This window comes from Nipponia nippon, unplaced genomic scaffold (assembly GCF_047370975.1).
Source record: "Nipponia nippon isolate SJK-2023a ecotype South Korea unplaced genomic scaffold, ASM4737097v1 scaffold_3, whole genome shotgun sequence".
Lineage (NCBI taxonomy): Eukaryota > Metazoa > Chordata > Aves > Pelecaniformes > Threskiornithidae > Nipponia > Nipponia nippon.
In genome coordinates this window covers 32041974-32114062 of record NW_028262347.1, presented here as the reverse complement: position 1 = coordinate 32114062, position 72089 = coordinate 32041974, and the positions used below count along the sequence as shown (strand labels likewise).

Below are 72089 nucleotides of genomic sequence, written 5' to 3'. Positions count from 1 at the left end.
TAGATAGCGTTATAACCCCTCTTTAACCATATGTCTATGTCAGTTTTGTGTCTCCTTTACGGTATTACAGCCAACTGAGCTTCTGAAGTATATTTCTGCTAGGTATAGTGTTCTTCTGAACAGCTATTAAAACCTGCATTATGTGAAAAAGAATTACGGGCTAAAACTTCTTGGACTCAGATGCAAATGAACAGGAAGGTAATAACCAGGCAACATGATTGTTGAATCATAAATGTCTCATGGAATAATAATATAAAAAAACTCCCGTGTATAAATAATGCCTTTATGTTTTGATATTTGTCATACCAAGTGGCACAGCAGCAATATGAACTGAGGGTTGCAGCAATTTTTAGCACTCGGGTACTTCACAGTATAATAAAGAAAATGACCTGATATTCTTCCCCCAGGAAATGCATCCTCCAGGAGACAGCATAGTTCATTGAAAAGGCACCTCACTGAGAGGTAAGTCCTACATTGCAACATGCAATCATTTCCTCCAGAAATTTGTTCACATATTGCATTTGATGCTGTTCCTTAATGAAGAACATGCCCATCAAAAACTGAGAATTTGTACTAAATTATAGTGGGATTAACTTTTAAAGAAAAAGGTCTAGATATTGTATCATGGAATCATACAATTATTTAGGTTAGAAAGGACCTCCAACCCCCTGCTCAAAACAGGTCTAATTACTTCAGGTTGATCAGGGGCTTGTCCAGCAGAGAATGCTGCATACATTATAAACGTCATCAACTCTATTTTTGGCTCAAACCCCTGTTTTTCTAACTAGGCAAGACTTCCGGATGGGGATTTTAAGGAAGCTCATTTATTCTATTTTTCACAGTCAATTTTCTGAGACCATAATACTTGTATATTTTATTTCCCAAGCATACTTGAGTTATGCCAATATACAAACAGCCAAGAAGTTGGCTCCGATTCTGAATTTCATCACGGCGTAATCTTTACCTTTGCATCTGAACTAGAGTTACGTGACGTATTTTTGGAATACTGCTAAGTTCTGACCATGTAGTAGAAAATCTTTTATGGATCCTTGTGATGGATGCACTTGACTCCTTGACCAGACTGGCAGTGGTTTGGTGCAGGCTCCAGAAGAGGTAAAGGCCTGAGCTGTAGCCGGGCCGTGAACTCCTCTAGTTTCAATCTGTTCTCTGAAAACCCACAAAGGAGCAGAGTGACACAGTGAGGATTGGTGCATATGAGCTTGGAACACCGATCATGTGATTGACAGATGAATAGCAAGTGGCTTTTCCAAGACTCATTGGTCAAGGAACAAAGAAAGTTGAGGGTACAAGAAGTCTCGTGCATAACTTTTCTATTGCATTTGACTACAAGCCAACCACTTTATCCTATAAATATGACGGCCTAAGTGAGTCTTCTTTGAGCTCTCCCTTCTAGGCAGTGTGGCTGCATGGCAGTGATCTTCCTTTGAGCTGGGACACCTTTCAAGATTGCTCCTCGAGGCAGAGAGATCTTTTACCAACGACAGATCTTTGGTAAGCAACTGATATCATGCATAACCTTGTAGTATGGTAACTTTGATTTCGTCTTGGTAACTTTGATTGCATGCTGAATTGATGCTAATGAAACATTACATAAATTTTGCACATACAATCCTTTAGACATAAACCGTTGACCAAGTCTGAGACTAAGATTGGAACTAGCCACACTTAAGCTCCATCAGGAGTTTAGAAAGCAAGGGGGTCTACTCTGAACCTTGTGACTTAATGGGAGAGTCTTCCTTACCCTTTTGCTCTCGGGTCTCTGTGTGAATCATTCTAACTCAATTCTAACTCAGTTTTCCTTTGTATGATTCTTCCATGCAGGAATTAATAGAGTGAACCTTGCCATCGTACTTTCTTAAGTCGCACTTTTACAACATCATATTAATACTACTTTTGCTGATACCTCTGTTGGTGATTCCTTAAGAGTTCTAAATCACCCATTCACGACAATTCTTCAGACGTTGATTTTTTTTTTTTTTATTCTCAGATTGCAATTTATGCTCTTTCTATTTATCTCTAATTTTTTTGCAGGAAGGATTTTAACAGGATGGGAGGATTGGTCTGTGTGCATTCTCAGAGCTAGTTCATCATTAGTGCTGACCTGCCACTAGCACACTGCTAGAATGGAGGGTTAGTGAATAAAGTGAAAATGACCACTCAACTCTCTGGAGTCACCCTTTGTGATGCTTGTCTGAACCTGGCCCAAACAAGTTTATGCTGCCTTGCTCTTGGTATGTGTTTTGGAAGCTAGCATCTAATTTAGGCGACAGCTCTGCTCTTGAACATGGGAGTGCTTGATTTTGGTTTCACTCTTTGGTTTGGTTACGAGCCCAACCACATCTGAATGTGGCAGTGGGAGGAGGACACCATACTCTCCTCATCCTTCCTGCCTCCACACTAGTGTCCTTGTATCCACAAATAAGAGAAGTGACCATGCTGCCCTCCAGCGCTTTCCCAGCCTGGATGGCTGGAGAATCAGGCTAGTAAGGGTGCACCAGCCTTGTGGCAGGGATGGCATAGGAGCCCCAGCTGGGAGGTTTCATATGTAGTCAGGGGAGGATGGAGGGCAGGTCAGAGCAGGACCCTATCTTGAATGTTTGGAGATCATCTCCAGAGAACTCACTCTTATATTAACTATTTAGGCAGCCTACACAGGTTAGCTGACTAAGTTATCTAAAGCTACCCTGTATTACTTCTCTGCTCCACACACACAGAGGTATATAATTCTTTGAAAAGGGGTCTCAAAAATGTCCAAAATGACAGCAAGATGGGTAAGGTATAAGCAGGCATGACACCTTGAGGGGTCCACATAAGCCCCAAATGGGAAAAGTTAATACTGCAGGTGATAAAACTGATCTTTGGATAGCAGGACCTTGTTTGGAAAAGATTAAATGTTCAGTGAGAAAGGTCGTGATAGAGGAGACAGACAGAACATTTTTTGTCTTTAACGGGGGCAGACAGGATCAGAAATGGATTCATTTATCACTAATTTTCTGACGAGTAGGCTAGATTTTTACAAATGGAGGAGTGATAGTAAGATGGCTAACATCATTGTGACAACCAAGTGACAAGTTATTTCTTGTCCCTGTCCTTGTTTCTTTGAGACAGATTTGTGAACAAAGGAAGTGTGATAAATATTTTAAATCTTTATTTCATTTAAACATTAAATATTAATGGGTTGGTGATTTATATGTTAAGACCTTGCCATTTTAAACCTTTTCCTTTTTCTAGTACTTTGAGGAAATGAAAAGATTATAACTTTATGGACTCTTTAGCTTAAAAAAATACTTAGTGAACTTTTAGAACTTATTATTTTGACAGTAATGCACCAACAATCATTTTGAACCACCTCTCCATTTATGTTTTTTTTCTACTGTACCTGCTACATAAAGCACAAAGGACTGATTGCAGTGAAGTCTGGTAATAAAATAGCTTTCTGATGTATTTGAAATAAACAGCTCAATGAACGTGACAACGGACCTTGGCACATATCTTAACAATGGACAAGCAGAAAACTGTGAGTTTCTTTTGCATTTATTGCTTGAGGAAGCTGCTGGAAGTGGCTCTGCAGCTGTAGCTGGTAGCTCTGTCTTCTTTGCTCAGAGCCGTGTCTCTGGGAATCCATGTGATGAAGGGTTCAGCCAAGCACCCTGGGGACGATCCCAGTACCCCGATATTTGGAGTAAGGTTGTGGAGCACTGCTTTGCCTGTGTCCAGGGCTCAGCTTCCACAAGGAACATGAGGTATCTTCCCACAGATTTTACTGGCATCTTCACAGACGTTTCCCTGAGGCTGATGATGATACTGTCATATGCTCATCGAGTATGATCTGGCAGCTCAGGCGCTGTGTCAGCAGCACTTGCAGGGGTGCCTGCACAGCCCACCCTTGGCAGGATGGCCTGAATAACAACTGCTGTTGGATGGGAGTGTGAACGTACACGGGGTGTGCGAATAAGATACCCCAAACTGGGTGAGAGGGTGTCTGCCCAACTGACAATGCTAAAGACAAGGATAACTGTTGGCCAGATTAAACAGGTACCAGAGAATTATGAAGAGACTTCTGAGACCAAGGAGTCAGCTTGAGAAGCAGTATGAGCATGAAAATTTGTAACAGTGGGGAGAGACCTTGGAGTGGGAATGGAGCCGTAATGTAAATCTGGTTTGACACTGTCAGAAGCTACCTCACCAGCATCACGAGCTCTGCCTCTGCCTGATGGCATGTCCTCCCCTTTGGATGTGATAAGCAGCCTGCATCCATGAGCTGGAGTGACAGTGTGGGGTGCACCAAGGACCCACTCCTGGGGCATGCTTAGATGACCTTGTGAGATGATCTCTCACCAGCTTTGAATTAGGGGGCTGTAGGGAGCAGCATGGGATGTGGAGCACCCACATCTGCAACAGGAGGGATGTACAAGTGGGGGAACCCTCACTCTCAGGAGAGTATGGTGCATATAACCCATGGTGGTGAGGGCATGTGGGATGTGTGTGCACCCAAGCGTGTTTGGGTGCTGGTGTGTGTCAGGGGGAGTAGAACTTTTTAGTATTAGTCATAGAGGGGTGTTTAGAAATTTGTAGATGTATGTTAACATTTTTTAAGTGTCTGGTATTGTGGTATATCTGTTGTATTGCTAGTACTGATTTTGAGTGGTATTGATCCTGAGCTCACTGACTGGAAATTAATTATGTGTACCTTTGATCTTGATTTTATTTAAACTATGTGAATTGAACATCTTTTCCCCATGACAAGTGTCTGTCAAGACATAGCACAGTCACTGTATAATAGTTGAGCAGAGTTTAGAGGTGATGTGATTTCAGAAGGGATCCTCCAGAAAGCTGAGGGTGTCTGCTTTCAGCTAATGCTGTATTAATCGTGCCTCCTTGGTGAGGCTGAGAAGGGACGGCTACCTGCAGGGCTGCAGTATCCAGCTCGGAGGCCTCCCGCTCAGTCAACTAATGTTTCTTTAGGAGAACGAGGCTGCTCTGCTGTTTTCCTTTGTTCCTTCCACCCACAGTTTCTTCAATTTATTAGCTTAAAGTCAACCTAGTAACAATCAATCAATCAGCTTTGTTTTTGACTGCCTTTTACTATATTCTTGTCTGCCTTCTAATTCCCACGCTGAATCATACCTGCTAAGCCCAAAACATCTCCAGAAAGCTCTTCTGTCTTTCAGATCTCTTTTCTTAGTCTGTCCCCTTCCTCTCTTCTCTCAGTTAATCTACAGCATACATCAGGAAGATATACTTACTTCATTTCACTGCCAGGGCTACATGAAATCTTCACTGGGATTTGTGTGGACACAGGTGTGGGTCATATTCCAAGCAGAAATGTCTTTTATGGATTGCAGGCTTGACTGAGAGGAAAGGGTGAAACTGGGTGATTGGACAACCAAAATAGGTGGCAAACTTTCTAGCGATTTCAAGTCTATTACATGTGTGTCTACTTTAAGTCTCCTATACATGCATACATGTGTGAGGGACAGTCTGACTGGCTGGGGGCAGCTTTGGCATCCAGTATTTCTGGGATGGCCAGAGAAGAGGATGGAGCAGCCAAGCGTGTGGCTAGCAGGCGACCGCGTAGCCTGGAGCCTGCCTGTGCCTGCAATTTGGACAATGGCAATACCCTGCAAAGAGAGAACTTCTTAGGGACCATTGGCACTGTAAGCAGTGTGGAAAATTTGCCTGTGGTGTCCTACAAATCTCAAAAAGCTGACCATGATATTTAGAAAATTCAGTCAGTGAGCAAGCCAAGCAGTTTACAGGGCCCATGTCTGGGTAAGCGTATAAGGATAAACTCTTCAGCCTGTATATTACCCAAAACACTTACACACTGTCCTGTAAATGGATTATGTGATATTCCACAGAGCAGTACAAATAAATCCAACTCAGGCAAAGATATGCTGAGTTGGCTGCTTGTTGAAAGCCGGAGTGTGCACAAACATATACAGACATAGGCATATACACATATCTTACTTTAAATGCTTATAAAAAAAGAAGCTACGTCAAATTCCAGGGAGGCTTTTGGGAATCCATTCAGTGTAGGATTTACAAAGCTTTTTCATGTCTTTGAATACTCAGCTCCTATTAAAATGGATGGCAACTGAGCATCCACACCCCTCAGGAAGTTAAAAAAAAATCATTAATCGCTTGGTGTCTCAGTTTCCCTTTTGTGAATGGGGAATAATAATTTTCCTTTCTTTCACCTCTCATCTCTCATAGCTATTTTGAAGCTGGAGTTGTCTCTTTAAATAGGTACAACATCTAGCACAGTGTGGTCCTGATCTCAGACAGAGCTTAAGCAGGGCAGTAAGGTAAATAATGTACAATAACAGTAAATCTTCGAAGTCAAAAACATTTTAAATGGGCAATTCTGTGCATAAATATACTCCTCCTGAAGCAGAGTTATTCCATATGGCCAGGATTTTCTGCGAGTACTGTTGTCAAGTTAATCTAACAGGTTGCTGATGTTGAGAAGAGCAGTTGCTTTCCGTAGGTGCTCATGATCTTACATCCCCAGCCTCTCCCTTGTGCTGATGCAGACTCTGATGAGAGCTGGGTCAGGAAAATTAATTGAGAAAACTGGTCCATGACCTTTCACTCATTCCTAGCTGTCTGTATCCTTCCCTCCGTTGTGTTGGTTCTAGCTTTCATGTTCACAAACTGATCTCATTTAAACTCAGGAGTAATGGACACATTTTGAGGGTGTGTGTTATCTTTCTGTCAGATTAGCTCATTGATCTGATTAATCTCGCTGTTGTAGGAAAGCAGAAGTAGCTTTAGTAGGATTCTAGGAAAGTAGTAGTAGTGGTGGGAGGCTGGAGAAAGGACAGTCTAAACATTAATTCAATCAACAAGATGAAACTTGTGGGAGGAAAAAAAAAAGGAAAAAGAAAGAATTTCCATGTCCTCTTGACAACTCGGTAATATGCAAACATCATAGCAATACAGCTAATACCTCAATACAGGAGAAAAGGGAAGTAGGCTACTGATCATTCAGCATAGCATTCAGACTAAATTAAATTTATTTAATTAATATTAATTTAATTATTAAATAATAGATTAGGTTTTCAGTCTCTAGTTTTTAGTCTGAATGCTATGCTGAATCTATTAAATAATCTATTAAATAATACAGCCAAGCTGTTGTATTATCTGCTCAAAACTCATTTTGCATCTAATAGCCGTCTAGAGCTGCCCATTAAGAAGTCTGCACTAAAATTCCTTGAAAGTATGGTTTGTGCATTACTTAATAAAGCACTTCAGTGTTGTGTAGAATGACTTCCATGCAGATTTGCTCTAGAATTGTCCTGAGGCTACGGCTAGACTGACCAGCCTGTAGTTCCCTAAATCCTCTTTCTTACCATTTTTTGAAGATGGGTGTAGTGTTTGCCTTTTTCTAGTTATCAGTCCGGTCATTGTCTAGCTCAGTTAGGAATTTAGGAATTTCTTGTTTAGCCAAGCTAGCCTTCTGCTCTGCCTGTGCATTTTCTTGCAAACTGGGATGAATTGTTCTTACACATTGTGGAGGTTGTCCTTGGAGATCAGCCAGCTCCCCTGGGCACTTTTGCCTGTGAGAACAGCCTCCCAGGAGGATCGGTTTAACAATTCCCTGAACAAACCTAACTCCACTGTCCTAAAGTCCAGGGTCTTTTGTCATAGTTTTTAGAACAATTTAGGTTGGAAGGGACCTCTGGAGATCATCTGGTCCAGTCCTACACCCAAAGTAGGTCCGATCTAAGTCGGGTTGCTCAGGACCAAGGACAGAGGTTACACACATTTCCTGGGCCATCTCTTCTGGTGTTAGATTACTTGCAGGGTTAAAAAAAAACCAACCACCTGTCTACCCAGAATTTGCCTTGTTTTAACTTGTGGCCCTCATCTCTCATCCTATCACTGAGCACCTTCAAGAAGACTCTGGTTTCATCTTCCCTATACCCTCACACTAGATACTCAGCTACTTACCTTTCTCACTTCCCTCAGGGTCCGCATCGTGGTCACTGCAGCCAAAGGTGCCTTTGACTGTCACATCCCCAACCACTTCCTTATTTTTGAGTAGCAGATCAAGCAGAGTACCTTCCATGGACAGCACATGTGAAAAAATCCTCCTCAAAGCATTCCATTAATGTCTCCGTTGCACAGGTGATGAACAGCTGAAAAAGTTCGTTTATGTTTAACTAGAAACTGAATGACTAAAGCTTGACTAAGTTTCTAGCTTGGCCAAAGCAATAACCACTCCAAAAGTACACTATTTATTAGCCTGTGGCACTGACATGAACAACATAGATATATGTGCTGGTTTTGACTGGGATAAAGTTAATTTTTTCCATAGTGGCTTGTATAAGACTATGTTTTGGATCTGTGCTGAAAACAGTTTGATAATACAGGGAGGTTTTCATTATTGTTGAGCAGGGTTTACGCAGAGTCAAAGCCTTTTCTGCTTCTCACACCACCCCACCAGTGAGGAGGCTGGTGGTGCACATGAAGTTGGGAGGGGACACAGCCGGGACAGCTGACCCCAACTCACCAAAGGGACATTCCATACTGTATGACGTCATGCTCAGCATATAAAGCTGGGGGAAGACTAAGGAAGGGGGGGTGTTTGGAGCAATGGCATTTGTCTTCCCAGCTAACTGTTATGCATGATGGAGCCCTGCTTTCCTGGAGATGGCTGAACACCTGCCTGCCGATGGCAAGTAGTGAATGAATTATTTGTTTTGCTTTGCTTGCATGCGCGGCTTTTGCTTTACCTATTAAACTGTCTTTATCTCAACCCATGAGTTTTCTCACTTTTACTCTTCCAATTCTCTCCCCCATCCCACCGGGGGGGAGTGAGCAAGCGGCTGTGTGGTGCTGAGTTGCCGACTGGGGTTAAACCACAACAATATGGTATGTAATTTGTCAGAATTTAACAGCAATGTGCAGCTATGGTCATAACCTGAAAATATTTCCTGTCTGATAGGTATTGACATGGAGAATACTAAAGTCTATTTGTATAAAGGATTGAGCATGCTTATTAGAAGGATCTCATTAGAAGCCATGGACAGTATGAGTAAGATATCATATGAGTAGATCTTTTTTACATCATGACAGTTATCTCAAAAAGGGCAGAAAGGCCTGCCTCTATAATCACAGTTCTGCAGTCAATAATTTAAAGTGATAACAATAATTTTATTACTGAGTATCATTATTATTAGATTGTCCTGCAGAATTTAAAATAATTATGAAAACCACCTATTGATGGTTTTAAAAGTGTCCAAAAATATACCATTTTGTTTTAAATGATTTGCTGTTCAGCTGGTTAATTAAGATATAGAAAATCAGATTAAATGCAAGGCTTCAGCTCTTCATGTAACACATGAATATGCATCATTGTAGACTTATCTCACTTTCTCACCAGTCCTTAGTGAGGCCATGTATAAGGCTTATCTCTCATTAGAAGTTCTGCAGGAAAGCAGTGCAGTCAAATACAGATCTCTGGCAATCTTTCAATACTTACGTCTATTTTTAATCATTTCCCAACTAGAGCACAGTGGGAAACACAGGACAAAAGTATATTCGGATATATTTAGGCAAGAGATTTACAACCATTAGGAAACTCCAAGTAGTACACAATGTGACCATGTGTTCCTCAGCAACACAGGCTACTATGGGCACTTCTGATCTGCATTCAGCTCTTTACACTAGCTTGCCACAGCTGAGCTCAGGATTTCAGATCTTATACCGTTACATTTGAAAGTCTAAATCCAGATAATCTGAAATATCATCAAAAGCTTGAGGGTAAAAACATCTTTCCCTCTTTGTATGCTATGGCATAAAAAGGAGTGTGTTGGAGTTTTATAGGGACAAATTCCTGTATAAGGATAAATACTCTGAAAAATCAAGTGATGTGCAACTCAGACCAGGCTCTGAAAATTAGTGTTTATTTATAGCCTTGTTCTTCTTGTGCTTCAGCTCCACATCTGTAAAGCAGGGCTCGTAACACCCATGATCTCAACCGGATGCTGTGAAAATGCATTTCTATGTATGCAATGCTCAAATATTGGAAGGACAAATAGTATAGGGGAAGTCCATGAGGAATTCGCATGTTCAATGCAAAGTTTGATTGGCATGCAACACCTAAAGCATTAAGATGACCATCAAACAATAACAGAAAGTTTTTGAACTCTGTCTGTCTATATGTACTGAATGACACAGATCTCAGAAAAAATAGCAGCAATCAGGCATTAAATTTAATCCCTATTATAGACACAGGGAAGATATGGGCTTCTACATTGTCTACCAATATATGTGATGTGGTGTGCATTATGATTATCCAGATTAACATATGGTTGATGTAGTCGATTTAACCATTTCATTTTGAAGCCCTAACATTCTTGTAGTCTAGTGTTCATGTCTCTGTATATATGTGTATAGTGGAATAAAATTTAGGTCATTGTACGTAAGTGACTATATGCAGATGGGATGTTATTTGCATTTCTGCAAGTTGACTCAAGATTATCCTCATCATTACCAGAATCCCTGGCCAAATGTGGCTTAGTCTTCAAAGGGCAATATTCACAGCCTGATGATTTTCTGCCTCTGGTAATGTTTGTATTTTATCTATTTTTTTATCTTTTCTGTTTTCAGCTGTGAATCTTTCATTTACATTTAGTTCAATTATTATTGCTGTAGCAAAGATTTTCATCGGATATTTCCATCTGACTAGATTAAAAAACCACCAAATCATGAGTATTGAGATATTACTTATTGTAGCCTCTTTTGGAGATATTCTTTCTGGTCAAATATGGTCAATTCCAAGCCACTGAGACTGGAGCGACCATTCTCACATGACACAGGAAGATTTATCAGTAAAGCACGCACCGATACTGATGGAACACACATACCTGAATTTACATGCTCTTATTTGAAAATATCCTCTATAGGTGAGGGAAATGAAATGAATGAAGCTGGAACTTAAGATCTGTTTTAAACTAAAGGAGGGTAGATTCAGACTAGATATAAGGAAGAAATTTTTTACAATGAGGGTAGTGAAGCACTGGAACGGGTTGCCCAGAGAGGTGGTAGATGCCCCATCCTTGGAAACAGTCAAGGCCAGGCTGGATGGGGCCCTGAGCAACCTGATCTAGTTGTAGATGTCCCTGCCAATTGCAGGGTGTTGGACTAGATGACCTTTAAAGGTCCCTTCTATCCCAAAGCATCTATGATTCGATGGTTCTATGATCTGTAACAAAGGGGTCAAATGCCTCTCTGTTTGGGTGTATTTTATCCTGAAAAGATGTATAAATCTTTTCACATTCAGGCCTGTCAAGAATGGAGCAGCATTTTCTTGGTTTTCTAACACTGCATCTGCTAAAACCTAAGATGTTACTTTGCTTCTGTCACTGTGCCATTGATGCAATCATTCGTCCATCTGGGTGTCAATGCATTGGGTGCTATTTACTGGTGACCTTGAAAACCTAGAGTGGTATTATATTTTCTTTTTCAAGCATTTCAGGTGTACCATTTACAGGGAAACAAATCAATCCCATCTGTCTAAAACTACTGCAATTACAACCCATATCTCCTACCATTTGTTTGTAGAGATAAAAGCTTAATTATATTCATATCTCTTAGTTGCACATTTGTTCTGGATCTGCTTCTGTTTATTTTTATGTTATTTAGGTCATTGTTCATGGTCTCCCAGAAACAAAATAAACCCTGTGCTGCCCAGAACAGTCATTCTAGCCAGACATGAAAATTATTTTTGCTTGAAATCTCTCTGAAGAAAAGATCATGTCACAGCAGCTCATTATTGAAGTAGTTCTTGTAACATTAATCCGTTTAATTTGCTTTCTGCTTGACCCTAGCTCTGAATGCAATGTGATTTAAGAAGAGCCCTGTATTATTCCTCTCAGACATGAGTTTTGATAGCGTTCATCACTGCTTGAAGGGGAATGAGAAATTCGCTCTGACCTCCTTGGCAGTATTGTCCCTTACCGGACCCAGTCGTATGCAGTTGGGGAAGCCTGAGGTCTGTGTCTGGAGAGGGGATATGCTGGGGGCAAAACACGGCTACAGAGCAAAGTGAGAACTATGGTCCTTTGACAGAAACATGGTTGCCTGAAGCAGACAGTATGAACATGGTGTATGGAGATCTGTAAGGCAGGAAAAATGTCAGGCTATATAAAAGGACATTTTTCTGTCAATGGTCTCAGCTTGTTTCCAAGGTGAAAAGCCTATGCATGACTTGTGGCTTATTATTATTATGACATGTTTAATGGAAATGAAAGTTTTGTATAGGACAAGTGATAGCCTTTTACACGGAGCTGAATTTCTTATGAATAAAAAGGCCCCTGAGACTCAAGCGTAGTAACACATCAGCATGGACACACTCTGCTGCTAGCAGCGAGAGGAAGTGACCCCTTCTTCAGCTTTGGTGTTAGCTGCTTTCTTTTGTTGCTCTTTTACAGACTTCTACACCAGAACACTTTTTTTCCACTGCATTTCACACAGCAAAAGCTTTTAGGCACTTTCAGTTTATAAAACTTCTACAAATAAAATTTACTGCATGGAGCAATTGATAGAGGGGAATATTCCCTCTGCTGCTTATCTTGTGAGAGTCTCATCTGTGCACTCAGCAACTGTGTCTGTAACAAGGAGCAGTTCTGTAGGAAAGATGGAACATTTTTTTTTACTGCCAGAGTAATTTTTCTTTTGAAAGCTTTGTCTGTGGACTCATTTTGACTGTATTTTAGTTGAACTTCTTGATGTATTTTGCAGGACTTGAATAAAGATTCCCAGTACTAATTTCAAGAGTCACCAAAAACTGTCAGATCTCAGTGCAATGGTTTATTTAAAAAATGTCTTCTCTTTCTCAGTGTAGGAATACTGGAACCCTGGAGGAACATATAGTACAAGACTTTCAGTAAGTTGATATATTTTGCTTTCATATGCAAACTTGTCATTCTTATAACTCTAAGTTGTTTTATTGCTAGTCTGAAATTTTCCAAAGATTCCCTCCATCACTTGGCAGCTGCTGCTGAGATTCTTTATAAATATTAATGATTGCTTCTCATAGACACTATTTAACCTGCATCGTTCCACAGATGTATGCCAGTGAGTTAATTTATTATTTTTGCTTGGGTTTTTTTGCCATCAGAGAAGAAAAGACTTGGTTCAGGTCTGTTTGCTGACTTTATATGTGTATTCCAGGGTTGTGTTCATGTTATTAGGTGAGACTTTCTCACAGAAGAAGTTGAAAAGCAATCGTTTCTGTGCTAATCCTGTCCTCCTTTGAAGACGGTCAGTATCACTGTCGTATAGTGCCCTAGGTGCCTTTGTATCTCAGCCTTACTGATGCAATCTCACCCTGAGGTGCCATGACACTGTTTCTCCAGTCACTGTGGCAGTATTTTCCCCATGTGTTATTCTGGTGCCTTCGGTCTCATGACCTTGTGCTTGCAAACCTCTATATTGTTGTTAGAGGGGTTCTCATGGGAGGTGACTACCACCGGCGTGAGAATTGTGCCTTTTTCCCCCTCTTTCCTTCACCTCTTGTTTTGCAGATTTTAGTTTATAGCAGAGAAAAAGCAAATACAGAGCACAGCAAAGTAAATAGCAGTCATTTCAATACAGGATAAATATTATCCAATAATACTTGTGTGCTGGAACTTAACAGCCAATGGATGTGCAGCACTTACACTTAATTAGCGTATTCCAGTCAGTGAATGGGACACAGCTTCCCTCCCTCTCCCTCTCCCTTTCCCTCTCTCTACCCTTTCCCTTTATCCCTCCCCTTCCCTTTCTCTCTCTCTCTTAGTTTTTATTGTGTCTGAGAAGTAACTTGCACTCTTATAATTGATGTATGCCACCAGCTATGGACCACCCTAATGAATCTTTGTGCATATGAAACTGTCTTGACATCATTTGTGCAATAGTGCCATTCAATGATAAGGTGCTCCTTAAATGTGGATCTCCACAGTTTTAAAGCCCAATTTGATGTGCTTTACAACAGTAAAGGCATGATGGCTTTGGAAGCAGCTGTGGGATTTGAAAAAATTACAACTTTTCCTAAACTCTAGCCGTTTATTACTGACAGGTGCTGGGGAGAATGGGTATCTGGGAGTGCTGCCTATCACATGCCCTTCTGAGTGCAATTCACACCCTCCAAGCAATGTGACAGGGCTGTGTGGCTGTCAAGCTTCACCTGCACCCTTTGTAGCAGCTTCTGGCTCCAGGAATAGTCCCTTTCAGCTGGAAAGTATTTCCCAACTAACACAAGATTTTATTAGAGACAACATCGACATACCTGATCTATTCCAGTGATGTTAAGTCACTGCTGAAGGTGATTCAAGCTAAATGTGCACCTTTCAGTGAGTGTACACTAAAGTGGATCCACCCTCCATCCCAGTGCCCTCCTGTAGGCGCTGTAATCTCTAGTCCAAGGACAGAAATTACTATCAGGGGACATCCACTTCCTAGACTACTGTAATTTAATTGAAAGAGCTCCTGTGATCCCACCTATAATCTCTTACAAGTTAGTTGTGGCAGTTCCTACATGTGAGATGTTTGTTCCTCCAAATTTTAGTGCAAAGTCTCCTAATACCAGGGCTTTTACACAGTCCTGAAAGACTAGCTGATTTAGTGAAGCAATCCAGAAAATCCAAGCATTGATCCAGGAACTGATTCCATCATGCTAATAAAAGTCAGTTAGACACAAGGTTACATGTGAAATGCTGCAACTCCTGAGAACATTCTTTCCCCTCCTTCCAAAACTTGTTTACACTGTCCAGTGAGAGACCCAGTGTTATTGGAAGTACTATGTTTAAATAGGACTATTTTGTTTTCTAAAAGATTGGTCCCTTCAGAGGACTTATTTTTGGAAACTAATAGGATTTTGGTGGAGGTTATGTGCTTAGCTCCACAACCAAAGCAGTTCTGGACATTCGCACAGGGCTGAACCTCAGCCACCGGCAACAAGGCAACATTTAGACAAAGAAGATGCCAATCATCAAGGGGTCCATTTTAAGTATGGTTAGAGGGACACATTCCTCTTTCATGGGCTTAAGACTGTGACATGTAGACTCCAATTTGGGCATCTGAAAGTCAGAAGATATTGAACAAGATTCTCTTTAGTCTCTCTTCCAGTCAGTGGGCATCTCCAAAAGGCAGTTCATCTCATCATTAAGTAAATGTCTATGATGGGTTATGCAAAACCCTCTTTGGAAGTCTCTGTTATTCTAAAGTGATTGTAATGTGAGCCTGGGATGACTAGTGCAGGCTTATGCATCTAAAGACGGGTTAAAATGAATCCCAGAGACTACTGTTTTTTATCCTTTCTTTATTTTGCATGCAGCCTTCCCTTCTATTGCATCTGAAATCTGTCTTTGAACGTACCTCTGAGAAAATATGATAAGGTATGACAACATTGACCATAATTTGTGGAAAGCAGCAATCAAAGAAAATTAAATGCTAATGAGTTGTTGTTCTCCAGAGATTTGCACCTCACATAGTCTTCAGCTAAATTATTGCCACAGTGCTCTGCACAGGTATAAGTGATTTTTGGAGGCACAACCAATGGTGAACAATGTTGCTGTTAATTTACAGATTCAAAAGGAAAAAGAACTGATTTTATTTGCACCAGCTGTTCCTGATGCCCAAGCTCTGGGGCATTTTAGTTTTAACTCCCCAAAATTAGGTGTAGAAAAGTAAACATTAGGATTTTAGCTACCCAAAGTTTAAGTGGTTTATTCAAGATTTTGGTTCTGGGCTACTGCTAATTTACATTCTCATAAGCCTTTGATAAATTCTTTCTATCACATTCCAAGTCCATGCCATTATTTGAATGCCTCTCATCTTAATCTGTTTTCTGTAAAGCAAAGAAACATTCAGGAAATATAAAAAAATTATTTATTTTGCAAATTCATATGTGATGATGGTAGTTGTTGAAAAGATTAGATTGCTGGTTTATTTACAGCTTTGACAAGCTTGGTCTATTACCACTGATTGCCATGTTCTAAAATTTGTTACATTATTATGATAACTTAGATAAGGAATTAAATTAGGAGGAAATTTGTTGATTCAAAAGAAAAATAATTTAGTCACTCTGAGTGCAAGGGACCAATGACAGATATTTAGCCATCAAAGTTATTTTGAATGTACCTTTGTAGGCATATAGTGCTGCTCAGTGCATGAAGAATATCTTTCACATATATGATTTCTTCTTCTTGGAGAGAATTGTATTGGGCACCAACACCTTTTGAAGCAGTATTTTGCCCTATCACATCATCTGGGTCATGACTACATTATAAAATTGGAAGCATTGGTTTGGCTGCTTGTTGTTACAGTTTTGATTTGTGCAAAGGGACACTTTTACAATCAATAAGCCACAAATGCAGTCAGATGTGACAGATTAAATATTCTTGTTACAAGTCAAGCAGTATCTTTCTGTAACTATAGCAGCATTAATGGGTCATGGAACAAAAGGTTTCCTGAGTATGACAAATGCATGTATAGATGGCATTCTGCTCTCTTCTCGCTTTGGTCACTCTGCTTCTGCGATCCACCAAATGAGCTGGCAAACTTCTTTCTCTGAGAAAGTAATTTATTCAACTGCAATGCCTTGCCTGCTTGAGGCCATGGCAGCCCAAAGAACATATGTATTCTTCTTCAGCCCAGCTCCTAATCTGATGTTTGGTTATTTGTCCTGGAATGAAGGAAGGAGACTCTAGTCATTGTCGAATGAGACCTCACAGGTGACACCATACTTTTTGTTGTATGCGCAAACATACAGAAAGGCTGCAATTGAGATCTGATGTCTTCAGCCAAAGTAACAGAAGGAATTCTAATGTAAACTTACATTTTCCTAGAATCATAGAATATGAGGACAGCCCAGCTTGGAAGAGACCTCAAAAGATCATCTGCTCCAACCTTTTATGCGAAAAGCAGCCTAGATGAGATTATCTATAGAACCCTGTCCAATCGCATCTTGAAAACCCCAGGTGATGGGGAATCTACCACATCCCTGGGGAGGTTGTTCCAGTGAATGACTGTTTTCACTGTAAAAAATTTCTTTCCTATATTGAGACAAAACCTCTCCCGGTGCAACTTGTACACATTGCACCTTGCCTTCTCCATGTGGCTCCTTGTGAAGAGACAGCCTTCATCCTCTTTGTAGCCACCCTTTAAGTACTGGAATGCTGTGATGAGGTCCCCCCGGAGCCTTCTCTTCTCCAGGGAAAAGAGACCTAACTCCTTCAGTCTTTCCTCATAGGGCAGGTTCTCCAGCCCTTTGATCATCTTTGTGGTCCTCCTTTGGACCCTCTCCAGTCTGTCCATGTCTTTTTTGAATTGTGGGGACCAGAACTGGACACAGTACTCCAGATGCAGTATGACAGGCGATGACTAGAGTGGGATGATCACAAATCTGTCTCTGCCAGAAGATTTTTTAGAGCAACTGAAGTTGTTATTACTGAATTAATTATTGTATCAGTTGTCCTGGAAGAGGATTTTGACAGGAGTACCCTGGAGAATACATAGAAGAAACACAAAGTCTCATTTCTTTCCAGTGCTCTTGTTTCTGCCACCTCTGGTAATCACTATCTTGTATGAGGGTTCTGCTTTTGTAGTAAAATACAGGCAGATTTCTAGCTCAGATAGCTGTATGAAGGGCAATTAGTTAACAAAGAGAAGAGGCTTTGCTTAGTTAGGGATTATGCTGCTTTCTGCCTGGGAAGCATAGCTGTGGGGGAGTGTGAGTGTTGAGGAGCTGAAGAGATCTGTACTACACTAAGTGTGAAGAGGTCACTGCTTCGAGTTTTTTATATCTTTTTCCTGGGAAGAGCTGTCTTTTCTGAGTAGAAACCCCAATTAATCCTGAACCCTTTCTGGTGTAGATTCCATCCAGCCCTTACTAAAAAGGGAAAAAAAAACAGGAAGTCACATCAAAGGATTGTTCACCTCTTCAAATCTTCCAACACATTGTTTCATTTCATGGTATTTTCTCGTCTTCTCTCAGGTTTTCTGGTACTGTACGAGCTCATTCTTTCTTTTACGATTTTTCAGGGTGGGGCAGACAGTCTGCCGAGAGCTAGACAGTCCCATTTTCTTGGTAGTTGGCTTCTTTAGTTTGATTTTTTTTTTTTTTTAGTAAGGACTCAGTTTAACATTTTTAATGTGTTCTGAGGCTGTGGTTGTCATTCTTATTTTTAAAATGTCATACCATTTCATTGTGAAATTTTCAAAATGTTGCTTATTGTTTACTTCAGACCAATAAATTTATTTAACCTAATTGACCTAATTTTGGAGACCTTCTTGATCAGAACATGTGAACTATCTGCATCTCTCATGGAAATAACTTTTGGTTGGCTGAACCTGAAAGCAGGGTAGAGTCTTCCATGTTTCATGAAAGTCAGTAGCTTGACAGAGGAGAGAGATCCTTCTGGTGACCTGATGGATAGGCTGTGAAGAATCCATGCCTGAGATCACCCTTAAGATACAAACCTGTAAGGCACCAGACTTCACTGATACCACCACTTGTGCATTTTTGGCTTCATTTTCTGATCTTTTCCTCTTCTGGTTCAGCAGCTAGACCAAAATACCCATTATTTTCTCAAAATACATTATTCACAGTGACAGTGCTAGAAATCCATCACCACCCTGCATGTGCTGGGGCTTTGTGCAGGTATCCTTTTGAAGCAGGTTGTTGTGGTGTTCCTCATCATGACAGGAAAAATTTGCTCTTTTACTCATACAGGACTGTAGGACCCTGTCCACTATCTACTTCCATCATCAAAGACTCGGTTCTCCAGCCCGTAAGAGCCAAGGCCTTGACTTTGTAAGGAATTAAGTGTATGCTCGTTTTCACTCACTTGTACTTATGTGGAGCAATCTGGACAAGTGGGACTGTAAGGCTGCACATAAGTTTTCAGTATAGCCTCCATGTTGACCTCGCTCAATAATCCCTCAAACTCATATCAGATCTCTTCTATGGTATTTCTTTCCATCAGGAAGAGAAGAAACCAGATACAGAATTCTGAATGTATTGAAGTTTCCCCTTTTAAAATGTTTTAGAGACTTGCATCTCAGTCTGAAACAGGAGCAGCAGCTGCCTTTATTCTATTTATTGGAAATAACTGTCTTTTTGTAGTCTGAAAAAGGCCTGGTACCTAATTTTGCTGTTGTTGGCTATGTTTTTTCAATCTGTCTAGTCAGGCAACACCCATGAACTGCATTTCATAAAAGCAATAAGGAATTTAAAGAGCAGCAAGGAAGATTTAGGTTGGATATTGGGGAAATAATACCTTCTAGTGGGGATATTTAGGCATGGGATTAGGTTACCTAGGGAGGTCAAAGAATCTCCATCACTAGAAACTTTCAGACTCTTGTTTGACAAATGTCTGCCAGGAGTTATTTAGTTGATCCTGCCTTATATAGACAGATAAGTAATATGACCTTTAAAGTCCTTTCCAGCTCTATTTCTTACGATTGCCAAGAAAGCATACATGAATTAGGAAACAGGAGCACTCATGCCTCAACCCAGATTCTGTAACAATCTTAACAATAGGGCTGTGTACCAGGGAATAAAACATTCATCTTCCCAAAGCGTCAAGGTGCTCTGCAATTATCATGTGTGCTTTGGAATACAGAGGAAGTATCATCATTAAATACAGAAGTTAAATGTATTTTTAGGCATATAAAAGGACATGTTGTTAGTAGCCTAGCAACAGGCTCGTCATCCAACATTGTAGTGCATTTAGAGACACACAGATGTGCTTGAATGAATACTTTAAAGATAGAAAAAGTAAAAATAAGCTGGAAGCTCTCCTGCTTACTCATCACCATCAGCATCAGCAGCATCAATTGCAAAAAGTTTCTGTAGGGTGTGTTCTTCTCGTGTCAGCCAGGGAGCCTTGCTGATTTCTAACAGTGCACTCAGATGCAGCAGGATAATGTCATTAATGAGGGTACTGTGGAGTAGCTGAAAAAATGAGTTGTGATAAATAAGCTCCTGAAGCTAAAGCCCACAAGGATTCATTTAGCCCCTTAATTGAGTAGCCTGGTTTTCCCAAGCAGTCAGCACAAAGCAACAACCTTTTTTTTTTTCGCATTTTTGAAAATCTGATCATTGATGTTCAAAGAAAGAAGGAAAAAAATGAGAAAGAAAGAAAGAAAGTAAGAAAAGAAAAAGGCACCCTGACACAGAATCTGGGCATGAATAAGCCATTTTGTTGTTCATAAACAATGACATACAGTGAAGTTCAGATCATTCTCAGATAGCTGTGTCCAGTTTGCAGTAAATAAGAGCAGAAATAAGAAGCAGCTTGTTTTGCTGTGAAGGACTATAGCAATGTCTCTGGACAAAGCTTTGTAGCAGGTCTGAGGATGGGGTGTATAACTTTTACATCATCCTTTGTGGAAAATAAATCATGTTTTGGATAAGTTAATGTTAAGGATGAGTGCAGGGAAAGAATGTAGCCTTTTCAGTTTTGAGGATTTCTAAAGGATTTTAAAAGGTTATGTCTAGAGGAGCTGGACCAAGAAACAAATAATCACTTCCTTCTTTGCCTCTTATTCTAAAATGCAATTAAGGAAAGTAAAAGAACATTATTTAAGATATCTGTGACAAATGCAAGATAACCTCCCCTGAGGTGAATGAAACCAAAATGCAGGCAACCGTCAGATTAATGACCTTTCTAGCCTTAACCTTTCTAACCAGAAAGAGGAGGGGGATACAGATGCTGAACAGAAGGTGTATTATTCCTCCCTTCGGTCGCTGTGCAGTGTATGTCCATACATCGTCAGGACATGACTTGCTGCATTTACAAAGCAGGCTTAAAAAAGGATGCCAGGAGGCAGGACCGGTAGGGAGCCATTGCGGTGTGCTTCAAAGGGGGCTGCATCTTCAAGCACAGAGGAAAACGCTGCTTTAGGTTTTACACGCATCTCATTCGACGACAGATCAACACATAGCTTGACTACAGTGTTAGCTGGAAGCTTTGTTAGCAACATTTTATTGTGCAATGGCAGTTGGCGATCCCAAGCTGGCAAAACTCTCCTTACAGCTTCAGTTTTGAAACTGTACTGAAATTAGTGCTGGAACCCTTTAAATTCAAGGCAGAATTTATATATTTTTCATTTAGCTCTGCCTTGCTTGGGATAGCTGTCAGAGCCTATTTGATTGCTGTCCTAAGTGGACTGGGATCACAGAAGCTGATCTTAAAAAGCCAAAAGCCTTTCCCAGGCATAGGAAGTGGCTTAAAAGAACATAGAAATTTGGAAATTTGTCCTTTGGGGGGAGATAGGCGATGACAGTAATTATATTGGTTTAGGAACAGGTATAGTCAAAGTGATATATAAAACAATACAGTCAAGGATGTATGCCCTTCAGGGCAGCTAAAAGTGTACATGGACAAAACTGCTTACATGAAAAGAAGTAAACTATACCACAGCTTGATTTTTATTTCCAGCTACTTTCCTTCACAGCTTCTGCCCTATATGTGTGTAAATGACACACTGGAAAAGCTGTCTGACAACAATTAAACTATGTTACACTACATATTCAATCTGGGTCAGGGTTATTTATAGGAAATTGTCCATAGGTCCAATAGGAGAACGTGGGACAGACTGACAACTCTTGTATGTCTTGGAGATAGGACATTGATCTCAGAGTCTTGTTGTGACTTTCCACACTGACCTGTTGAGCAGAGAGGGAACAGTAGTTTGGCAAGTATAGGCAGCATAGACTTTCCAATGATACACATCAACTTTATAATGTGTGTGCAGAGCATAGTGGAAATGAACTAAAATAGTCTCCCTTTAACTCCTGGTGCCATTTCAAATGTAACACATTTTATTTCTGAGGTATATCTTCCTTCCATTATGGAGAACTAAAAAGTAATCTCTGCCCGTGCCATATATTTCATTAGAAGAGGAATTCTGCTTGTCATCACTAGCATGTTCTTTTATTAGTTTATAGCTTTGTTTACAGGAAGTTTAACCTACATATATCTCCTTTGCTGAGAAATCCCATGTGCAATCCTTGCAGAAATACTGAGTCCTTCTAGAAGGGATGCAGCGGTATGATGACAATTTTACAAGACAGATGATATACAAGGATGTAGTCTTTCCCATTGGAATGATCTGGTTACATTCATTAGGGACTTGCAGGCTGAAGATAATGTGTACACTCAGCAGCACCCCTTGGGAGCTGATGTGTTTTCTTGTATTTCAGAAGAGGGTGACACCTGCCTCATCACCCTGCAGGTGAGTGCGAGTATGCCTCTGGTCTCTCTTTGACTGGCAAAAAATGTGTTGAGAGGCAAGTTTGAACTTGGGAACAAGCTCAAGCCAATTCTAGAAATGCAGTAGGGATCCTGCCCTATGCTGAAGTGCTCCCTAGGAACAGTAATTCATCTGTATTTGTCTATTCCTCTTGTTGCTCAGGATGGATAAAAAGATGTGACTTCATTCACAGGTACCAAAGGATTTGAACTGCACAATGTACATCATTTTGTTTTCACATTTGCTTCAACACTTTGAAAACTTTGGTGCCATTCTGACAACAACTGTCTCATAGTTAGGTCTTTTAGTATCCATTAGATGGCAAATGCTCTTATCTAAAAAGGTTTTCGTCATCTACACCAGATGGTATAATTCATTTCTCTTATGGATGCTTTTAAATGTGGACAGTATAAAGTAAAAACATGACAAACATACAGAAGGATGGCTGCAAGAAATCATATATAACTAAATAGTTCCAGGAAGATCAGATATGTCATTTCTGTACTTTATGTCAGCAGGGATTACTGCAATTTCATTGTCTAGTTGTATTTTTATGGCTGTATAAATGCACTAGAGTTAGTGAGCTGAATATACAAAAAGAGCACTGATTTTAACAAGTAGAGTTGGGAATTGAGAGCAAGATCCATCAAGGGACCTTGCGGACCTTGCCATGAGTTAGGTGGTTGGAAGAAGCCTGGACCCGAGAGTACCGGTATGAGATGCCTACGCACCCAGTAGACTGCAAAGGACAGGTGTCAAGGCCCACACAAGAAAGAGTTAGAGCTAAAATTCTTTTGTTCTGTGATTTTGTCTCTAAAGCTGAGTCTTCTGTTGGAGATTGTTCCCCTCTTCCCCCTGCACCCCCCAGAGAAATGAACAGAGCTAATATTTAGTTTGTTTCCTTTTCAAATGGGTGAAAGGCTGGCTTATCTGGTGGGCCATTATTGGTGCCTGGTTCTGAAATGATAGTCTAATGGTGAGAGTACTTGTCCAGGAAGGGGGACATTTAGGTTCAGTTTTCTGTTCAGATTGTGAGGCTTCAAACTCACAAATCACACAGCATTGAAGAGTGACCCTGTGCACAGTAGTCCATTTATTCCTGCTGGAAGTTTTAGTGAATTTACTCAAAATTCTCCTACAGTGTTCAGCAACGTAAGTAGCGGGTCCACAAAGGTCCTTTTCTAATGCATACATGTGTGCGTGTGTGTGTGCCGATATTATTAGAACAGGGAAATAAGGCAGTAGAAATGTTGCTAGTTACTAGTACTATTACCAGCAGTAGATTTGTACAGGGAAAGAACTGCAGGTCATTCCACTCAAAGATACAAGAATTTTCCATGAAGATATAGTAAGGAATTACTCCGCAACTTAATGAGCAATTAACCTATTCATCTTGTCTTCTAACTCTACTTTAGGGCAAGTAGAATGAAACGCAGTTCATGGGCTCTTTCAGCTTTACTCTGTGCTTTGTTGAGAACACCTCAACTGCTGCCGAAGAACTGCTCCTTAACACACATCCTGAATCTTGTTCCGTTTGGTCCCCTGCCTTATATTTTTACTGAAATACTGGGTTTAACATGACTATTGATAATATTACAACCCCCACCTCAGCCTACTCTAGGCCTAGACACTGTTGTGGCATACAATGTCAAACTACTCAGATATAGGGGAATTAGTGTTTAGTTCATTCTGTCTGATTGAATGAAGAATGGCTAAAACTTCACCGGCTTCTCAGGCATTTTTAATGTCTTTTTTTTAATGTATCTCGAAGCCCTCTTTAAATGTCTTCAGTATACTATAAAGCTTCACTTCTGCAGAGGCTGTACTTGTTCTAGCCTTCCACTTCGGGAATTATCTTGGTTTTATTCCTGTTACATCATATTCCTGATGCTCCTGATCATGGGTTCAGTAATGACTAACAGCCAAAGGTTGAACAGAAGTATAGTTTATTCAACATGCTTAACTCACCTGAATACCTTCTACAATAGTCTTCTAAAGGTACAGCTCCCCATTGAGATTATACTTAATTCACTTTCTGTATGTATTTGAAGGTGCCATTTCTCCACTTAATTGTAATTGGCTAATCCAAGACAACTGATTTTTTGGGATGTCTTCCAGGTGAGACCAATTTAGTCTAGTGATAACAAACTTCCCATAGCTGCCACTTAATTTTTTAGAAATAATACTGTTTAACAATCTTTCTATAGCCCAAGTTGTTGTCTTGGGCAATTTTAATATTTTAAAGAGAATGCAGTCAAGAGCAGTTTTATTAAATTTAGTTTCATATTTGTTCAGATGTCTAAGAATTTCTTCTGTTGGTTGAACAGAACATTTAATAGGAGAGACAAGACACTTGCAAGGGTCTCAGTTTAGTGAGAAATTGCTGAAAAAATCCATGTAGAAAATGCACTAAAACTCCTCTCTCGTTAAGCAATAGCTTCCATAGTGTCATGGTTTAACCCCACCCGGCAACTAAGCACCACGCAGCCGCTCGCTCACTCCCCACCAGTGGGATGGGGGAGAGAATCGGAAGGGTAAAAGGGAGAAAACTCGTGGGTTGAGATAAGAACAGTTTAATAATTGAAGTAAAATAAATTAGAACAGTTAAATAGGCAAAGCAAAAAAATCGTGCACGCAAACAAAGCAAAACAAGGAATTCATTCACTACTTCCCATGGGCAGGCAGGTGTTCAGCCATCTCCAGGAAAGCAGGGCTCCATCACGCGTAACGGTTACTTGGGAAGACAAACGCCATCATACCCAATGTCCCCCTCCTTCCTTCTTCTTCCCCCAGTTTATATACTGGGCATGACGTCATATGGCATGGAATAGCCCTTTGGCCAGTCTGGGTCAGCACCCCTCCCCCCCCGGCTGCGCCCCCTCCCAGCTTCTTGTACACCCGGCAGAGCAGGGGAAGCTGAAAAGTCTTTGACCAGTGTGAGTGCCACTTAGCACCTATTTAGCAACAGCTTAGCACTATTTAGCAAGAATCAAAGCATCAGTGTATCATCGACATTGTTCTCATCCTAAGCCCAAAACACAGCCCCATACCGGCTACCAAGACGAAAATTAACTCTATCCCAGCTGAAACCAGGACACATAGTTCCTTTCTGGCTAGGCTTCAGGTTTTGTCCAGCCCCCATTCAAAACTATAGTGAAAGTGTTGTCTGTGATTTACCGCAAACAAAAGATTAGGACTACTCAATCTAGAGGCATTTTCCCTGTCGACCCTAAGGAGACAGATGCTTCAGGGATCCTGGGAAAGTCTGGCTAAGAAGATAAATAAACAGGCCTCCTGCCCAGCCAGCTTACAGCATTCAGTTCTTCCTCGCATCCTCAGGACTGAGACCTTCAAAGCCAGGCTCGATGTGGTTGCACAGCTACTTGCACACCCCATAACTATGTCCCAAAGGTATGATACGACTGAAAGTCTTCCAGAATTTTCTTCATAAATAATAAGGAGCCAAACATCAGCTTTGATGTTTCCTTCTGCCCCTCTTTGCAAGCCTAAGTAGGATGCTAGCTCTACTCAGGACTTATGGCCAACTAAAAAAAACATACTGTGGTATACTGCTGAAAGGGGCTGCTTTAGTCATTTTTTGCTACTGATTTACTTCACTGTTTGTAGAGGTGTAGCAGTCATAATGCTGCTAGTTTAAAACAGGAATAGAATCACAGGTTCTTCCAAAGCAATGAAGCATGATGGCAGTGCTAGGTTAACAGTTGGACTTGATGATCTTAAAGGTCTTTTCCAACCTAAATGATTCTATGATTTTAGGCCAATGAACAAATATATATTGGGAGGTGGAGTTGTTTGGCTTTGTTTTAAATATTTAGTGCATGCTTGAGTCATTTTATCATGCTTTTTGGTGAAAATACGAAAACTAGAAATGTACCTGAGGCTCTCATGCAATGTTTTAAATATAGCAGCCTGGGCTTTAATATGTTATTTATTGCCAGACTTTCAAGAAAGTTGCAGAGGCTGGAAATAACATTTTTATAGAGGTGTTTCTCTGTATGTATGCTGAAATCAGAAAAAAAAAAAAGAAGAATGCTGAAGGGAGGTTAGAATGCCACACATACATTGAAGTATGGAGTGGGTATCTGAAAATCCTGAAATGTGAATTTCAGGGTCAACTGTCCTAACGTTCCTCCTCAGCTTCCTCACCTCCTCCTCAAAGCCTGCCATCTTTAATCTGTTTCAAAAGCAAACATTATGCTCCTTGGAAGTATATTGACAGATTTAGGGATAAGACCATTCTAACAAAGATGCTTTTTTGCCCAAGTGAAATCAACAGCCCTGACTATTCCCTGGTGAGTGGTTTGATGCCTGGCGCTCACACCTATGATTACCCTTCTTTTGTTTTCTTGCCTTGGTTATTGGAAAAAAGATGAAAATGTCTTTTTTGTCTCCCAAAGAAAATTTGAGGGGAAAAAAACCAGCATCCATGTATATGTCACTTCTCTTATTTTTGTGAAGAGGCTTAAGGGAAGGGATTTTCTAAAGAAGCTTAATAACCACCACAGAAACCCTACAGATACACAGCCAAGTAAGAAGGGCAAACTAATGATATCAACAGAAATAATCTATAACAAAGGAAGAAAACACAGCTGATAGATATATATCTAAGCAGAGTGGAAAGACTGAAACAGAAGAATGTGAGAGCAGCAAATATATTTCTTCCAAAGCACAATGGATCTTATTTAGTTAAACAACTATTAATTATAGCTTATTTAACTAAGCAATTATTTTTACTTTGTCTGTCTTGTTTGGCAAATCTTGCTCTCAGGATAGATATCCAAATGGGGGAAGTTGAACATTCATGGTAAGCAGTAACAGCTGGTAAGCTAATCAAATGAGTCAATGTTTCTGGTAAAGATGTCCCTACATATGCATTAGCTATCTATAAATATATATAACAGGAAACGAAGTTTCACTGCCTGGGAGAGGTAGCAAGTAAAAAGTAGAAGTGGTATTTCTAATCTATCAGTTCCAACTAGGGAAAATATCCAAAATAGCTTTAAAATAGTAGTCTGCAGCTGGGAAGGGATTCTTGTCCCATTAAAACCGATGGAAGAAATCGGGAGGAGGATTTTGCTTTTGCTCTTGGGAGCTTCAAGAAACATGACACTGCTCTGTCACTGATTAAGAAGGTGAATTATGCATGTTGATTTTTTAAATCCAGGTCTCTCTGCTGGCTTGTGTTGATAGTCCCCCTTTCTAGAAAACAGTTCCCATGAGCAATGGCTTAATGACATTCTTGTGCATATTAACCATCAGCAGTATTACGGAAGGAGATAAGCGAATTGGTTCTGTTATGCATGTGTTCACTGGGTCACAAAAGAAGGGTGAAGAGACAATTTATATAGAAAATCTATTCCTGTCTTCTTACTTAAAGCTCGATTGAAATCCTGCTAAGGCCAATGGAAATACTTCTGCCTGGAGGGCTTAGATGCAAGTATCTATTGCATAACTGAGAAGACTGTCTTGGAAGAGAATATAGAAATCAACCCACATGCAGGAACAAGATCTGGGGTATATTTAAAAGTGCCTTTGTAAAAATCAAGATATTTTTCTATTGCAGTCCTGTATAAAACTAGTAGGAGACAACAAAGAAAGGTGTAACACCTTGAAGAGTTGAAAGAAAATAAAGCTTTTACAAATCAGATTGCTCTAATTAAACACTAAAAGGCCTTAATTACAATCAGAGCTATTGTGGGACAATATGTATGTGTGAGTGAATACTTTTTCTGTATTTTAACAGCTTACTGTAAACTTTACAGTTCCTGTTTTACAGTTTTTCTTTGGGATTATAAGTATAGGTTATATCTAAATGAATTATACCTGAATAACTGCAATGGGCAAATGTTTGCAAATAGAGAACGTATGCACTGTTAGATTACATTGTGCATATTAATGCATACTAATTCAAGAAGAGAAAAATAGATTCCCAGTGCATTAAAAGACACTTATTCTTGCCATCATTCATGAGTTCACTTTAATGTGAATTGAAGTGGATTTGTTGTCATGGAACTTTGTTTTTATCAAAAGTTTCTACAAATGACCATTTTTCAATATAAAAAATATCTTCCTAGGGAACTTGCAGTTGAAAGCATCTAAGCACAAGAGATAAAAAAAAAAAAAAAAGAGAGACTGAAAACATGCAGAAGCACTATGTTGCTCCTTCTTGGGTATTTTGAAATTCCAATAGCGTCCAATGCACATTCACCAGCCCCAGACAAGAGGATTCTGGTTTTAAGCTGTTGACTGCCTGCTACATGGCTCCCTGCACCTTCCTTTAAAAAAACTGACTGTGGCAGGTCTTCGAGACAGGCTGTTGATCTGAGTGGGCTGATCTGCTCTCCACAAATAAGGCAGTGATTGTATTTCAGACTGAGCCACGGAGTGAGCATCCTCACCCTTGCTTTCCCTAGGCAGGAGACGCAGGAGATGATATACAATACTTCACCCCTAGCGCCGTTCATGCCATTTGCGCCCCAGAGCCGCTATATGGGGTGACTTGGAGAAGCCTCATCTCTGCCTCTCTTTCCAGACCCACATGTCCAGGCAATGCCTCCTCCTCCTCCTCTGGCGGTGGCTGGTGTCCTGAAAGCCATACCAACCCAACAGGATTAAACTGAGAATCTGTCTTTTACAAGGCATTTGTCTGAGGCTGAAAGCATTATAGGCTTTGTGCACATTAATACATTAACAGGACCAAAGCTGAGCTTTGTTACGTGCTCACCATCTGCTAAAATGTTTGCACAGACTTTAGCCCAGGTCTGGCCTTGGTCAGCTAGTGCTTCCCAAACAACCTCTGGGCTTGGGGTGGTTACCACAAGCCAGAGACCATTCCCAAACAGCCACATTAATATATTAAATTTTATGCGTAATATTAATACTAGCACATTAATTTACCATGTAGTATATATTTAATAAATAAAATATATTTACATAATGCATACATATTAATATATTAGTTTAATAGATAGTAATATAATAATATATTAATATTATTAATTACCATATAGATAATGTATCATGTTCTATATAGATATATAATAATTATATTATTATATAAAATATAATAATGTATCACTGTGTTAATATTAATTATAGATAATAATATGATAATATATTAAAATTACTCTCTAGATAATGCTAATATAAGTGCTTTGTTTAAGTGGATCAGAGGGTTTAGCTGTATACCTGCATTGTGCCATACTGTTTGTCTCAGAGCCAAGGAGCATCTCCCACTCCATTTTACTTGCCAATATAGATGTGACCACAAAGTCCAGCAACTGGTCTGTAAGCAGAGCAGTGGTTTCTAAACAGCTGTGGGTTATATTAACTTCTGAAGGCATCTGCCACAAACCAGATCCTGAAGCTAGAGATAACTGTGGTCAGTTTATGACAAAAACCTGAACTCCGCTGTTACGTGCCTGTAGCTAGCATCAGGTTTTGGAGTCACCAGGGCATCTGCCTGCAGCCACGGGGGCCTGCACTCACCTTGTTACTTCTTTTTCATTGGGATGTTTTTTCAGCTGGTTTATGCTTTGTTTATATTGCCATTATAATTCTTAGGAGTGCAGATAATAGTCAGCATTTCCATCTACAGAAAAGAAACATGCAGCCTTGTCAGGAACTCTGCAATGGTCAGAATTCGCAACACTGCTAAGAATCCTGGAGTCCTTCTCAGATTCATAATCCACAGGAAAAGCAGAGCCAGAGGCTGGTAAAACAATGCTTGTTCTGTCAGCTTTCCTAATACTTGTTTTAATCAATTCCCTTTATCAGGCCTATGCAGACCTCGTTTGCTAGGAGAAATTAGCTGCAACTAATTTACAAGCAATGAGTAATAGGCAATTTATCTAGAAGCTTACAACTGTTGCCTGGATACAAATCTGTTCAAATGCTTTTATATATAAAATGCTTTTAGGGTTCAAATGCTTTTATATATAAAATGCTTTTAGGGTATTTGCAGCAATTTGTTTTGATGACAAATTGTCAAACCAAAAGCCAGGGCACATGACATTACTGCCTATGTGACTCAAAGTACTGTCCCTATGCTAGCACTGAATAGGTATAATAAGGAACAGTATCTTGTCAAGCCCTGTTTGGTGAAAGGATCCATGTGGCCTCTGAATATGGTTCTTGATTTGCCTCTGGAGGACTGGAGATCTGAGAGTGCAAAGAGCAGAATTTAATTTAATGAGCTAACTACATTTATTAGCAGCTGCTGTTGTTATGCAAGGTAAAACATTGGAGAAAATTATTATAAAACCCTCAAAAGACTCCATTGAAATACACTGAGTTAATAAAGGGCAATCGCTATATCTCTTAAAAGTTGAACTGTTGGAACTGATTGCAAGTATGTTAAAAATCTGTAGGCGGGAACAAAAAATTGCAAAACAGATTATTATACAGTCTGGAGAGGTGTTTTGAATCAGCTTTTTTTCTTGTTCTAATATGTGTGTTTGCATTGCCAAAATAAAGCCTGTGTAGAGATACGTGCAAATCAAATACTGGAATTCCCAAGGTGAATGCTAAGCTGCATCCACATGTCCAGCCGCTGAACTGTGTCCCAGAAACACAAAACTCTGGTGGGAAACAAGGAAATCTCCTCTGCAGAGATTTACTGCTCACTCCAATTAGACCCATACTCTGCTTTTGGTAGAATGAGTAGTTTGATGTAACTGTAACATATCAGGTTATGAGCTAGAAGATATGTTCTTTTTTGGCAGAAAAAGAAAACAAAGTGGAAAACAAACGAAAGAAGAAAGTAACTCAGACATGAGGACAGCTGTGAACCTTCTGTTGCATTTTCCCCTCTCGATTTATCCCCTATATCTTTGAGCTTCATCAAAGAAAGGACACCAGCATGCCCTTTAGGAGTCTAGGATCTCTGGGTGAGGAACTTACTTTTAGTAATTTGTAATATTCCTCAGGTGCCCTTTCCCTGGCAGCTTCCCATGCAGACTGTGGGCAGACTGGGTAGAACAAGTTGGTTCCCATGCCTAAAATCTTCTGCACACTACTATAGCTAAAGATAACTTATGGCAATTTATCAAGATTTTTTTTATTTATTTTAGAAGTTTCTAACAATCAAGATTTTCCCTATTAAAAACCCTACTTAATATTTTTACAAACTTCAAGCAAGCCAGCAAATGAATGCATAAGATAAAGTAATTTTTACGCACTGTATTAGATTGCTTCCCTATGTCGTCTTTGGCCCTTGTCTGCTTGGTATACATTTCCTCTAGGTCTAAAAGATGGTCACATTGTTAAGGGATCACTACCAAATCACTTGGGCCATAGCTATGTAAAAATTGGGGAAATTAAAATGTAGGTCCAGAGTACGTTGTTCTCCCAATTCTTTGAATTCTCATTTAAGTTTTGATATCTCATTTTCCTGTTGGTGTTTGCAGGTGTATTATGTAGAATATGATCATCAGCACATCAAGTTAACATGGCACTTCGGTATTGTTTTAAACATACTCTTATTCTCTTGGGGTGTTCTGAGGAGGAAAATGACTATGCTGTAAAAATCAATACAGCCATATAAAAACTGCCTCTCTGCTTCCTCACAGAGAAAAGAAACTTTTTTGGTGATGTTTAGAAACATTGTCCCAGTGGTCTCTCTTCTTGCAAAACGCATCCAGTTCTGCATGACTGATGAAAGCTCTGCCACTTAGCACAAAATATTCAGGGCCTTGCTAGCAAGGTTTTCCTTGGAAGATAAATTCTTGAAAGATTCAAGTATTTCTTTAGCACAACCCTTGATATCTACAGAAATGCAGTCAGCAGTGCACTTCCCGCAACACAGACAGGAGGAGCAGCAGGAGGCAGTTTCCTGTGTTGGATTATTTTTTTTGCAATTGATCCCATAGAAACATCTTTACCTGCTTGCCTCACCTTCTATTTTGCCAAATAAATCTAGTTTGTCAATCACTTGGGTGATAGCTTCTACTGTTTAATTACTGAACAAAGAGTAACTTCCTTATTTTAACTTGAATAAGAAGAGGCTGCTGTGCCACCCTCTCAAGGATGCTAGATCAAAGGCAGCACCTCTCATCACTTCAGTGCATCAAAGAAAGTGTTCATTGAAACGACAACCTTTGACCGTATCTCTTTAAGGTACAAAGTGGTTTCCACAGTTTGAAATGAAGACTCACCTCAAAGCTGAAAAATACTTATCCAGACTTCTAAACATGAGAGCATAGGACATTTTATTAAAAGATTACATGTTATGACCAAAGTAAATTCTTGGAGAAATGTCTCCAAGAGCATTTTATGTTGCATGAACCAATGGCTAAAAATGTAAGGATGAGATATCAAGATACAACGCAAAAGCCCAACCTTTCCCTGCAAATGGCAAAAACTGCTAGTGAGTGATCAGACAGAAAGAAATGAAGAGAATAATAAATCCAGAAAAAGCATTACCACTTTTGTATTTTTTGCTTTGCTCCAATTTTGTAAAGCCCTTTGAAAAGCTATATTTAAAGTAAAGAATGCAGAAAAGGAGTTTAACCAAGTATGGGAGAGACATAAACTGCAGCTGAGAAACTCTGAGAGTGTAAATGCAGGCAGCACAGAGAGTGTGCTGCCTTTGCACTGTTAACCGGAGCTACGCTGCCTCACCGTACCAAATCCTGCAGCTGACGGACGCATGAAGAGACCCAGAGGCATGAGGGAGCAGGGCCATTTGCTGCTGAAAGATGATGAAGATTGTACTGAGATGATGAAGCCATTCAGGAATAGAGAAGGGTCAGGAGGGAATGCGGCACACTGCCAGTTGCCTTCATGCCCAGCATAGATGGCTATGGTGGGAGATGGGTGTTTGAGAGATGCTTAAGGTGATGGTACAAACTTTTCTGGTTGTTTTTTGTGGGTTGGGGTTGGAAGGTAAAAGAAAGTGATGGTCCCATTCTTATGAGAAGCAATTAACTTTATGTTTGTAACTGACAGCTTCAAGATTACTGTCAGTATAAAATGAACATTAGGAAAAGGAATCAGCTAAAGCAGATTTTAGGAGGTACCTTCTCTGAGAATGACTAATTCTTGGTATGTATTAGCACTGTTACAGGTTTGGGAAGAAAGGGTAACCTTTTGTCCTGGGGAAATTGAATTTTATCAGAGAAATCATTTTGGTTAGCTAATAGTCTTTAATATCTTCCAGTCTCATGATAGGCTGTATCAGCAAAGGGTAGTAAAAACGCAACTTGGAATTTACAAGTCACTGTAGGAAACTTAAAATGATACTTTAATTCACTGAGTTTGTTCCCTGAAAGCAAAATATAAATGGAAAATTGGCAAGAGTGTACCCTATGGGAGAGAGAATATCTTAATCCTAGTGGATGCACATTTATTAAAGTTACATGGGAAGTGCTGAAACAAACTACACGGATATTGAGCTTATTAATGTTCAATTTCATGGCATCAGTTTTTTTCTCTGCGTGTAGTTTGATTCAAGTTTCAAGAGATATTTGTTTTGACAGTTTGGAGAGACTTTATGACAATACAATGGGTTTAGTTCTGCACACACAAACCTCTTTTCCTATAGTCTAAAGCATATGAGATCAAGACTGAATTTTTATTTCTGTGGAAAAGAAAGCTATGTTTTATGGCTCCTTAACAAAGCAGCTTCAGAATTATTGCTATCACACAACATTTATAAAGCAAGGTTATTTTTTCTTATTTAAAAAGCACGGAAGATATGGCAAATGCCCAAAAGTTTTGTCCTGCAAATATTCCTTCAATGTTTGTATGTATTGTCATGAATGGTCCCACTGAGGTCATCCTTAAATGTAATTAACAATGCATTATTAATAATTATTAGTATCAATGTATGCAAAGTCCTTTCAAATACCTTGCATTTAAATAATAATTAAAAATTTACCATAATTATCATAAATTAATGTCAGAACATCAAATGATTGTAGCAGCTCAGGCCAAAGGTCCACTTAGCCTGGCATTCTGTCTCCAACAGTGGTCATAAGTGCAAGAGCATGCCAGATGTATATGATGCTTCCCACCTACCCTCCTGGATGTATTTTGCTTACTTAGTGAGTCTAAGCAGTAGAAAGGTGCCCAGTGGGTGTCTTTCCAATTCATCATCAGTCTCCTCTTGAGCCAAGTAGACTAGTTGCACCCACAGTGTCCTCTGGCCAAGTTTCATGAAACTGCCTGTTCTAAAAAGGCATTGCAGGAAACACTACCTCTTTTTGGTTAGTTCAGACATCTGTGAGATATGGAAGAGAATGCCTGCTCTACAGAAAATTTAATAAAAAATGTCAGTAATCTCCTGTTTTCCTCTATAGTATGTGTCCTTGTATTTGGTTGTTGTAATTTGTCTTGATAGCGTGACACCTGTAAGATCAAAACCTACTATACGCTGCAGATTTGACAACTGATCCAATATGAATCTCCATGGCCAACATAATGTCTGAGCAGCTCCTACTTTTTAGAAGGAGAAACAAATGGGCCAGGTTAAACTCAAGAGCAAGGCTTGACCCATGTGGGAATAACCCATATGGGTTATTACACCACTGGGAGCAGGTCTCCATTGGCAGTCCTCTCCCTTTCATGTGCAGATGACAAGGGCTGGATCCCTCTCTGGCTTCTGCCTTGCAGGTGCTGCTGCCAGCAAGTGCTGTAACTCTCCAGGGGTGGAGAAAACTTGGGTGCTGGCATTAATAGAAAAACTTATAAAAAGTGCTACAAAACGTCCTCTTTCCAGGTGGATAGCACTGTAGATCTACAAACTCTCATTTCAGAAAATTGTTCTTCTTTGGCCACAAGGTTCAGATGCGAGAGGAAGGACTCAGCAGCCTGTGGAGCTGTATTGGGAAATTACAAATCAAGCAGCAGACATCCTGGCACACACGTGTTCTTCTGAAGTTGGCAACTGCTCTAGTCTGATTAGCAGCCATGAAACTGTTTGGTTGTAAGCCAGACTGATAAACAAAGTAACTCTTTCAATACCAAATCTGCCTTTAGACGTTAGAATTAAAATATATTAAATAAACTGTTGTTTATTTTCTAGTCCTACAGCACATGTGTTACCCTAAAACAAGAGTAAGGCCCCGTAATGCTGAAAAGTGCTATCTGAATGTAGTGGATTTTTTTTTTTTTTTCAGAAACTCTGAGACAAATAGGTAAATTAGTTCAGAGTGTTGAATGAGATCAGAATGACCTCGGTCCAGTTAGTCAAAAGGGATCCTCATTTCCCCTCAGTTCTGAAGAGTATTGCTGGCTGTCAGCAGTGTCCCAAACTGTTTTCATTTTAGCCTTTCCAGCTAAGCTGGGCTGCTGAGCAGCATGTTTGTTCCCCTGAGCAGAATTAACATGATCCTAGCTACAGTGGTGAGCTAGGACTATCTAGGTTGCCTATAGGAGCTGCAAAAGCTGAGCATGCTAAAGAGTGGCTCCCCTAAGCTTTGGCACACAAAGGATTTTATGAAGGGATAACACTGACTTCAAAGATAAGCAAGTTGCTACAAAAATTAAATCCCATTGAGTATGACGACAGCTGGGGAAACCAAATAAGAAGATTAGTTGAAAATGCAGTAGTCATAAGATTTAGCAAGACGGCAACTCCTATTTGATCCTTGAAAGCATTTTTGAGATGGTGGAGAAAATAGCATCCTAAGGGTATTCCCTAGGTACCCTTCATCGTGGTATAGACTTGATTTACACTTGATTGATGGCAAAGAAGAGAGGAAAACACTAGAAAATAAGCAAAAAGTTACAGAAGGGGAAAAGGTATCTGCAAGGCAATTTGTTCTTAATGAAAACACAAACCAAAAGAGATCACATAATTAGTGCCCGCTGAAACACCATTTCCCGGGGGTTTGCAAATTGTCAAAAGCTAAACCCTAGCCGCATCATCCCAGCACAGATCCCTTAGTCTGGTGGAGGTGGTAAGCTCCTGTCTGCTCCTTATGCTTGGGTATTGCCATGTCTCGATGAGCTTGGCAGCTGCTCACTTGGAAATCGTGTTGTGCTGCTGATGGTGATGTCTGAGGAGAGCTGCTCAAGCAGAAAGGCTCTTTGTGTGGAAAATAGTGTCTATTTGCAGCCTACCAGGCTTCATAAGGGTAGCTCAGGCTGTCAAACAAGACAGCTTGCATATTATAACATCCATGCTGCTAAAATCAGAGATTTCCTTTAAAAGCAAGTGTTCAAAGTTATTAATAGTTGTGGGTGTGTGACCCTATGAAATAATTGGAACGGCACATGGGAAATAAGAGGATTTATCAATGGCAAGATCTTTCTCTCTCTTTCCATCATTTAAGTTCTCCAGTACATTTCAGTCATTTCTGGGCAAATGTTGTGCTAATTAGTTTCAGTTTCCCTGGGGAAAGGATCTGACTCTTTTTTTCTTCCCCTGAGAACATTTTCACACTTTTAATCAGAATATGCTGAGATTGCCTCAAATCACAGGAGTATGTCAAAATACATGATAAAGCCTGGAAAGTGGTAGTGGAGGGTTGGCTTTTTGGTTTTATATTTCCTGGCATTTTTACCTTTAAGGAAACCAGTTTCAACCTGTACATAAATGTACATCCAGATATACTTACAAATTGTCGGTGGAGATTTTGGTGATTGACTTCTGAGATTGAATTAGGAAATGGGCAGATAAAAGCAGGGTTTAGAGGCAGCCCTAGGGGATACTATCAGAAGTAGGTATGACACTGTTTACTCCAAAAAATGCAAACTGGTATTCAGGCCCCTTTTTACTCTCCCGTTGATATTTCTCTTTCAGGATCAGCAGCACAATCTGAAAACAAAGCAGGGCTTAGTATGAGAGGACTATGCTGTTCCACTTGCCACTGATTCAAATGGATGCTCCTAGTTTTCCCTTAATCATACTGGGATGTCTCTAATGCCATCATAACTCCAAAGCCTGCAAGAGACTCTGCTGCCCCCTTGTTCTTCAGCATTTCACCCATTTTTCATTCTTTTTCTTGCTAAATATGGCAATGGAAAGATCTACAAAGGAATTGTAAAAAAATTATAAAGCGGTAATTATCTATGTGTTATCAAAAGTAAACTGTTAGTGCCAAAGTATTTGCACTAATTCTGAGAAGCTGTGTCAAAGCACATTTTCTCTTTGCATTTTCCCCCAACTGGAGCAGGTACAGGACAGTGCATGGGAGTCTCTCCAATATTTCTGATGTGTTTTGCATCATCATGATGCTCTCCTTACACAGCAGAGGCAGACCTCTGCATGCCAGCTTAAAATCAAAATGGCATTTTTGCACCCTTAAAGTAGTAGAGCTGGAACATGGATGGAAACCACTGTCATTCTTGTTCCATGTTATTTTCTTTTTCCTTGATGACAAATTCTAAAGAGCAGCAAAACCAAAGGATATTAAAAAAAAGTCATTTAGAAGTCTTCCACCAAAAAATAACGATTGCCTGGTCTATATACTCTTGCGTGAACACAAGCATGCCTTTGTGCCAATATTATATTCAGAAATTATAACCAGGAACACCTGCCTTTTGTTTCATGCAGCATTGGTCTGTGGAACAGAGAGTGTTTCGGTGTGGTACTGCGGGTCACGCCAGTACTCGGGGCCCCTGTCTTCTCTCTGCTCCTGGCGGGGAGCTGCCCAGCTTGGAGAGTCCCATTGCATCAGGTAGGAGGGGTAAAGCTGCCTTGAGAGGGAAGCCACATTAAGTGACCTCCAGAGGCCTGGTAGAACCAACATTTCTGGGATTTTGTGGTTTCATGATTTGTGGCTGAAATACTAAACTGGCATTTGGAAGCTCTGGAGTTTATTCCCAATTTTTCTAAGGAGATCCACCTCCCTGCATTGCTCTAGATCTATAGAATAGGGGTGGTAAAATAATCTTTTTTTTACTTGCTAGTTGATTCTTCTATTAGATTCATTACTGGTTAAGTTTGCAGGGCTCATCACCCCTGAGACGTATGTTCTCTTCGTAACAGCAATGAAATCGAAGCCAGCGGGCAGTTGTGCTGTGGTTGTGATGGGTCATGGGAGATGGAATTTGGATCAAAGTTAGATATTTGTTGTTACTTTGGCCCTCACTCTCTCTTAAACCACTTTCAAAGTATTTTTACAGCGTGTTTTACAGTCCCTTCAGGATCACGAGTTAGTTCCTCTTCTCTTACGTTTTTCATATTGGATTTCTGTGTTGGCTCAAGTCTTAAATAAATGTTTTCAGTTACAATGCTTTTCATCAGTTTTAAGAGTATTGTTTCCCTTTGCATCAAACATTTAGAACAGAAATGTGTCGTGCATGAAATTAAATCATCTGAATATTTATTGTTAATTATTACATGTAGAAGGAAAACATTACCCATTTAGGGGTTTTAAAAATAGATGAAGGAAAAGTGAAATGCTAACACACATGTTGTACATGGGATTTTTGAGGAGCTGCTCTAAAAGTAAGCAGTTAGCAATAAGGGAATAATATAGCTTGTAAATGGTGCAAAACTTGTGGGTTCTTTTCGCCAGGATTCCTGTTCTTACAGAGCTGCATTTTGCATATGGTATTTATGGTAGGTTACTGTTCTCACTTTTCAAATGAATAAAATGTTTTCACTCTGGAAGGGAAGGTTTGCATTTCTTCCTTTAGGAGCTACTTTACAGTGACTTCTTTTCAGCAGCAGATGTGACACCAAACTCGGCAGAGTGCAAATATTTGTCCTTCACTGGGGTCACTCCGAAGCTCTTTGCAACAAGCACAGATCACAGTCGGGCTGGGAGGCAGTTTCTGGTGCATAACGACTTCACCAGGAATTGTGTTTCATGGGGGAATGCAGGCTCTGTTATATTTGCAGGGAGAAGAGGGACTAGCATTTTTCAGAGGAAGCACTGAATATATTGAGGCCAGTTCTCTTGTTATTTCACATCTGCATAAGGCTTTAATGAGTATAGTGCTCGAGTGCTTTGATATTACATCGTGTCAGGTGACAAATGTATTAGCTCTCTCTTTTTGCATTTGTAGCGCCCTCCCAGCCCCGAGGCTGTATAAATTGTGTTACCTTCTCTTAGCAGCTATTGCTCTCCCTTTGCGGGGGGCAGTTGTGGAGGGAGGCATGCCTGGGGTGGCTGCTGTGGCTCCAGGCACCAGCACAGACCACCAGCCTTGGCGCACCACTCCCTGCCTCCAGCCAAGCATCTCAGGTCTGCTGAGAATAAAAAAGATGAGTGGCTAGATTTGTAAAGGCGGTGTGATGTGTAACACCTAAATACCTTTAGAAATACAACCTTTAGTCTTTAGCTTCTTCTTAAGAAATATAAATACTTGAAGAAAGGGCAATAGTATGAAAAAGTATATGTTTGTCATTACCTACGTCTTACTCTGTGCAAGGGGCCTGGTGGAAAGGGCAGTGGAAATTTGTAGTCCTTATTTTGCATAAAGGAGATGTTACAGGGCTGTGCATTAGGAACAACAGCGATAAATTTCCTGTGTCGACTAGGTCTCCAGTGCATCTTCCCGTTGTTTGCGGGATCTAACACAGGGCTGCCTGCCTGGGCCTGGCTCAGGGAATTTCTTTCATAACAGAAATGAACTTTTTCTGTAAAGGTTCAGGAAATGGTCTATGTGGTGAACAAAGGATATCAAGGTTGATTTAAAATTCATGACTCTACTTTTTTTTATAGTCTTCACTCAAATCCCTTGAAAATTACAAATCTGCTGGGAAGAAAAGCAAAATGAACAGGCACTTAATGCTTTTAATATCCCTGCAATTCTTAAATATTATTGGCTTCGGCTTTTTCTCTAGAGAGCTGCAGAAACATGGACCGTTGCGCAGGTGTCAATATTCATTTCAAATTGGCCATTCACAGCTGTAGCTTGTCTGAAAGATAACTTGTTTCTGTTTCAAAAGCCATCAATTTGCTTATTAGAATTCAGTAAAGGGAATTTCCCAGGAGGCTATTGATCCTGTCAAATTTTGAGGTAACGTAAAATAGTTATTTGAAACATTACACAGTGTTTGAGACAGTCCTGCAAGAAAAGGCAGGACATATTATTCTATCATATAACATTTCATTACTGCTTCATGTTCCACTGTTAAAAATCGTTGTAGAAAGAATAAAATGCATTTTACCATAAATGTTGGGAAGCAAGAATATGTTGGGTTTTTACACTCAGAAGCAGAAGATGGTAATATATCTGGGACTTGTTCTAGCAACATTATTTCAAATTTTTCTTATTTTTAAGGCAAGCACAGTATCCTGAGTGTTTTATGGGTGTGCATGTGTGTAAGAGAGAGTAAAAGTCCCCTGCTCCCCTATCAGTTCACATCAGTTCTGCGTTGTGTTCATATCAATGCATGACACTCAGTGCATCACTTCATCTGCAATGAAATTCGCGTTATACACTCATATTTTTTATTGTTCTCAAACATACTTATGTAAAACCCATATTGTCATGGCTAGCTAAGACATCATTCAGGAAGCTTACCATATTCTTTTAACTGTCAAACTATTTTTTCTTGGAATATGTAACTAGTAACTAGAAAATTAAACAAACCTGCAGGTGTTTAGAACAGGCAGTTGTCACAGTGACTCCCAAAAGCTTTCCAGCTTTTAGCTCTCATGCTGGGGACTAGGTGATTTCCATTATTGTATTATTTCTACAGCTGTTGATGGAGAAGGGAAATATGTCAATTTTCAAAATCTGTATTTGTCAAAGAAACAGATGAAATAAATAGAAAAGATCCATATTTGTGTTTTTATTTTTTATTCTTTGCCTTTTATTCTACCATTCCCATATATTATCTGCTATAAACAATGTAGGAGCTGGAGCTGCACACCCCACAGTGGCAGATTATTAGCAAAATCTTTCAGACATAATGGAGAGGTTATTTTTAAATGAAGTAGGTTAAAAAAGATATCCTGTTCACTAAAAAAGAAAGCACCTAACATATTTACATCAGCTGGCGGAACATAATTCACCTTACCAGCCAAGGTACAGTAAAGGGAAGCTGAGGGTTTTGGTGTAATAAGCCATGTGCATGTCCATACCCCATAATTTTAATGTGTGAGCTTGGGGTAAGACAAAGAGATGTAGGCTGAAAGCAATGCCCGTTACAAGCAGCAGGCACCTGGCAGTTTGGCAAGGGATTTTGCAGTAGGCAGCTGTGTTCCCCAAGTCCTGAAATGGGATCAGTGTAAAAGATGAACAAAAACAACAAATAAAGGTAAGCAAAGAGTGTCTTAAATCCCTCGGTACGCACCAAAAACTGTGGATAAAGCTGTAAATTCATTTCAGATGTTAAATACAGAATAAAATATCTGAACCTATGCAAATAAAAGATGTATAAATATTTTTATTGAAATCTCACAAAATGGATACTTGAAGAAGTAAATTGATGGTTTTAATGTGAAAGATGTAAAATACAATTTCATTTGGATTTATGACTGTGATCTCATTATGGTGAATTATATGTTTAAAAGTTGTGAAATTAGTCATCTCAAACACAACTGTGGCTGAGGTCATGTTTCTCTAGCAATTCTTAGATAAGTGTCAGTCTCTAATATATTTTAAATTAAATATCTAACTGGGATTTTTTTGTCGCTTCTAATTAATCTCCATAAATGAAACTTAGTTTTGTGCTCATTATCCGCATCTTTTTCTTATTGCAGCATTTCTTACCCCAGTAAGTCTCAGGAGCTTGCTTTATTGGTCCCTCTTTCACTACACTAAGGGGGAGGAAAACCAGGATAAAAGCCAGCATCAGTCTACATTTTGCTTCTTCATCGAGTCCCTGCTGGAGGCCTGAGCTATGATTCAGTTCAAAGCCGATGTCCTCTCTGCCAGCCAAACCTTGAATAATTGCTCTCCCCGCAGAGGGGAAATCCAGTGTTTCTGTACCAGCTTGGGTGCTGAGCCCATTGGGGGTGAGTCCCCCCTTTTTAAGGGTCTACACAGATAACTGAGTTGTGGAGAGGGGCTGCTGCGTTGGTAGTGAGGTGTGGATGCCTTTCTACAGATGTTGGTTGGGGCTCTGACTTGAAAAGAGAGCCTGCTGTTGTACTCACCCTTAGCTAGTGGCAGCAGAACATCCACTCTTTCCTGAAAATGCCTGGTCCGTCTGTTGGAGCCAGCCCTGGGGAGGCTAATTCAGTGTTGTGAGAGTACTCCTAGGCAGTAGGCACTGAGGTAATACGGGGTGCTTGCTCCATAACTGCCCTCTAGCCAAAGCCAGCTTTACATGGTACAGGATTTCTCATTACATAAAACACTGAAAAAAGAGCTTTGATGTAAGCTTAATAATATCTGCTATTAAGCATAAGATCTAAAGGTCTTGATGCATTTTGCATTCTGTGAAACTCTCTCTCTCATGCCTTTATTATCCCCTGTCTCCAAACAGTAGCTATTCTGGTCTTTGAGAGCTCCTGAAGCCTATTCTTATGTGGCCTCGTAGTCTACTGACTCAGACCGAAGGTCAGACTGCTAGTATTTATGATCTATAATGTGCTTACCAAAGCAAATGTGGCTGAAAAAGACCTCTTCGTGGTGTTTGCTACCACTCCAGAGGGAAGCTATAGCATGTTTTCAGCCCCAAGGGGCTATAAGGGGGCAAATGTGTCTGACTACTACCAATTTATGCTATTCATGAAGCAGTGCAGAGCTCTTATGTCTGATGCGCACCTTGTGAAGATGTTCTGCAGCACCAAGAATTGTGCCTCAGATGTGCTCTGTCTAAGGCACCTGGTGAATCAGTTTTCCTACTTGTCCAAATTTCTTGCAGAGATAGAAGTGTCTTTCAAAATATTCAGAAAAAAAGGCTCTAACTAGATAAATGAAATATCTGAGCAGAATCCCCTCCAGAAGCTTTGAAAGATCTGCCTCTTGTCATTGGCTGTACAGGAAATTAAGGCACAATTTGGAAGCACTACTGTGCCAAGCTCCTTTATATTAGCATTTAGTCTTCCTGACTTGCCCTGTCTGAGAACTAGAAGTGATTTACCTTTTGAAACAGAAGGTGAGATTCAGTTTAGGTAACTTCAGGTATTTCTAACATAGATATCTAAATCTGAAATATTTGTCTAGAATATCCTCCTAGCCATAGCCAGTAGAATAATAGGCATTTCCTCAGTTCATTTCTTCTTCTTCATACCAAACACCGCTTAACTGAGGTGCACCTCATGATGGAGACACCCAGATGACTTCTTTCAGGAGGCTGTGGTGGGGTGGCTGGATTTGATCAGTGAACAACACACTGAACACCACTTTCTGTGTACCCAGAGAAGCTGCAATGCCTGGCCCTACCAACCGTGAGGCTAATTTATGCCTCTGACGCCAGCGTTTACCTTGGTATGGCTCTCTTCACCATCTGGTTTTGCCATGCCGCTGTTTTGCAGCCCTGTTCCATTCATTCAGAAAAATCACATGGATACTTCTAACCTGTACTGTAATGCCCTGTTATCTATTGTAATTTGAAAGTAACACTGCAATAAGCAAGGAGAAACTTGCCTGAATGTGCAGGACCAGCGTTCCCCTATTCCAATGCTGTTTGTATTGTCTGAAGTTGTGTATTCTCAGAGCAAAGTCTGCCCCTCGACATTTTAAGAGGGGATTATGCCATGCATAAAGCTGTTGTGCACGCAGCTTCCCAGTTTCAAAACCATGGCCGCAGTACTTGAGTAGCAAACCAGACACCCTTGATGAAGGGTGTGATTGAACACTCACACCATTACCCTGATAAATATGCAAATAAGCAACGCTAAACTGTTTGTGGGATTCAAACTTTAATCACTGGCCCACTTCAACAAATGAGGAATGCAATCATGCTCCATGTAAGGACAGTGAATACATCTTCTTTTGCCACTCACTTGAGCAGAAAGCTCTCAAATTTCGTGTTTTATGCTCAGAATATAAATGAGTTTCTTCTTGTCTGAAGCTATATTTCTGTTAGATTGAAGACAACTAGTTATATCGTTTTGTTCAGATACTACCCTTCTTTATTAAAGATACATTTGAAATATAAGAAAAAACCCCCACCAAACCTGCATAGTTAATCTGTTTGTATATGTTTCAGCAACAGAATGAATTAAAACGCGTCTTCTTCTACAGAGACCTCTACAGAGCGATCCAGTAGCACCACCTGCTGTTTATAAGATGCACTGCTGTTTTATAGGTACGCAATAGATAAAATTTTATATATATATATATTCCAAAAGCATCTATACAGTTTAACCTTTTTGAATGGATGAGACACAGGCTTCTAAATTGCTTTTATGTTTCAGCAATGCCATTCTAAGTGTCGTTTGCAGGAAAGGCAGGTATTTAAACAGTGATAGACTTTCTGCAATGTACTCCATAATATTTAATAATGCCAAGAGGTATATTTACTGGGAAAAAAAAAAAAGTCTGTTTAGAGGTCTTATTCTTACTGTTTTATTTGCAGAAAATATTTTGGCAGAAATGCACATCTCTGCAGCAGTAAATGGTCTGGTAAATTAGAAAGCCATTACACTGATTTCAGTGAAGGAGAAAGGAAAGCAGTGATCCACTTCAGGTTGCAGAAAGATAAATCAGCTTGTGTTAGTAAGTCATAAAATTCTTTGGTAAATCAGAAAAGAAAAATATATTTTTTTGCCCAAAGCTATGTCCATTTATATAATTTGTCCTTTTCTCTTTCTCTGTTTCTCATCCCTTTTGCCTTGGTGCTTACAATTCAGGCATTTCCAGTGCATTACTGAGTTTTCCTTGTAGCTTTGAGCTATGCCTGGCATGTGGGATCCCAAAGAAGGGGCAGCACCTGCTGCAACTGACGCTGCCTCGGCAGTGCAAAAAGATGCCCCACAGGAAGGCATTTTCTCCAGGCAACAACCCTACATGCCCAAACTCACTCCTTCCTCCCCATCCCCATGCACCACCCTGAGCATCTCTCACAAGGCCCCAGTGTGCAGGTGCCACCTCCCCTCCAGCCTTACGACATGGCACGAGGCTTCTTCCTTGTGGAGTTTACAGAAGGGGAGCACCTGAGTCACCCAGCGCTAACCTACTTCTCAAGCCTTTCCTTGAGGCTGGATGTGGAGTTTTTCTAGTTCTGCCTGGGTGGTTAAAAAATTGTTGGCCCGCTGCTCACAGTGTCGCCTGGGTTTGCCCAGGGAGCAGGTGGGTCTTTCCTGGTGTCTCTCCTTGGGCAGATGCGATGTCTCACAAAAGCAGGCTCTGGGTTTCATTGCCCTAATGTCATTACAAAGTTCAAAACATCTAAGAGCAAAGGAATTTCAGCACTTACCTGAATGAGTTTAGAAATAATACATCCTGCCAAGCAGAGTCTACCACTGTCATTGACACAATTAACTAATTATGGATGTATGAATCCACAGCGTGCAGGCAACCCCTGCCGGCACGAGCCTTCACCTGGTGACATGGTGAGGTCCCTGGGTGCTACACCATCTCACTGCGACACGGAAGGGCTGGGCTAGCCTGTGCCTAGTGCTTTGTTAAGGCAGCACTGGGTACAGGCTGAAGTGCAGGAGTGTGGATTTGCCCGTATGACAGCAGCCTGCAGTTCAGCAACATTACCCAGTGAGGGGAGGCATCGAGTGGTACACAAGGCAGTTTGGACCAAAGTGTGGTTAGGTATGAAGGAAACCAACCTATTACAGAAGAAGCTGGGAGATGGAGGGAAGTGTAATTTTTTAAAATGCAACATGTAGCTTGAAGTTTACTGATGAGAAGACAGCATCTAGCATGAATTTATGAACTGTGTCATTAGATCTCAGCCGCACTGCAGTCAGGTGGGGGGATCCCTTCACAGGAGGGTGACAGCCCCATGGCCAAGGTGGGCACAGCTGGACCCCCCAGCACTGGCCCAGAGCACTCGTTGTTATCATAGATATTGTGGTCTAACCCTAGTTGGCAACTAAGCACCACACAGCCGCTTGCTTCCCCTCTCCCCTCCACCCCTGGTGGGATGGGGGAGAGAATCGGAAAAAAAAGTAAAACCCATGGGTTGAGTTAAAGACAGTTCAATAGGACAGCAGAGGAAGAGAAAATAATAATAATAATGATAAAAGAATATACAAAACAAGTGATGCACAATGCAATTGCTCACCACATGCTGACCGATGCCCAGCCCGTCCCTGAGCAGTGATCGCTGCCCCCCTGCCAGCTCCCCCCAGTTTATATACTGAGCATGATGCCACATGGTATGGAGTAGCCCTGTGGCCAGTCTGGGTCAGCTGTCCTGGCTGTGCCCCCTCCCAGCTTCTTGTGCACCAGGCTGAGCATGGGAAGCTGGAAAGTCCTTGACTGGTATAAACACTACTGAGCAACAACTAAAACATCAGTGTGTTCTCAACATTATTCTCATCCTAAATCCAAAACACAGCACTATGCCAGCTACTAGGAAGAAAATTAACTCTATCCCAGATGAAACAAGGACAGTAGACTAGCTTGGGCAAAACAGAAGAGAACAGAGAAAATGAATTAATTATTACAAAGATGGCATTTTGAGTGAGCCCATGTCTGCTGCTGGTTTTTCTAATGTAGGAGCCAAGTGTCAGAGTAGGAGAGAGTTTAAGTGGAAAGGAAGAATAATTACAACTTCACTGCAGTAAAGGAGAGTAAAAAGATATCAAAGACTTCTAATGAGAGATCTAGACAGGCTTCTAACTAATGCTTGTGAAGCATGCAAGAGCGCAGTCAATATTCATACCACTGATGCAAGCAAGTACAGAAGAGAAGTCCCAGATACTTAGGAGTCTGGGAGAAAGAAAAAATCCCCTGTAGCTGGCACTGCATTCAGAATGAGCTAAATAAAACTTCACACTCCGCCTTGTAAAGAAGATGGAAAACCAGGGGAAATGGGCACCAGCTTATTCCAGATGCAACTACACTGCTGGTAGATAACTTTAATAAAATTAGTGGAATTTAAATGAAGATCTAGGAGAAAGCCAAATGACAAATTCCTACAGTAGCCAGTGGACAGTGGAAAAAAAACCACAGCTTAGCATTTCAATAGGTGAACTAAGAAAACAGTCCACATCTGTTAAATCCGTAAACTGTTGAAGTAATTAATTACATCGGTGGAAACAGGCAGTCAAAAGTTTAAAAAAAAAGCTGATGCAAATGCAAAATTATTGAAAATATAAATAAGAACATTTAACTTTGATCGAGATAAGCCTGATATGTTACAGATGATTCAGTGTACTATGATGCTGGGCTGGAACTGCACAAAAGCATGTTCCATTGCATCTCAAGGAATAATATAGCATCTTTGAGAGTCCATAAAGTTTAGTGAAATAAAATTGTGTGCAAAGGCTGTACAGCTTTATGATTAGGAAACACTGAAAAAAACATGTACAAGTAGCATCTAATTCAGTGGGGTGTGGCAATTCCCAACATGGTATTTTTCCTTCCTTGCAATAATTAGCCTGAGTAATTCAGTGTCAGCATATCATTGAAGCAAAGGACCTAGCCATATCTTCCTGTAAGCAACCATAGCCACCTATAACACTAAATATTTTAAAATGAATACAAAATTCTCTGCCCAAAATAATTTATTGGAATCGATTTGCAACAGTCACCGACAAAACACAGCATGGATTCTGGTCTACCTTCAAACTGCTTTGAGGAGTTTCAACCTCTTCATTGCTACAAGACCAGGCCTGAGAAATGCTACATACAAACCCATGCTGTTTCCAGGCAATCTCTGGCTTTTTTTTTTTAAGTTGGTGATGCTGGCTGCTGCAGAAACCATGAACCTGGATGGGATGGACATAGCGAGATGGGATGGACGCACAGAGATGGGATGGACACACTATGATCTGACAGACAGAGAGCAATCACATGTCAAATTTAGAATTAGGAAAAACTGGTAAACTTAAGTCTAATGTTGTAAAGCTTTACTTGAAAACACCAGGTTAATAAACTGTCATATTATTTATTATCTATTGTTAGACACGTCTGCTTAACAGCTGTAATATCCTGCTCAGTAAGAGAGCAGGTGTTACTTTAGGCAACAGTTGGGTAATAGGCTCAGGTGAGAAGTGCTAATTGTAGGCCTTAATAATGGCCTATTTGGCACAAAAAGCTGTGTGTAAAGAAGAAAGGCAGAGGGCCTGTTAATCCACCCTAGGGACGTTGGATCAAATCACCCTATAGCAGGAAAATTTGTAGACTTGGTGACAGGCTTGTAGAGTTACTGCGTTTTTCTGCTATAGTCCCAAGAAAATCCATTAAAAAAGGAAAACTGAGCATTTGTTTTTTCCCAGGTTTAAAGAAATCTATGCCACAAATAACATTCTCAATTTTAATACTGGGAACGGTTAGTAAAGGCAAAAATATACCAGAAATGTAAATACCATGTTAAAAAAAACACATTTTCTTCAGGAATACAACTTTGCTGAGACAACAGCATAAAGTGTTGTAACTTTTTTGCCGTATCTGAGCTCTCCTTGCCATTCAAGACCTACAGTGGACTTTTGAACTGGGTGGCAAGTCTCAAAACATACAGTGTTAGCAGAGGATTTGTACTGACATTCATGAAATCTCTAAAATTGCGAAATCATTTAGCAATTTCATGTAGCTTTTTGTAAATCACTTCGAAAGATCTCTTACTTGATAAAAAATCACAAAATGTGCAGTTCAGAGAGGCTATTTGGACAATGTTCACAAGATTGGACAACGTTCACAAGATTGGACCCTGTACAGCAGCAATGTTTCTAGAGGATACAGGACACCCCTTGTGATTTCAGAGCACACAAGGCAGAACAGGCTTGTTCTTTACAGCACTCTCTAATAAGAGGGAAAAAAATGAGTGTGTCACTGAGTCCCAGTAAATAATTCATCGTATTATAACTTACGATTATCTTCGTTAGGAATTTTCCCAAGCATATCCCGTGCTTAGAGCCTGAGAGAAGTTAACAAGCTGCAGGACAAAACAAGCCTATTACAATGGTTACTGATACAGACTAATCTCTTACATCACTGTGCTTTAGCAAACCAACTTCTAGGAAGCTATGCCGAGTCTCAAAAATATTCTGAAATTTGCCTAGTTTGCAACTTGTTATCTGGTTGGAGGCCAGGTTTGTAATTAGCGTTGCTTGTTCCTCAATTCCTTATGAAAAGATTACCAGAACAGTTTAGAACATGTCTGATAGAGAATACAGGCTGCAAAAGGACCCATTTGCTCCAGTCTTAGACGGAACCGGTGGCAGATGACACACTTTTGAATAAAGGAAAATACATCCAAGTCCCTCAACTAATCTAATCATTGTAGAATTGACTAGACTAGAATGGTTCAGTTGGAAGAAACCTACAACAATCATCTAGTCCAACTACGATGTACAGTTTACACTATATGATCTAGTCTAGTTCACTGTACTAGATTGTACAGTGAACTCTAGATCTAAGGGGTAGCACGCAGACAGAATAAGCAGAAAGTATTTAAGCAAATTAATTTCCCTCAAAATGATTTCTCAGTATCTTTCTACTGTAGTGGTATCCTGTACACTTGAAACAGTTAATAAAATCAATACAGGGGAGCAGATTTTTAGTCTTTTAATTCCATTTCTTGAAGAGTAAGAGAGAGAAAAATCTGGCCAGATTAGAATCATGGCCAGATTCTGGCCAGAATCTGGCCAGATTCTGCTACTTTCACTAGCAATTTGCTCTGCAAAGCATTGTTTTCGCCAGTGTAATATTAAGGGTATACGCATTACCCAGCTATCGATTGTAAGAGGATCAATGCTGAGCAGATAGCACTCACTGGATAGTTAGAGCTTTCCCTTTTACTAACCAGCAAAAATATCACTATTTGAGATGGTTCTTTCCATTTGAGCTGAACCATCCAAAAAAAGAGACAGACCTGTTCATTGTAACAATATTCTTAAAGAATTTTTGTTTCTAGTACTAAATGAAACACCTTTTATTGCAGAAACAATTTTAATAAGGTCAAGTGTACAAAAAACTATCAGAACAAATGTTAGATGAACAGAAGATTAAAGAGTAATTGTGGCCTCACTGGACAATGTGTATTACATACCTCATTACTCATTTGAAAGAGAATTGGGATGCTTTTTAAAAAAAAAAAAACACAAAAGTTTTATAATTGTACATCCTACATGTTTATTCTGTCCACTCTACTGCTGCCCCAAATGCAGGAGTTGCATATTTCAGAGGGGCCTGCAGCTAGAAAGGTTTAACTTATCTTTATTGATTCCATTCATATACTTTTACACAAAACTTCAACAGGTTTTATCTTTTTTAAAGCTTGCTTGCAAGTCATATTTTATAGGCAATTGTGTACCACCTAGCTTTGGTAGTGGTTGATGTAACATTTTAAAGATTATTTGCTATTCACACAATGTGCATTAGATGTTTAAAATACCAAGACTGAAACAAAAGTTAATTTGTCCAAAAGGACAGTCAAAGAGGCTAAAAAGATACTTTAGAACAACTATCGAAAGCCTTTACTGTATCATAGTCACTTCAAGTGTTGTAAAGCAGTTTTCTACAATCTTCAGCTTTTCTTCAGAAAGCAGGTTTTCTTGCTTCAATTGTTCAATAAGAGCTTCTAAGGACCTGAGTCTCTTCAAAGTTTTTATCTCCTGCATTTCAAGTAGAGTTATCTTAGAGTGGAGCTTTGAAATTTTTTGCCAAAGGTGATCTCTGTCTATGTCTTGTTTGCAGTACGAATGTTCAGTTTGTAATACTTCACTTCCCCCGTATGCATTCATATACACAGATTTAACTGTTTCTGTCTCCTCTGTGTCAAGAAACTCTTGCTTAATAGGCAGGAAAGAACTATTTACTATTTCAGGCTTTTCTGGACTCTCAGCTGGCACAATAATAGCAATGACAGATTCTTCACTTCCACTGAACTGTTCAATAGTTTGTGTGACTGTACTCAGTAAAACTGCATTTTCAGTTGTTGGCTGTACTTCAGCAGAGCAGCCTACAACATGAGAGTTAGGATTTTCAATTGCATAGTCAGTAATTGAACCTAAAGCATTTTTCAGTTTCAGAGATGAATTCAAGTAGTCAGGGTCTGTAAATTGTAAGACTGTAGCTGTACAACCTCCTGCATTCTCTACAGAAGTATGAACACTGGTAGCTTCCATGCTCTCGACTGCTGCTGCCATTAAAACAGGATTAGGTTGATGTATATGCTGCTTAGAGGAATTAGCAAGAATGACACTGTCTGCCTGAAAGTCTTCTCTGTTTTGAAGTTGGAGTTTTTGAATTTGTAAAGGTTTACTCAATGCAGTTGAGCAAACTACTACTTTTTCATCTACGTTTTCTGCAATTACAGAATTTTTCTTTGGTGTACAAGGTTCAAGTGATCCAGATGCTTTCTCTGACACTACATTTGCGTTTGTTTCTTCTGGGTCTTCTTTCTTTATCTCTTGTGAGCTGTTCTGAGAAGAATCTTCTTCCTAGAGGAAAAAAAAAAACACAAAACCAACCACCTTGTAACTAGGAGATCACTTGAGAATGAAAAACATTGGGCAAATCTCATTCTATAGCATGGTACTGCATAAGGAGTAATTTAGACAAGCACTGTTTAAAAATTACACCAGACACCTGAAAATTCATGTAAGCGTCTTCCATAACTTTGCTTCAGGTCCTAAATATCAAAATACTATTTTAAAGCTCTAAAGGCAATAATACATTTTTTTTCTTTTTTCAAACTCTAAGGAACTTTGCTGATTTACACGAGTCATAATTTTTAAAGCACTTGAAGAGAAGTGGCTACACAAATCTGTCTAAGACTGGCTAGTATCTCCTATTACCACCTGAAACTTTGTATTAAATATATGTATACTAAATATACACAGTACAAGATTTTTCCTTAAAAATGCAACAAAGTTGTTTTAGAATGATGTAGCAAATTTTTAGTCATGCGGTCCACCCCGAAGAGAATTTAACAACAACAAAAGAATATGAACACAGGCTTGCAGAATAGTGAAACATATTCATGCACAATCACACAGGCTGATTTTAAAACAAGCAATTCAGTTCTGACAATTAAACTTTGCAACACATAAAAATGGAGAACTGTTTTTTGGATTGATAGAAATCTTAGCAGGATATAATTTTAACAGGACTTTAAACGGAAGCTGTTAATGAGACACAATCTGAAGCTTAACGTTTTTCACCCACCTTCTTTTTCCCTTTTTCTTTTTGACGTGAACTACATCCCCACATGATTAGACTTAAGATCAGTATCCAAACAAGCTTTTTAGTATGTCAGTCAGTGAAACAAAAATACACTAATAGTGAGTGTCTTATTTTTTTCTAGTAGGCTTGATTATGAAGAGACCAAGCTGCAGAACTTGTACTCATGTTAGGCCTGTGAACTAAAAAACAAAACCAAAACCACCCAGAACAAACAAAGAGAACAAGAAGCAACTTTAACTTTGCTAACTAGATATAGGCCAGGCAAAAAAAAATGGAGGGGGGGGAGGGGAGGGAAGAACAAAAAGAAGCGGGGAAAAAAAAAAAAAGCGGCCAGGCTGAAAAAACAGATTATGATGGAAAAGACAATTTCAAAGTGTATGTTCATAGAAGTATGTATGTAGTTCGAAGTATCCTAAACACATTAAACTTTGTAATTCGATTTTATATGAAACTTCAGTCTTAAAAGGACTGAAAAATGTATACCAAAGTAGAATTCATTTGGTTACCTTTTTCTTTTTACTGGAACAGGCAGCCCAGGGAAGTGGTTGAGCCCCTATCCCTGGAGGTACTGAAAAGATGGGTAGATGTAGTGCTTAGGGACATGGTTTAGTGGTGGACTTGGCAGTGCTAGGCTTACATTTGGACTTGATGATCTTAAAGGTCTTTTCCAACCTAAACAATTCTACGATTCTATGACCACATCAATCTTAGGGATTTTGAGAGAATGAAGTATTTCCCTCTCTCTGTTCTACCAGCAGCTGAAAAAGACCTTCTCAGACTAAATCTTTTAAATAGACAAATCTCTTATGAAATAAATTAGAGAAATGTCCCCCAAATCCTTGCCTATCAGAGCTGCCATGAAGGCAGAAGGAAAGGCACCAAAACACCTCCCAGGACAGAGCTGCTTGAAGAAAGACCTTTACTTTCATTGAAAAGCTTCCTTGACCATCAGTCCCTGCCCTCACACTCTTGCAACAGTCTTCAAAAGTAAAATCCTTGCAAACTAATGTAGAATGGTGACCAATATTGAAATGCAGGCAACTAATACTGCTCTTGAGACACAATAATTCTTTATTTAGCAGAAGAAATAATACAAAATGTTTCCTAAAGAATCATTAAGCATTTCTAGGAAGATATCCTTCACTTGCTCTCCGTAATACATAAAGCAAGGTGGTGGTGAACAATATGCAAATATTGCAACTCTTCGCTCTCAGTTTTCCAAACCAAGGGCTTATAGACAGTGTTGAAAGGCAGCTTGGCACCTTAGTTTCTTGTTCCTCTACGTTAACTCAGGAACAGGCTAACAAGGGATTTTCCCCCAGAATAAGGAGAGCTCTTTCCCGTATCTTTGTGAATATTTGGTCCATGTGGAAAATGAGGGTTTGGGGCAACTACAGATCCAGTGGCCAAGTCAACAGATATTGCTGATTTGCTGAGGTGGTCACTGACAGGATATGTCTTGATGTTTAGAAAAGTGCAGTCAGAAGCATGAGATTAAAAAAAAAAATAATGTCAGAGAGAGAAGTGTGACCCCAGGAAAGCAAGTTCACAGTATCATGCATATGAAGAACTGGCATCTCTTTTCTTTTGATAGCAGGGAAGTGATGGATACACTGAAAGGCAGCATAGAATATTTTTTTTCCAAACTGGATAAATCTACCTGGGATTTCCCAGATATATATTGCTGATGCAAAAATAATTTAGAGAAACCATGGGTATGTTCTCGGCAACAACCACTGCATAAAAAGTTTGTTACCCTCATAACTCTACTATCCATCTTTGTAGGTATACTATGACTACTCTATGGTCACATGCAAAACAAGAGAGAATGAAGAGGTGGGGAAAATCTGACTTTTCTTTAGGGGGAAATCACATAGTTTATCTGTAATTGCACAGAAGCACAGGGCAGCAAAGCCCAGTTCTAAAGCTAGGGCTTCCCAGCACAGGGAAGCGAGGGATATATTGAAGCGAGGCCAGGGGGGTTGGAAGGAAAAATATTTATTGCTAAGTTATTACTGCCACAAATTGTAAGATTTTCTATTTTTCTATTTGAGAGATTTATCAAGATTGCGTTTCACTCTGGAGTCAAAAGCAGTCTGGACAACACTTGCAGCTATCCAAGAAGACAGAGAACTTAATGACTAAAAATAAATTCTTTTGTAAAATTAATTAGCCACACGTTTCAGTTTCAGCAATTCAGCCTTAATTCCAGTCCTTCCATTTCTCCCACCTCCAACATGATGATCCAGAGGAAGAAAGTTATGTGCCAGAAGAGAATTGGCATAGCTTTGATCAAGATTAAGTGCCTGTGTAGCACAGTATTTTTATGTAACCAATAGTACAACTTGGTGAAAAATAAGATGGAATAGTCTTTGTGGGATATCTTTAGCAGGTAACACTCCTGAGTTCTTAGGTGTTAGAGAGGTTAGGGACAGGAAAGAGAAATGTGTAGTTTGAAACTAATACATTCCAAAGCCAGTATTCATGTATAGTTAATAAAAGGCCTTAAAAGAATATTAAAATATTAATTAAAAGTAATTGTGCAGAAAAAAAATATTTATAATCATAATATTCTCATAGGAAATTTATTTTCCCATGAAAAATTTCCTATAGGAAATGCTTTTGTAATTTCCAGTTAAAAAAGATATTGAACCTCCCGTCAAAGTATGGGAAGTTGTTCTTCCTTTACACTGTGGAATCACACACTCATTTTGTGTCAGTCCTGTTGACAAAGTATTTCGATGGATGGGAATTCTATTTTTAAAATAAAATATGAATATATTACAGATAATTAGGACATCTATATTATATAAATAGTTGGTTAGCTTTGTACAATAAAAAAAGATAGGAATACATTACCTCATCACCTGGGGAAGAGAAAATTGTTGGTACAGCAGTATGTTTCAAGTATCGTATACCCCATCGCACATCAAGGGAATCGGGGGTAAAATGATCACTGCATAGAAGCTGGTGCTTACTTGGAGTCCATGCATCTCGTTTCATATTCCGCAGCCATTTCTCAAGTCTCTCTTTATCATGAAGTGGAAATCTTTTTTAAAGCAGTTGAAAAACAAAAACACAAACAAAAAAAATATTTTTTCTTTCTTTCTTCTTTTCAAATAAAGAATATCTCACTGTTTCTTACAAGGTAGTCTTTCCTTACAACAAAATTAAAATAATCCTTTTTTAAGAATTCTAAATATGAAATGCTAACCAGAATGTCACTTACATGTTAATCCAGTAATTATCCCAATTATTTCTTGTTGGATATTTGCTCCAGAGTTCAGCAGCAGAATTTCTGTTGATTTCTGCTGGCCAAGGGTTTCAGAACCCATGGCCAAGATGTCTTAAAAGGCTTTATCCTGCAACACTTGCTCAGAAAGTAGTTCTGCTGAAGTCAGACGAAAGACTCTAACTTCATTTAAAAAACGTTAGGTCTGGTCCTCACTTTAGAAATAGTATTTGTGGAGCTTTTTTGTTTTATTAGACACAATTAGTCACAAAACCTTTTGGAACTATTTTTTGTTTAACAGAGTACCTCTTGACATATGTCATACTTCAGATTATCTGATAACTTGGAAATGTGAATATTTCCAGTGCAGGATTTAAATTCTGTTCAAAAAGTAAATATACACAAATGCAAAACATTTCTATATTTTGTGTTTCAGCAATTAAGCTTTCTTACAGCATTGAGAGCCCACAAAATATTATGTAATCCATAAATAACTCTTCAATCACCTAACCTACTTGAAAAGGAAAACGAAGAGTGTATACGTTCATAGAAAAAAAATAAACCAATATTGAAAATATATGCAAACGGTCAGGCAAATTACCTGGGAAAGAGAACTAAATCAAAAGAACGTGGGTGAAGATATGGAATTTACTTAATGAATCATGATACACAAATTAAGGGGAAATGAAAGGCCCATTATGATGCACGCACAGTCAAGAAGTTATGGTAATGGCATTGTGAACATTCAGACCACTCGGCTCTCATCTCTTACCAGACAGATACCAGGGTATTTGAAATGTGCTTACAGATTTCTCTGGTGCATATCAAGTTTCTTTCAACTCTAGCATATAACCACATAAGATACATAAACCATAACTTGAATTCTGAGCACTGTTAAATGACTCCTGTTAAGAAAGCAATATTCCTTAGAACTATGAACAATAATAATTAAAAAAAAAAATCTCCGCTTTTGGGTATATGAAACTGTAAGAGATAGATTCATGTGGTCATTAAACCTGACCTGATCATAACTGTAGGATGTAAAAACTATTAGCTGTTAGCAGTATGACGGACAACAGAAACATCCAGATGTGAACAAGTGCCTACAGACTCTTTACAAGAGCCACTTTTTTTTACTCCCTAAATAGAAATGGAGCATTCCTAACTCCATTTCTCTTCCCTTAGCTCTTTTTTTCCTTTTAATTAACAATCAGTTCTTTTGGTAATCTTTATTACCATCTGTTAATGGAAATTCAATGCACAAAAAATTTGGTTCTGCAGTGAGGTATTCCCACACAACAGAAGCTGGGGAGAGAGCCTGGAGTGCCCAGTGTCACCTGAATGCCACGAATGACACCAGTCAGTTGGGCTACTTCTTGGCAAACCCTAGATCCCACCCTCAAACCCCTGAAGCTGCAGGTTTCCCCCAAAAGCCGCACATGGCAATGACTCACTTATGCAGGCCCAGAGTGTTCCAAAACTGCAAACTTAGCTGATTTTGAGAGAAAGATACCTGAGATTGACAGGATAAATGTGCATGTCTTCACCCCTTCCCCAATCTTTTGAATTTGCTGCCATTTAAGTTTTGAAGTTACCAAGGGAACAGAGCAAGCTTTTGATGCATCTGGCTCTGAGTGCCTGCACAAATGCAAGGAATAATGCTAGCAAGAACAGAATAATCTCTCAAGGACAGGTTAGACGTTCAGCCTTTTCAAATCCTGCCTACTTAGTTTGTGTACACCCAATAGCAGCATTAGATATACTACACAGCACGCCCCATGAGTAACAGAGCTTAGCCTGGGATGTTACTACGTAGTTCCAAAGAAGGCTCTCGGTAAGAGGATGACTTCTTTCAATTGAAGGTCATGTCACCAATTGCACCCTCTCCAAGAAGGGCTTGAGAACATTTGCCTCCACTGCCGTTACCCTTGCAACACAGTACTCGCTGCTCCCCACAGTCAGACTGCTTCGGACAGGAAACAAAATAATCTGCAGTGAAAGACAATGTCTGGTAGGGAAATTTATTATTTTAGCTTAAGGGCAACTTTGCCAAAACCTGCTCCTGCTCTCAATACCCCCTTACACATCATCACAATCTGTTCTCTGGTGTAAACGAAACACAAAAAAAGGAAAATGGCAAGAGGAAGTGAACAGAATTTATTCAGGAGCTGCCACTACTGCACAAGTCAGAGAGATGAAGAAATAAAACAAAGAAAGGCAGTTAGGCCAGCTGAGATTATGTCACAGTTAAAAAGTTCAGAGGGGGCTCAGACCCAAAACCACAGAGCAGCAGAGGACTTCCTTGGGGTGGTAAGAAGCAAGGAAATAAAACTTGCAATTCACATCAGTAGCAGCTGATAATGTAGGGCAAGAGATCTCTATAAATCACATCTCATAGGACCATGATACTCGTAATGCAGCACAATTCAATGGCTAGATAAAACAGCTGTGTTTTGGCAATCATCTTTATACTGATGCCATACATTTGAATATAAATATGTATCAGCACTAAAACTTGTTTTGATCGTCCATGTGGCACTCACATTCTCTAAAGCAATAGAAATAATTTATTTCCCCTCATTTTCACGATTGTTTTATGATGAATCACATATTAAGAGACATGCCGGGAAAAGGAGCTTTCCTTCAATTTAAACTAAAATCCCTTTCAGAGCAGCTTTCCTGTGGGTCTTCCTACATAGCCTTCCTGATCTTGGGATAACAATGAATACTCAGCAACTGAAACAAACTGCCAACTTAGTGTGAGGTACAAATTTTACCAAAACAGATTTTGAGGCTAGTTGTGAAATTTATTTTTCAAATCTTTCTTAAATGCTACAAAATTTCTTCTGTTGACAAATGCTTATCATACTTTTATTCAACAGAAATGCATTAATATTTAGTTACGTGCACTGTGCCCCTCTCAGGGTTGAGAAACACTGGTTTTAACTCACCACTCTGGGAATCAACAGCCACGTAACCGCAACAGTACAGAGGTTACTGTGGGCCTGGGACGGTGATTAATCAATCAGGTGGCCGGATAGTACTATACAGCTGCCATAAACTGTTTTTTGGCAACGAAGCCCGTTAGCTTCCTGCTAGCTCGGCTACCTCCAAACAAAACAGCAATGCCTCTGTTTGCAGTGCAGGCAAGATAATAATTCTAGTGGCAATATTTAATTTTAAAGAGTCAATGTATGTTTACTTTCCGGCTCTGTTAGGCCCTCCGCTAAGCTTGCGAGCTGTCAGGTGCAGGATACTCGGCTCCTTCACCATTAAGCCAATGCCCCCGCTAACGCCTGCCCTGCTGGAACACCCCTTCCACAAAGGTTACCCCTCCCACGCTTAAAAACACCGGGGTAACCTGTGCTGCTTAGCTCTAACAGCTACAGAACCTCATGACTATAAGAGCAGATTTTATTTTTTAGCCGATCTCTTTGATTTTCACCTCATGAATCCTCTGCACCTCTTCGAGAGCCCTTCGGCCCTGATGCACCTCCTACCCCCTAAGCAAGTACCCTCCGTCTTCGCGGGGGGGGGTGATTAAATATTCAGCCTGTCCGCTCTTTTTCCCTACACCTTTCCCCCCCAGAGATGACAGCGTTATTCCCCTCTAGCCACTGGGGACTAGGCAGGGTTCAAAGGCGGCTCCCAGCCCCTAAAGTTAGTTTCTCGGCCGTTTACCCCCCACCCCCGGCTCCTGAGGGGCCTCGGCGGGCCTCGCCTCACTCGGGGTTGGCCCCTCTGGCGTTCGCCATCCCCGGGGCCAGCCCTCACCCAGACCCTACCCGCCATCCCCTGCCACTCACGGGTAGAAGCTCAGCTTGCGCTGGTCCCTGGAGCTTTGGCCCCCTCGGTTCTTGCAGCAGGACGCGGCACAGTACCGCGGCATGGCGGAGCGGAACGCACCGGCCGCGGGGAGGAACCATCGGCGCAGCGGCAGCGGGGGCCCGGGGGGCGGGAGTCACGGGGACAACGTCCGCCTCCTCCACCTCCCACCGCCCCTCGCGTCAGGGGGAGAAGCCCCGCCCAGTAGCGGCGGCTGCAGCGGTGGCCGTCCGCGTGCGCCGCGTCACGTGGGGCCGAGCGGCCAATGGCGGAGCGCTTCGTGTTGGAACCGCTGTCGGGGGGCGGGGGGACGGCCTGCGCGAGCGCTGGCGGCGGTTGGGCGGGAGCGGCGCGCGGGGCGCTGAGGGGCAGCGGCCTCTGTGCTGGCGGCGGCGGCAAGCGAGGGCTGAGGTGAGGGGCGCGGCGGGACCGGGCCTTCCCCCGACGGGGAGGAAGGCGGTAGCGAAGGGCCTGAGCCGCTGTGGAAGGGCTGGGGGAAGGCGGAGGGATGCTGAGGTAGCTGGAGGGAAGGCGGCCGCGGAGGGTCCGGAGAGGTTAGGGGGCGCTGGGGGAGGGGGACTGAGGGTGGTGTGGGAAATGGGGGACACTGGGACTCGGTCTGGTGGATTTATTTGCTGTTTGGGCCCCTCTGGGCTCTCACTTCTCGCTAGGCCTATCTGCTGTGGTCTTTACCAAGCCTGTCCGACTTGGAGGTGGGACAGCGTCGCTCAGTGTCGCCGGTATCATCTGCCGACCTCTGCCTCGGCCTTGCTTTGTGGTAGGGCTCTAGCGAGGTTCATTAGGGATCTGGTTAAGGAGGGTGATGCCAGGGAAGGCTCTGTCTCGTTTCCCTATTCTCTAGAGCAAGATTCAGGTGCGTTCTCCTGGATTTGCTTTCCAGTCAGTATAGGAGAGGCCAAGAAAAGTACAAGCCCCGGAATTTGACAGATTTTTCTGTAGCTGCTTGTGGACTAGGAGACTTGCTTACTCATCGTGTTAGCCCTGGTATGAGAACCAGTGGAAAACTTTGGTAACTTTCTCACTACTAATAAATGGTTTGCAAAAATAATTGTATGACATCAGGATTCCACTGGATAGTGCATCACAATTCATGTAATCAGAGCAGTAGTGATGCTGTGGATTTTCTGAGTATGTGAGACTTCGTGAATATAAGCATTTACCTGAGATCTTTGCTAATGACTTTCAAAGAGGGATGGAATAGGGCATTTGCATTGCAAGATGGAAGTAGCTCCTTATTTTCTATATATGACAGATTTTATTCCACGTACATCGCTGTTAAATGTCACTTCATCGTGTAGCTGTTGATAAATGTTGATAAACTGATAGAGACCTGATTGTTATCACCTCTATAATACTTTTGATAGACATTAGGCAGTATACTTCTTATACCAAGCTTAATAGTAGTTGAGATCTGTAACTACTTATCCAACAGAGTTAAATAGTTAATCTGTGTTAATAAAATCTCTAACTTTATTGCTAGATGTACCCAAATAAAATGTAGTTCTTCATAATTGCTAGGAGAGGACTGCTTTGTGGCGTGAGCTTAATGTCAAGAAGTATACAGAACTTAACGAATTCTGGAATGTGTTTTAAGTAACTACTGTGCATAGTGAAATTGGAAAGTGAAACCTATCTGTCCCTTTTCGAATGAGAAACTGAGGGAGAAGAGACATAAGCAGAATAAGTGTTTAAAAGAGACTTTGTTTTGAAAGGGATTGTAAAAATAGTTAGGGATGGTAGGGCGGAGGTCAGGCATTTAACATCTTAGTTAACAGTAGCAACGCTAAGATGCTGAGAGTATATAAAATAGGTATTTTCTGCAAAGCAAATTCAATAATTGATGGTAGTGTCTAAATATAAGACTTACTATGTCTTTGTGATAACCTTATAAGTTTAAAATGCTGCTTTTATTGGAGTTTCATTTGTACTTGATTTTCATTTATGCTTAATTTTATCCGTATATTTGAGTTTCAGTGAGTTGTGCAAGGGCAGCATTAAATCTGTCTACATTATTTAAAAAAATAGCGAAACTTAAGTACTGATTTTTTTTTTTTTAATATGCTTTGGAAATCTAGATAAAACTAGGGGTAGTATAACATAGAACTGCACTAACGAAATCCTAATGGAAAACTGTAGAAAAAGGAAAACTTAGGTGTAATTCATTATCAAGAATAATAGAAGTTGAGATAGAGAGAGCAGAAAACTTTAAAGGAGTGACTTGATGACAGGCTGTGATGAGCTTGGGAGTTATAAAAGAGGATTTGGCTCTTAATGAAGGACATAAACTGCTCTTTTTAGTGTTTAATAGTAGAAGCAGGGAGGTTAGCCTTAAGAGAATGCAGCAGGTGTTTATACAAGCACGATGCAGGTATGGGGAAGTGAAGTAAAATAAAAACAATCTCACCTTTGAGATGAAGACGTGAATTTGTATCTATAAAGCACAAACAGGAAGAAAGCCCCAAAAGTGTGTACATGTGTGAAGTTCTTAGTACCCGAGTGGCAAAGTTTCAGGTTAGTGAAGTGGTGAGAGAAAATACATGGAAAAGCCTTGGAAAGGCTCGTACTAAAAATTTGTCTGGTATCATGCATGAATAATACTGGAAAGAACTGTCCATTTGGTATCCAAGTACACTGATCAAAATACAATTTGTTTCAACTGCTGCTCCTTAACACTTGATATCATGCAGGCTGCTAGCCAAATGAATGCTTAAGAGGGCATGGGTACGTTAATCTTAAGAGCTTTTTGCTCTTGCCTCACAACATTCATTTTAGCCCTCTGACTTAGCTATTAGAAATGGTATTTTTTTCCATTTTTGGTGCTTGGGTGTTAATTTACTTCAGAGGGTATGGACTTTCTATTAAAGGCTTAGTTGTCTTGTGTACCTGATATTCAAAGGTTTTGAACTCTGCGTGACAAATGTTTGGGCCACATACCATCTAGAAGTATTCTAACTTTAATGGTACTGTCACTGTAAGGTTAGTTTGTTCAACTTTCAGGAAAGTAATACCATTTATCTCTTTGAGTTGTACTTACGGTACACTCAAATAAGTGTAATCTGGTGAGGAGATGTGTTATTTCTAGCATGTTCAGGGCCTTGCACATCCTGCTGGTTAGGTGACAGCCAGCATTCTGTCTTTGAACATTCACGTTTCTATACGCTGTGTGTTAAATATAATATGCACAGGCCTTGGAAAATCATTTGATCTCTTCTGGTAGGAAGAGCTCACCCTGCCCTTCATAAAAATCATGAAAGATCATGTGGCTACGTGGAACTGATTTTTTTTTTTTATGATTTATTTATGCCACAGCTTTTTCCCTGAGTTCTAGCATCAGTTTGTTTTAAAATAAAACTTTCTGACAAATACATTGCTGCAAAAAATGGTTACAACTTTTAATGATTGTTGAAGCTGCTTGTCTTGTATAGAAGACTTCTTTTTTGAGTTCAGTTCAGACATTGAGAGTTTCATATGTAAACCTTTATATGCAGTGGTATTTATCAGATGAATTCTTTGATATCAAAGATGTGGTAGGTGTTTTTATTTATAATACAATCTAATATGAAAGTAAGCTAAGCCCAGCCCATTGTAAAGTAAAGGAAAATGTGCCCTACTTGACTGAACTCTGTACTCTAAATGAGTGTTTTACTCTTTATCATGTTCTCCTTAGGTCAGTTAAATGACCTTCTGGAGCTGAGCATGAGTGTCTAACGGTCTTGTCTTCCTGCACCTCACAGTCGATCGCTAGGCCAGTTGTGTTTTCAGGCTCTTATTGTTGCACAAGCTAATCAGTGAATTCGTCTTGCAGTATTGAGTGGGTGTTTGCAACCCGTGCTTCATTTAGAGCTGCTGTGTTTATGGTCCTAGAACTCAAGGATTAGTTTAAAGCTAGTTCAGGTATGCCAGCGTGAACTGTTTGATACAGTGAAACATATTGTATATTTACTTCAACAGCTCTGTGGGAGAATGTACAGTTAAGCATGTAAAACAAAGATGAACACCAAAGCATGCTTGTGATGCACATGAAATGTGAATTTGCAGTATTTTCATTTACATATTCTGTGATTGTGAAACTAGGGGAATGGAATTTGTTGACACGAGTGAAACAAAGTGCTTACATGTCTGTCACTGAGTGAGTCCTGAAACATACAGGTCTTCCTCTTTCAGCTTATAGTTGTACCTTTAAGTTCTTGTGGAACCTGAAATAACTTGTTCTTCAAGTATATTTCTTTTTCTTTCTAGGAACCAGAGAAATGGCAACTACGCAATCTGTCTTCACATTTGCTCTCTGTATTTTAATGATAACTGAGTTAATACTGGCTACAGAGAGCTATTATGATATCTTAGGAGTTCCAAAGAATGCATCTGACCGCCAGATCAAGAAGGCGTTTCACAAGCTGGCTATGAAATACCACCCAGACAAAAATAAGAGTCCTGGTGCAGAAGCAAAATTTAGAGAAATTGCTGAAGGTAATATGTGCTAACCTTAGTCTTAATTCAATACATGGCTTATATCTGTGAGCAAATGGGGTAACTTAAGTATACTCTGTTTTTACTGAATAAGAGGTAAAAAGATTTTTTTTTAATTCTACTTCTGTGGTGTCCAATGTCCAATATCCATATCTGACTTGTTTCTGTGTTCTTGTACATAGGCAGAACACAGGGATCTTTTACACAGTTTATGCTTTCCTACTTATTGGGCTTCTTGGCTTATGCCTTTTGTCACAAAAATACTTGGCAGTAGGACAACTTTAGCCCTAGAAGGTTAATTCTTATCTTTTGATCTGTCTAGTAAGATCCAGCTTAGGATTACTAGGGCTTCAGGGGGACCTAACAGCAACCTTCCAGTAACTGTGGGGAGATTATCAAAAACACAAGGCAAGGTGCTTCAGTGGTTCATGGTGGGAGTACAAGAGACAACGGGTGCAAAACGTTCAGAGTTGGTATAAGGAAAAACTTTTTCACCTTGAGGATAAGCCAGTGTTGGGACAGATTGCTTAGAGAGGTTGTGCAGTCTCCATCCTTGGAGATTTTTCAGGAGCGAGTGGATAAAGCCCTGAGTAACCCAGTCTGATGTCATAACTGACCCTACTTTGAGCAGGAGGTTAGACTAGAGACCTGAGGTCACTTCCAACCTGAATTATCCTGTAATCCTAGGAATATACCATTCATAACTGTTCTGTGATAAGATATAATGATGGAAGCACATAATCAAGAATAGAAAAAGGCTTGCTGAAAAATGAGGTGTTCCCACTTCTGCTCCCCTTAGACTCTATTATAACATCCATCTATTTGTGTAGTTCTCCTAACTAAGCTAATAAGAGATTTCTGGGTTTTACCTTCTTGTTTGCAGAAAAGTTCTTTTGAAAGAAAGGTAGTTATTAATATAGTGAGAGAGAGGGACAGTCTTGTTAGATACTTGCTGCAGTTGTTACCACCTATTGCAGAAGGAATTGGGAACTCTTAAGTTTAAGTGTTGAAGTATACAGAATAGTTGCAAGCCTTTGACAGATAAGAAAATGGAAGTGTTTAAAATACTTAATATTATCAGAATGGGAATACTATCTGTCAGAGTTTCTGCCTTGGAACACCAGTAGCTGTAGTTCTGGACCAAAGATTGGATGGAAACCTAATTCCATTTCAGGTATATCCAATGACAAAATCCAGGTTTATTGCTGGACTTTTGAGAAATTGAGAATTTGAAGATAGGGGAAATTCATTACCTTTATTTTATCTCTTTGAATGTTTATCTTGTTGCTTAGTTGTAACTGCAGTGTAGAACTTGCCGGCTGGCTGGCAAGTAGTTTTGCAGACATTGCACTGTGTTTCTGTGATAGGAAAGCAGCAGGCAGTGCACTTTGTTAGGCAGAGCTCCTAACTCATCCTCTCTCCTTCAGTCTTTCTGATCACCACGTGTCATTGGTATTTTCTTTCAAATACAAACACTAATCTTTATTGCTAGTTGAACTAAGTTGTATTATATGAATTTTAAATTTTGAGGCTATAATCTATCCTCATAGTATAGCTATATTTGTTATTATAAAAAAATTTATTTTGGAACAGCTTATTTTGTATTGGAGAAAATTAAACAAATGTTGAGCTTGATTGGGTATGCGTGTTGAATAAAAGTCTTGCTTGAAGTTTGTCCTGTTGAGAGAGTAGGAGAAAGCTGTTCTTTGTATTTGTGTATTTTTATTTTCTTTTTTTAAAATGGGAATGGAAATAAACTTTTTAAACTTTTTTTTTTTTTTTAAATGGAAATAGCATATGAAACATTATCAGATGAGAATAAACGAAGAGAATATGATCAGTTTGTCCATCGTGAAGGACAAGGAAATAATGGAAGCCCATTCCATCAGTCATTCAATTTCAACTTTGACGATCTGTTCAAAGACTTTGACCTCTTTAGTCAAAACTCACGGTCAAAAAAGCACTTTGAAAATCACTTCCGAAGTCATCGGGAAGCTCACAATCGGCAAAGACGTTCTTTCCAAGAGTTCTCCTTTGGAGGTGGACTGTTTGACGATGTGTTTGAAAATATGGAAAAAATGTTTTCGTTTAGTGACTTTGAAAATGCACACCGACATGCAGTGCGAACTGATACCAGGTTTCATGGATCCAGCAAGCACTGTAGAACTGTGACTCAGAGACGAGGAAACATGGTTACCACATATACAGACTGTTCTGGACAATAACGTTTTCTTTCTTTTCATCTCTTTTCTTCTTCTTTCAACACCTTCATAATCTTTCTTGGTTTTGTGCTAACATGGAAAAAATTATTTGAACTGTTTGTTCTAAAAAACACTTAACTGCTATAAAGAAATTGTAGGTGAAACTAATATTCAGAATAGAAACAACATGCATTTGGGAAGTAGATGTCTCAGTAACTACTTAGAATTGGAGAGAAATAATCTCATGTGACAGCAGAAAATGCATGTATTTCAGTTTAGTAAACACTTTCCATAAATTTGAACTTCAACACAAGATATATATTTTTAATTTCAGAAACATAGTATTTTTTCATATGTCAGTTCAGGACTGTTTGAGTTACTGGTGCATGGATTGCAGCAGAGGAGATACTTTAATTTTGAAGTGCTGCTTTTTTTATCATGTCTTTTCAAGTTTTCATTTGCAGTTTTTACCTGATATGGACTTCTTGTGCAAATTTGATAACTTACACAAAATAGCAGCAGAAATATGACTTACTTGGGCCTTTGTTACTCTGTCCAGCATTGCAAATGTATTAATAATAAAAGACTTTTTAAAGTTGGAAAATAACAAGAGGGAATATGTTAAGATTGTGCTTCACCTAGGAGAGTGATGTAGGAATACCTTTTATTTCCAAACAGCCTTTCATTGGCCTGAAAAGATTTTATGATTTGAATAACCCTTGACTTATTTAAGGGATATTTATGTAAGTAAGCTTGTGTGCACACCAGATATCTTTTCTTCCTTCCAAAATACAAACATCTCTTTAACAAGGTTTGGAAGAGCACACTGAAAACACTCTTGTTTTGTGCTTATTATGTTACCACGTGTGCAATGTAGTTTCCGTAGCTCAGCTTATTGAACTTAAATACTCCTCTGTGCTCTTGTGAACTTAAACAAGATAAGCTTACCTACAGATTCCCAGAGTTTCTGGAAGGGTCAAAATAAAAAATAGATAGATTGTGTTTAGATTGACAGATTTATTACCTGTCAGCAGGAATTTTTCAGCGTTATGATTTGAAAGGTAAATTCTTAGTATAAATACAAAGTAAAAATGAAAATCACAATTGTTGTATTCATCTAATGCCTTGTGGTGCTGGAATCTGATGTCAAGGACAGTGCTAACAGGTATTAATTTCAGCACCATGGAAATCCATAACCAGTCTAAACTATTTAAAACTAAAAAAACCCCAAAAAAAACCCCAACCCCAAAACCCCCAAACAAAACAAAAAACCCACAACAAAACCCCTGAATATTTTAACTGATGTCAGTCCAAAAGTTCTGTTTTATTTCTTAACTAGTAATACAGGTTTAGTATATTGAATTGGTTCCCCTTAATAAGATTGCTGTCACCCATGTATTGCTGTCCCTTTAGAACTGTGAGATAAGAATTTACCTTTTAGATTGATTGCATGAGCAAAATGAGCATTTTAAACAGCAGTGTTCTAAATGAGCTTTGAGTTCGTAAAATCTTTCTCAAAAGAGATTTAAACCTTCGCTTCTCGGATGGATATTGAAAGCTGCCTACTTGCTAAGTAACTTTAACCTTCCCCTCAAGGGTACGTATTATTGCTTGTTCAGTTTTCATTCACTAAACACTTGGAATGGATTGTTGCATTATATTAAGTGCTTTTCCTTTTCCATGTTCTTCTTTATTTATTAATAGACTAATACCTCATATATGGTCTTTATAAAAAGCCAGTAATTTGTGCAACATTATCGGAATGTGCAATATTCTTATAGTAGGAAAAGTGCTGGAGTGAGTGTGTTTTGTGTTATTTCCACCCTTTTTCTGTGTAAGTAGAGATTTTTAGTTTCTTCTGTATAATTAATATATGATTCAACCAAAAGTTGTAATTCATGTAGATTGCTGCTTTTTTTTTCTTTAATATATCCTATAATAATATCCATCAGTCCTGTGCATGACTCATATTATCTGCCTGATTCATATTGTATGGGCATCCAAATGAACAAATTATTAACTAAAAGTTCTGAATTACTTTCTCTCACAAATAGCAAGTTTTTTAGAGGGCATTTCTGTATGCATTTGAGGAGAATTGTTCACACTGATAAGACTTTGGAAGGATGTGGCCTTTAGTATTAAATATAAGAGAGTATTATTGAATGTCCTTTAGGGATGGTGACCGCTGGAACTTAGAGGTGGGAGGCAACTCTAGAAGCAGGATGCAAAGGTAAAATGTTGATGCCTTTCTTAGTCTAGTTGATATTTTTTAATTAAAAAAAAAAATTTGGAAACAGCAGAATGAGCAGTTCTTAAGCATGGGACAAGGAATATTTAAAGTTCCTACTAGAACCAAACCGTTGATTTCTCCAAATGAGTTTTTCTCCAGTTATGAACTTGAGTCCATTCCCTAATCCTGAATTAGAGGAATAAAAGCTAAAATGAACACTGTAAATTGTAGGAAACACAGCCACCCCCAGAATTTGAGTCTCTTTTAAGTGACTGTATGAATTCACCGTCTTTCAGCATAAGCTTTTAGGTGAAAATCAAGGGTCCTTGGCTGCTTCTAGGTTAGCTTCCCCTCTTTAAGGATGCTCCAGACTTTATTCGTACAAAGTGTACTTGTTTTCCTTAACTCTTTAAAGTCAAAGTATGAAACTGATAATAAAACGATAGAGTTGTTAGTTTTCTAGCTAATAGTACCTTAAAAAGACTTCTGCCTAGTCTATTTTTATCTGCTTCCATATTAGTTCTCTTAATTACTGGTCATAGGAAAACCAACAAATACTTCCTATTATTCCTGTGGCTTCTCAAAGTGACCTTTCTGCTTGTTCTGGTTGTTTATCCAAGGTAAAATGAAAAGGAGAGCTTGTCACTAGTATCGCAGAGCCTAGTGTATTCTTATCTATAAGACTTTCTGTGATGGGTATGCTTTGAATAGGCTTCAGCTGAAGAAATTCAGGCAGGCTTTCCCCAGCCAGCAGCTTCAGTTCCATGGCTGTCAGAACACGAGCTTGCAAAACATGTTGTGCTTCTCACTTATTCAGAGCTCTTGCATGTTCTTTTCCTATTTATAGTGGTTGCTTAATGACAGGCTCTCTAGCGGAAGTCCTGATATAACCTTATGCCACCCCTGACCTGAGAAGTTTCTTAAGTGCCATCTTTGATCTCCATATCTTGTGAAAAGATCCAGCAAAACCCTATTTTTTTGTTGTGTGAAGGTGAAAAATACAATTAACAATTTTTTGAAAGGCATTTATGCATATGTAACTCCAAGTGGTTGAGTTCCTAAAACCTTGCAAAAAAAATAGTGTTTTTTAATGTTTGTTTTTTTCCCCATTATACTTGTGAAACACAGTATCTAGTGGAGATGAAAGTACTGTAAACTTAATTAGGGTGCCATTACATTAAAGGTGTGAAAATTGTTTGTGTATGAAGTCTTTTTTTTTTCCTTTTTTTTTCTGTTCTTCAAGATGTAGATGGAAGCCGGATTCAAGTGGGTCGTGTGGCACTTGTGTTTTATGAAACATTTGGACCACTACGTTTTCCCTGAATGGCATGACGGGCTTGGCAGGGAGAAGGGAGTGGGGTTGAAAGAAATTGACTTAATTTTACCTGGTCTGTTTTTCTTAGAGATGCTGAGAATTGTTTGGAGTTTAGGTACTATGCCTGTAAACTAAGCAGACAAAAAAGCCTGTGCAGAAGAGCCTTTTGCAAAACCAAATTTTGAGGACTAAACGTGTTGGAGACAATGGAAGATCTGTGTTATATTTTTATGCTGAGGGGGTGTGGGTTTTTTTAAATTATCTGTAAATTGAAAATTCCCATCGGGGTGTCTGTTGGACTTGAAACAAAAGCCTTGTGTAGAGTACCTTGACTGTGCTGTGTATGGGGCTCATTTCAGAGTAAAATGCTCTTCAGAGGATCATTTGGCTCTGGTGGCTGGCGTGGTTGGGCGTGACAGGTCTGCCCTTGGGTGGTGATTCATACAGCTGTGCTGCTGACTTCTGTAGTGTGGACACCTGTTTCTTTAGGGACTGGATAGAGACCAGCTTTGTCGAGGCTACTTAGCAGTTGTGATATCAATTCACTGTCAGTCACTCCTAGCATAAGTCTGAATCAATTCTGGGTTAAGGCTGTAACTCATCCTTGATTACAGTTTGTTTAAAAAAATAAACAAAAACCCAAAAAAAACCCCAAAACAAACAAACAAAAAAAAAAGCAACCCCAAACTGCTTTGAAGTGATATACTCCAATGCTTAGGCACAGTGGAAAACAATATTTTATTTTAGTGGTGGACTTGGCAGTGCTAGGTTGATGGTTGGACTTGATGATCTTAAAGGTCTTTTCCACACTAAATGATTCTATGATTCGATATGGGCCACATTACCTATTACGCAGCGGTGTTTGATTCGACAGCATTTATTTAAGAACTACGGTAACACTGAAATGAACGTTACTGCTTGTGTCGTTCATGCTGTGGTTGCAGTCACACCAAAAGGTGCTGTGGAGGAGCTCAGGTCACTAGGGGTGCCTGCAGTGCTCTACCAAGATTTTGAGACACTAACCAAAAGATGGTGGACCATCTTTTCCAACCAGTTCTTCTGGGACAGTCCACCAAGGAATGAATGTAAACCTGGTATCAACATATACATGTTTTTGTGTATGTATGTAGGGGAGGGCTGGGTTTTTTATTTATTTATTTTGACTTGCGTTGCAGGTCTGTTGGGAGTCTGAGTTCCGTGTTTCTCTAGGCTGGCAAAACCCGATGGACTTCTCAAAGGTATCCCTGAGGAGAAAGAGCGAGGTGCTTGACCCGTCTTTGCTCAGCCTGACATCCATTCTCCACTCATAGGCAGCTTGGAAGGGGTGCTGACTGTAATCTTGATCAGTGGTGCAGGTGTCTGGGCGCTGTGGGCGAGCAAGTGACCTCAGAGCTGTCTACTCCAGTGGAGATGCACTGGGTGTTCCCATTGTATGGGTCTGATGCTTGGGCTTTGCAAATACTGCCCCAGGCTCTTTTGACTTGCAGATGCAAGTGAGACTAAGCTGAGGAATGTTTAGGGAAATGGATCATCTTGTGTTTTGTGTGTTGTTTTTTTTTTTTGTTTGTTTGTTTGTTTTTTAACTGCATGGAGTACTTTGACAAGGAAACCAGAGTGAGGAGAGGTGAATGAGGAAACCAGTAAACCAGTGCTGTCTGAGTTAAGGTAGAGAGGACCTCTGTCAATAGCTCATTCATGAGCGTGTTGTTTGTGGGGCTGTAGTGTCCCAAGTCCTAAGCTGAAGAATTGTGGCTAGCATACATCTGGAAGCCAGAAGCACAAGCAGAGACAGTTACAGGCTGGATGTAGAGGAACTGGAGGAAAAAATGTTGGCAATGATTGCTCTGGTGTTAGGGTTCACCCAGCTCCTTATGCCTTGCAGCACTCCTCGCTGCATGAGGATGGCAGCCTCTACCCTGGGACTTCTCCAGGAAGCAGTCAGGATGAAAATAAGTGTTTCTGTTTTAATTGCTGCTCAGGACCTAGATGAAATATTCATGTGGCCCTCTTTTTCTCCCGGTATGGCTGCCTGACTAGGGAGTGTGTGGTGGTGTGGAACTGGCCTGGTTCCAGAGAAAGACCAGGAATTGTGGAAGATCCAGGTGATGTAAGCACTGGTGGTGTAGCTTGTCTTCCAAAACATGAATCTCCTGCAATGCAAAATGGAGCATGGTTTTAGTAATATGAACTGTGGGGCAGACAGTGTATGGAGATGTGAGTCCTGGAGTGACTTCAGGGATGTTACAGATGTGCTGCAGGATGGTGTCCTCAGCCCAATCTGGGATGTGGAGGCTAGGGTATTGTTTCAGAGTCCAGAACATCTGCTATTTAGGGCAGATGAGGTCAACCTGCTCCAGAAGTGCAGGATATTGAGTAGTCCACATCAGCTGACCC

The 72089-nt window shown here is 39.9% G+C and overlaps 2 protein-coding genes across 6 annotated transcripts; one reads left to right on the top strand and one right to left on the bottom strand.

Annotated features, from left to right (window-relative positions):
* Positions 1-47641: 47641 nt before the first annotated feature.
* Positions 47642-59655, bottom strand: THAP5 (THAP domain containing 5). 3 transcript variants are annotated; one of them, XM_087765765.1, is made up of 3 exons: positions 55634-55789; positions 55264-55453; positions 47687-51659 (listed from the first exon to the last, which is right to left on the bottom strand). In XM_087765765.1, exons 2-3 carry the CDS (start codon positions 55405-55407, stop codon positions 50694-50696), a joined length of 1110 nt encoding a protein of 369 aa, XP_087621891.1. In that variant the 5' UTR covers positions 55408-55453; positions 55634-55789; the 3' UTR covers positions 47687-50693. The 3 variants fall into 3 exon arrangements, with proteins under 3 accessions (XP_087621892.1, XP_087621891.1, XP_087621890.1); XM_087765764.1 differs by lacking the exon at positions 55634-55789 and adding an exon at positions 59443-59655 and having other exon boundaries at positions 47696-51659; XM_087765766.1 differs by lacking the exons at positions 55264-55453; positions 55634-55789 and adding an exon at positions 52387-52580 and having other exon boundaries at positions 47642-51659.
* A 72-nt stretch (positions 59656-59727) lies between these two features.
* On the top strand, positions 59728-69575 carry DNAJB9 (DnaJ heat shock protein family (Hsp40) member B9). Of its 3 annotated transcripts, none has more exons than XM_087765767.1 (3): positions 59728-59872; positions 63722-63949; positions 65744-69575. In XM_087765767.1, the coding sequence occupies exons 2-3, from the start codon at positions 63733-63735 to the stop codon at positions 66172-66174; spliced, it is 648 nt and encodes a 215-aa protein (XP_087621893.1). In that variant the 5' UTR covers positions 59728-59872; positions 63722-63732; the 3' UTR covers positions 66175-69575. The 3 variants fall into 3 exon arrangements, with proteins under 3 accessions (XP_087621893.1, XP_087621894.1, XP_087621895.1); XM_087765768.1 differs by lacking the exon at positions 59728-59872 and adding an exon at positions 59918-60015; XM_087765769.1 differs by lacking the exon at positions 59728-59872 and adding an exon at positions 60219-60239.
* Positions 69576-72089: the final 2514 nt, after the last annotated feature.

Coding starts and splice junctions, on each gene's coding strand:
- DNAJB9 (XM_087765767.1), top strand. CDS start 63,733: ATGGCAACTACGCAATCTGTCTTCACATTTGCTCTCTGTATTTTAATG. Junction 63,950..65,743: donor ATTTAGAGAAATTGCTGAAG/GTAATATGTGCT, acceptor AAATGGAAATAG/CATATGAAACATTATCAGAT.
- THAP5 (XM_087765764.1), bottom strand. CDS start 59,525: ATGCCGCGGTACTGTGCCGCGTCCTGCTGCAAGAACCGAGGGGGCCAA. Junction 55,454..59,442: donor CGCAAGCTGAGCTTCTACCC/GTGAGTGGCAGG, acceptor GCTTTAAAAAAG/ATTTCCACTTCATGATAAAG. Junction 51,660..55,263: donor TCTCTTCCCCAGGTGATGAG/GTAATGTATTCC, acceptor TTTTTCCTCTAG/GAAGAAGATTCTTCTCAGAA.